Here is a 72,089-nt window from a genome sequence, read left to right as displayed (position 1 = left end):
GGCAAAGTACGAGTGGCCGCGCGGCGCGGTGTAGGGTTACAAGGCGAGGCGCCGCCGTCTGGTAGCCTAAGTAACGCGCCGAGGCCGCTATTGCTCGTGTTCTCCAGGCAATTAGCGGCCCCGACACTCGACGCCGGGGCGAATGCCCGGCCGGGCGGGCGTCGCTTCTCAGCCTGCCCGCCCCTTCCCCCAGTGTGGTGCGCCGCTCTCGCGTATGCCGCCCTTGTCACCGTGCCGTCTGCAGAGAGCCTCTCGAGGTGACGTGAGGCCCTTTCCTGGAAATCCGTGGCGTTTATGACGCTGCACTGCTGGCTACAGACGACAACAACTCGAGATAACAACAACGCCGTCATCGTCATCCATCTATGTTACTTCTTCGTTACTTCTTCCAGAAAAATGTATTTCCTTCGTAGCATTATTGTAAATATTTCGTTTATTCCCAGAAGAGGAAAAAATGCGGTTGAAACTCTTACTGCTCCTCTCTCTCTCTCTCTCTTTCTCTTTCACACACGCACACGCACACACACACACACACACACACACACACACACACACACAGGCGCGCGCACACCTTCTGTTTGAAGCATTCCTGTTTCTGGTATCCCTTACTCCAAAACTCTCTGCTATGAACATTATCCTCCACTTTAATGCATGTAATATCTCTTTATATTCGATGAATTATTCTGATACAATTCTACCCTTGAATGACGTTTACAAATTTTCTATCTTCATACTCGCAGAATCCATGCGAAAAGTAGTTCATACAATAGCTGTGCCATGAGCGCATAAGTATTCTTTGTAGTACTCTCTCTGGTGGTCGTTAGAAAAAAAAAAGAAAGGGGAGCTTCTGGATTGTCTTCGTGCCGATTAGCCTGAGCTTGGCTTGGAACAACTGTAATCTGATTATTGAGATTTATGACAAAAGATAACTGAGACGAAACTGTACGATTAAAAAGGAAATATATATAGATTGCTCCTTCAAATAAAAGGTGTGTATTGGAAATTTGAGAATTAATGATATTTATCGATATATTGCCTAGTTGTTAATCAGAAGGGAACTTCCGAAAGACTGGATACGAACCTGCATTTAATAATCCAAGAGCTCCATTACTTCTTCGGAAGGTTAAACTTCATCAAAGCCAAATATCCGCTTGATATGAGGTTTCCCGACTGATTATACAACGCTCCCAAAATTACGAGGCATTTTATTTGTACAGATTAGCAGACTGCCGCAAAGCACGAGCCTGCAGAGAAGAACAATCATCGCCTGATTTCATTCTAACAAGTAAAATTTCAGAATCATTTTGAGTGACTGAGCTATGACTGTATTTCCTATCGTGAATGATTGATTGCTCGAACGAATTGAGAGCTACAGAATTACGTAGAAAAGAAAAGATAGGAGGAAAAATTACAGTGGCGCCAGTGTGACAGGACTCTCTTGGATTGTTATATAATATATGTATTTTTTGTTTCATGAAAACCCACGAGAACGAGAGGTAACTAATCTGAAGAGAGATTCAGTGCCCATAGTAAAAGATTGCTGATACCAAGAAACGATGTCAACTATTGGACAACACCGAGACTACAGAACAAGGCCAGAGGAATCTAATTTTTTTATCCTGTAGTTAAAATAGTTTGAAATCAATTTAGAAAGAACTTTTTTCCAGATAATAGTTAGATTGTAGAACTGTATATTGTGTGATTTTCGTATCTGGACATTGAACTTTATACCATCTGTGAAGTAATTTGAAAGTTAAGTGTGTCTACGACAGTAAATTTGAAACGGTATTTAGTTATTAGAACCTTATATTAACAGTTAGTTAATGGTATTGGCTAGAGCGGCATTTAAAATGTCATTGAATCAGCAACGAGACGTGCAACAGCCTTCAGCTGTTTGCACAGAAGAAGAGGCCACGGATAGCAATTCTGAGACCGTTGTGGCTAGCGGTAGCAATATAAATAATCCCACTGGTTCAGAAAACATTCATACAACAGCTGATCAGACTGTTATTGACACATTAGTTGTTATTATGCAACAGTTGTCTCTATTAGCCGAAGGCCAAGCGGAGGTAAAACGAGACTTATCCGTTATACAAAATGAACTCCAAAATCAATTAGCCGAAAATCAAACAGAATTACAAAATCAGTTAAGAGCAACCTTTAACGAAATAGATCAGAGATTAAATACCCAGACACAGGAAATAAAAGAACAGGCAGAAAGGACCGAACAGAATCTTATTGCTCAAATTGAGCAGGTCCGCCAACAATGCCAAGAAAACAATAGTCAATTAAAAGCGGAACCAACCGAATATGTATCCGTCAAAATTGACACGATACAAAAACAAGTAGAACTGGTTCCTCAAGTAATAGAAGCTCAAAAGGACATACAGTGTTCCGTAGCTATGATACCAGAAATAACAGAATCCCAAGATGATCTAAAGAAGCAATTTGACGAAGTGAAGGAAAAACAGGAGACAGTGGAACATAGAATGAATGTACTTGCGGGAAAGTTTTCAGAAATGACATTAGAGCGGCAAAATTCTTCTTCGGAAACGATAGAAGAAACTGTGAAAGTAGCTTTACAGTCAATTTCAGAGAGTTCCGAGGATAATTTTTTTTAACAAAGTGTTAAAGGAAGTTCGAGAACAACTTGGCGAAGATTTCTCGCGTTGGAAAGAAAATATCGAAAGATCACTAAATCTCTCGCAGGAGGATTTAGAAACAGCGAGAAGTAGGAAACAACATTCTCAATCTGCGCGTGAAATTCCGTCCACGTCAATATCCGATGTAGACAGAACTGGTACGTCACAAGTTAGATTCGATATAACGGATAGCCACAGGGAAGAGTACGAACAGGATGATTTTTGGAATCGTAGTACCGTTGAGGGAAAGATGATTAAACAGAGACAATTTCAAATCTTTAACCCTGACAAAAGGAATGTTCATCCTGTAGTCTTTATTCGAAGTTTCAGAGGTCTATTTGCACGATCTTGGACAGAATGGCAAATTGGAATTGGTTTTGTATCTGGATATATACAAGGAACAGGAGCATTGTGGGCATCCGAACAAACATCTTCTTGTAAATGTTACAAAGAATTTGAGCAGGCTTTTCTAGCAAAATATTGGTCTGCTGGAGTACAAGAAAGACTTAGGCAGGAAGTATTGTATCCTGAGCCTTTCTCATTTTCTAGAGGATCTCTAAAGAGATATTTTGAGAAATATATTAATAAATCTTTGTATTGGGATGTACCGATTCCTTTGCCGGATATACTTAGAATACTCAAGTCCAGACTACCCACCAGTATAAGGAATCAGCTGTTATATATAAATGATAAGGATATAGACTCATTTATGACTACGCTTGATCGTATTGATATAATTGAGGAGGACAATAAAAGGGCAAGAGAAATGTCGTATCAAAGAAGAGCAATAGAAGCGAATCCGAGCTGCAACTCGACTGGGAATGGCAGTAATGGTAGCAGTAACAATAATCATAACCAACTACACTCTCCGAGGAGACTTAGCAATGGACTAAATGCAAACAATAATTATTACCATAATGGAAACTTTTGTAATGATGCAGCGAGGGGCTATTTTAGGAACAGTAGGAATTTTAATCGATATAATCCAATGTATGGCAACACAGGACAGATCTACCAACACCAGCAGAACAACAACAATAATTACACGAATCAAGCAAGACAATATAGACAGGATTCACCACAACAACCGATAATCACTGAAGTAGCTGAAGAGACAAATACCAATCGGACCAATAATCAGTCAAACTAAACATGACCGCATCGTGCCCCGGAGGAGCGGTCAGGGGATCTGTTAGGGGCGAAACAGTAAAATTACAATTGTTAAGATATAATGATGGTGAGCTGTTGACTGAAGAGTTAACAAAGGATTTAATAACGTGTCATAATGACAGATCGAGTGTTCCGGTATCGGAAGTATGTGTTGAAATAGAGGAAGTTCCAACGAATGTGATATTGACACCGCCGCTTCCGCCAATGTCATCTCAGGCGCTCTTTTTCGGAGAATTATTAGGAAGAAGAAGGTACCAATTTTGCCAGTACAGAACTGCAAAATCATCGGAGCTGTTGGAGCACGCTCTCCCAATGTCAAAATACAAACACAATTAGAGATGAAAATGGGAAATGTAGCAATAAAATGCACGTTCCTTGTAGTGGAGAAGTTATTAGTGGACTGTATTCTTGGTATTGGGAGTATGCAGGAGTACGATTGTCAGATAGATTTTTTGGAAGGAATAGTTAAATTTAGATTAAATGGAGAAGAGATAGCACTGGATTTAAATAGAAAGGAAACGGTGCATGAGAAATATTGTCGCGGTGCCATTATTCAATTAATTGACACTACAAACGGTCGTTGGAAGGAGCTTTCAAAGGATTTGATACAACAGGAGGACTTTAACCAAACAACAATGATAAAAGCTAGTGAATCAAATCAGCTTACCGGAGAACAAAGGCAGCAGCTTCATTATTTGTTAGAGGCATATGAAGAGATTTTTGATGAGAAACCAGGAATTATTAAAGGGTATATTTGTCACCTACAAATGAAGCCACATCAGACTTACTGTTACACGCACTATCCGATCCCCTGGCGCTTAAAGCAATCCGTTCAAAGGGAGATAAATAGAATGTTAGAATGGAACTTGATTGAGCCATCAACTAGTTCATATTGTTCTCCACTCTTAGTCGTTCCAAAACCTGGAGGCAACGGAAGAAAAGTATGAAGACCAGAATTTAAAATGGGAGGAAAAGATTCGACTCGCACTTGTCAATTTAACTAAAAGGGCAATACAACGGAAATTGACATATGATAAACGGATTCACCGGATTCAGACGTTTCATCTTGGAGAAAAGGTTTTATTGAGGCGACACATCCATTCCTCGAAACTGATGAAGAACATAAAGAAATGGAATCTTATTTATACCGGACCATATGTTATTGTAAATATACCAAATCCTGGATCATACTTGTTGGCATATCCCGAATCGAAAAGAATAAAGGGATTATTCCCGCATAATGATATTAAGAAATTTTTTGAAGGATCGTAGATCTGTGATACCAAATATGGAGAAGAATTTAGAGTGGAATTTGACTATGAGTCGAATGTGTATATAAATATCAAGAAGTTTATGTTGTCTAGAGGTTAAGAGACAGTGAGATTGCTTCTGTGATAGGTTAAGAGACAGTGAGATTGCTCCTGTGATAGGTTAAGAGACAGTGAGATTGCTCCTGTGATAGGTTTAGAGACAGTGAGATTACTCCTGTGATAGGTTTAAAGACAGTGAGATTACTCCTGTGATAGGTTTAAAGACAGTGAGATTGCTTCTGTGATAGGTTAAGAGACAGTGAGATTGCTCCTGTGATAGGTTTAGAGACAGTGAGATTGCTCCTGTGATAGGTTTAGAGACAGTGAGATTGCTTCTGTGATAGGTTAAGAGACAGTGAGATTGCTCCTGTGATAGGTTAAGAGACAGTGAGATTACTCCTGTGATAGGTTAAGAGACAGTGAGATTGCTCCTGTGATAGGTTAAGAGACAGTGAGATTACTCCTGTGGTAGGTTAAGAGACAGTGAGATTACTCCTGTGGTAGGTTAAGATACAGTGAGATTGCTCCTGTGATAGGTTTAGAGACAGTGAGATTACTCCTGTGATAGGTTTAAAGACAGTGAGATTACTCCTGTGATAGATTAAGAGACAGTGAGATTACTCCTGTGATAGTTTAGCACAAAAATTTTAAGATAGGTAGAAGAATTTGTTAATTACTAGTGTTTGTAAGTGTGGACTATGAGCAGAAGCCACAGTGATATACAATGAAAGTGCATCTACAATTTCTCAAGACACGGCACTTATGTGAGAATTGCGTGTGAAACTTGAACAGTGTGGGATGTGTAGGTAAATACGCTGTGTGTATGATGTGCGCTGTTCGCGCAAGAAAACAAATGAACTGTGAAATGAAGCAACAGTCGATAATGTCACTGTTGCAAACAATTGAAGAAACTCTCTGGTTGCGCGAGAGAAAATTATTATAATTTTTAGATTTTCATTATGCCTTATTTACTAGGAGAATTAATTTAAGAATTTTAATTAACATTTTAAAAATAGCGGTTTGTGTCTTTCGCATTATGGACATAATTGTTGAAATATATTTCCATAAATGTTCATGAGAGGATGAAGAAGATTCTGCGAGTGGATGATTTGTTAAATGAACGTACGTCATCATTAATGATATTTATTTGCAAGTGGATCTATAAATCAATTAATTATAAGAATAATGAAAATTTTTCAAATTATTCCTTTTGTGGAGTCAGTGTCATATGCCTATGTTTAAAATTTTTCATCAGGTGTAAACTTAAATTTTATCCATAATTTCGTAATTGAAAGCAAACCTCGGACAGATTCAATGCTCTACTTCCACCTGCACTATAACAAAACGAAGATTAGATTAAAAAAATTTTTTAGAGGAATACATTCGATACGAGCTACAACAAAATTTAAATGCCCACAGTCTATTTGGCAATGTTTTGGACAATCAGCAGTTGTAATGCAAAACAACTTTGGTATAGTCTGTCTGTAAACTGAAGAGCGAGCAAGCGAGTCCCCACTCTGCCTACCCTGCTACGTCACAGGGCGCTTCTACAGGCTGTTTCACAACGTAGTACCGGCCCTGCGGCGGTGCGCGCTTCATATCTGTGGCGACGCCGCGTACAGATACGTCCCGGCTGTGTTTATTTTTAGACAAATGCATTAAGAGTATAAGGAAAACAAAAGACGATAGCTTCTTCGAAACAAAACATTATAGAGTAAATAATATTAACATAAGAACGGAAGTCAGTATTCTACTACAAACATAGAACCGAATGCCTCTTCATGTGAATGTATGTTCCTCTATTCGTAAGACGAACCAGATATAGTGCAATCAACCTGTAGAATTTAAGGCTTGTTCTTACTAAAATGTAGAAGTTTTCTTTAAAGGGTCTGCATTGGAACTTAACAATTCTTGCAACACGAAGAGTGTTTAAAAAGTAAGCAGAAATTTATAATTCCGTGTTTTGTATTAGTTCGGTTTGCACTGCTTTTTTTGCCACTCTCTTCGTAAACATGTCTGAAAAGTATCTGTGCAATGTTTTGCATATTGGGTATTTACCCAGTTCTCAGTTGTCAAATGGTTCAAATGGCTCTGAGCACTATGGGACTCAACATCTTAGGTCATAAGTCCCCTAGAACTTAGAACCACTTAAACCTAACTAACCTAAGGACATCACACACACCCATGCCCGAGGCAGGATTCGAACCTGCGACCGTAGCAGTCCCGCGGTTCCGAACTGCAGCGCCAGAACCACTAGACCACCGCGGCCGGCTCTCAGTTGTCAAAAAAGTTATATGTGTTTTGGTAGCATCAACTATTATTTGTTTTGTATAAAAATAGATTAGAGAATCTGTACTAAATTTTGTTATAAGAATGGAATAAAGTGTATCAAATTTTTAGGAATGTTAAATATTGCTTTTGGTGAGTCTCTTATGAGTAAACCCAGAACACACAAGTGGTATAAACATTTCAAAGCAGGCCTTAAAGGACAGCAGTTTTACAAGAATGGGTGAGATTAAAAATGCAGTCAAAAGGCCTATGAACTATCCCGAGGAAATAATTCCTAAAGTGTTTTGGGAATTGGAAAAAGCACTGGCATAAGTGTATAGCATGTACTGGGGAATATTTTGAATAGGATAACATTGTTGTAGATTAACAAGTAAAGTTCTTACCAAAAAATAAAAATTAATATGTGAACGCACCTTGTATGTCAAGCTTTTTACATAGAAGTCCAGAATCGGTATACGTGTCTCGAAAGAAATTTCAGTAGTGTTTAGATTAGCTATTGCACACATGTTTTAAGCAATATTCCTTAGAATCATGTGAATAGTAACCGAGATAGAGTTTTAGTGACAGAGTATATTCAAATGCTGCTGTTCTCTAGGCATTAAATGTATTACGTGATTGAATCACGTTCTGCTAGCGAAACGTTAATTGATTTTACCATGAAGCTCTCAAGTTATTCCTGGTTTTGTACAACAAGTGATAATGGTATTTATTGCTTTGGACAACATTTGACTGTATTTATCTTGGAAAATCTTTTACTACCATGTACTACATTTCTACCAAAAGAAATTTCATAGTGTATGAGCAGAGTCAGGCTTGAAAGAACACACAACATATTTTTCAAAAAAATATTCATTGCCTGTTTACATACATCGTATTTTAGAGGTCATCATCAACATTGTCACTATCATTACTGTCGTCGTCGTCGTCGTCCTCGTCGTCATCACTTTCTAAATTAATAACTATAGCGTCTATTATGTCTTCCATAACCCCATCCTTAACCCAATATTCTCTTTCAAGTTTCTCCACATGGAGGCAGTATGCACTCCAGTCATCTTGACTTATCGTTTCAAAACCTGTAACAATTGGGACAAGTTTTTGTATACGCTCTCTTTCGGTTACGGCAAAATTTAGTTCGGAATAAAACATGGAAGCTCAGAAAATGTCTACATACCTTCTTTCACCAACTGCAGCAACTTCGTCATGCAAATATCTCCAAGAATATTTCTTCCTCTGACGAAATTATTGAGCTTTGCCCACGCCATTTCAATTGGATTTAAGTCACAGTTGTATGGTGGAAGTCGCAGCACAGTGTGTCCATGGGCTTCAAGTATTTTATTAATTTCAAATACTTTGTCTTCCGGCTTATGTTGTTTAATTAAATCAAATAATTTTGTTTTTCTCATTGTCAACTCAGCTTCCACCTTATTTTTTAATAACCATTCAATCATTTCGCTTTTATTCGAGGACCTAGTTGGAGCTTTGTTGTGTTCCTTGTTGTGATATGAAGCGTTGTCCATAACAATAACACAGTTCGGTGGCCGATTCGGAATCACTTTATTCGATATCCAATTAGAAAAATTTTCGTAGTTCATTTGCCCATGGTGGTCTCCTGTTGCACAACCCGCTTTATAAACCAACTGTGCGTTGGGTAAGAACCCATCTTTTGATCCAATATTCACCACTATAATCCTATTGCTTCCGCTAACATTGTCCATAATGCCCTCAACGCCAGGGCCCTGCCAACATTTTCTGTAAGTAATGTTATTGTCCACCCAAGTTTCATCAATATAAAAGAATTTTCTGCCTAGCTCCCTTAATTTCCTCACTTGGATCAGATACTTACATCGCCGGTGAATTATATCCGTTCTTTCTACGAGAATCTTTCGTTTACTTACAGATCTTTTCCAGGTAAATCCCATTTCACGCAATGTCTTGTGTAAAACATCTTTCTGCCAAGGAAAATGTATTTTTTGTTTCACGGCATTAAGCAATTTCCGTAATGTCGGCACTATTTTTTGGTTTATGTAAAAGTCCTCCATCGTTTGTCGAATGACTGATTTTGTGAAACTGTCTATGACGATGGGTTTCCTCCCTAAATTATCAGTTTTCCTTCGCGGCGATTCCAGTAAACCATGCGGCTTGTTTTCACGTTCCTTCCTTATGCGTCCTATAGTGGCGAGGCTGACGTTTGCATAAACTGCAGCCCTTTGATTGGGGCTGTTAATGTTAACCAACAGTTCTTTTTGTGTTGCCTCCTTAACACGCGCTGTAATAACGTTAGAGACGATCGAACGCTCGTTACTCCGCAAATACCTCCTCTTCTTCGTATTCCGCACATTTTCTTGCAATGCAGGGCGATTATCCATCACTTCGGGATACTGAAGTATATCAATGAGTACACAAAGTCAACTGACTGACGCTGGCAACAAAGATTCCACAAACAGAAACGACGTATATCAGTATATCACTGCACGCTGAACTACACCGCTAGACGGGTAACAGGGCAACTGATTTTGGGTGGCCCTGTAGGCCAGTGGCAGCGTTCTTCCGGGAAAGGCCACTTCCCCCACCAAAGGCGCTGCTCGCTCTTCAGTTTACAGACAGACTATATTGAGGACTAAAAAAAAAAAAAATAGCGATTGTCAGGACTGATGGATGTTCCAGTCTAGTACAGATGGAAGAATCCAAGAATCCACTCCGATTTTGAGTTCAACGATGAAATATGGACTTCGTTGCCTTAATCCACTCTCTTCCAGGAATTTATTCAGTCAGAACCTTTTCTTATTCCACTTTAAACCGGTTTCATGTTCACGTCCCTGACCATCTGTTCCTGAGATCATCTTCCTGTTTCTACGGCACGTTACCGGCTTCTATCCTGTACCATAAGCCATCGCCTGTCCTCCGTGCCGCCTCCACCAAACGCTGTACGTCGCCTACCCGGTGTCCGTATCCAGTGTTCCTGTTCCATCGACTTCACAACGAGATCGCCGGCTACATCGTCGAAAGAAGAATTTAGAAAATTTTTTTTTGAGCAATACTGTAAAATTTTTTTTTTTTTGGCTATGAGGCACTTTTCCTTCGATCTAATCTATAGAGCTTCTATATATTTCAAAATTACTGGATTTAGGCTTTCCTATCTTCTTTAATACCTGAGCTGGGGTCTATTCTTCCGGGTTTTCCAGGGTTTCCCTGTGAAGGCCAGTTCCCAAATGGGTAGACCTTTTTTTGTAATTACAGCAATCTACATCTTCCCTGGTTATGTACTCGGGATGCGGGTATACCCCGGTACATGTAAAAGCTACAGCTTAAGTATTCCCGTAACTTATTGTCTTAACATGTTACCCATACTCTCTACAGCAAAATACTACTAATTCAAAATATTCCTCTTTTGAATAAACAACCCAACAAATTTTTTCTGTTAGCTCGCAAAGTGTATTATCACTAACTTTGCTCGCTGCGAGGGGCAATTATAATATCTCTTTATATTCGATGAATTATTCTGATACAATTCTACCCTTGAATGACGTTTACAAATTTTCTATCTTCATACTCGCAGAATCCATGCGAAAAGTAGTTCATACAATAGCTATGCCATGAGCGCATAAGTATTCTTTGTAGTACTCTCTCTGGTGGTTGCTAGAAAAAAAAAAAGAAAGGGGAGCTTCTGGATTGTCTTCGTGCCGATTAGCCTGAGCTTGGCTTGGAAGAACTGTAATCTGATTATTGAGATTTATGACAGAAGATAACTGAGACGATACTGTACGATTAAAAAGGAAATATATATAGATTGCTCCTTCAAATAAAAGGTGTGTATTGGAAATTTGAGAATTAATGATATTTATCGATATATTGCCTAGTTGTTAATCAGAAGGGAACTTCCGAAAGACTGGATACGAACCTGCATTTAATAATCCAAGAGCTCCATTACTTCTTCGGAGGGTTAAACTTCATCAAAGCCAAATATCCGCTTGATATGAGGTTTCCCGACTGATTATACAACGCTCCCAAAATTACGAGGCATTTTATTTGTACAGATTAGCAGACTGCTGCAAAGCACGAGCCTGCAGAGAAGAACAATCATCGCCTGATTTCATTCTAACAAGTAAAATTTCAGAATCATTTTGAGTGACTGAGCTATGACTGTGTTTCCTATCGTGAATGATTGATTGCTCGAATGAATTGAGAGCTACATAATTACGTAGAAAAGATAGGCGGAAAAATTACATGCAGTTGGGGGTTTTCTGCACTACACATCCCTACATACCTATGACCCATAGTCTGCCTCGTTTATGTCCTTTACAAGTAACCAAGTTCCGTATTCCGAAGACCTCTAGCCTCCTATGATGACCTTCGCAGAGTGCCTTTTCCTTGGGCTCTGCCTGGGATACATTGTCATCTCCATTCATTCTGGTTTCTGTGTTCGGCTCATACTACAACCACGATACTCTGTGCCGCATTCGCTCTGCATCCATCGGTAGAATTTAATTTTGATCTCTTGTTTTCTTTTACCTTCCATTACACCAGATATACTGAAATGAGTAAAATAAGAACACTGAGCAAAACTATTTGTCAGCGTCAGGAGATACTTCACTGATACTGTGTAACACCAAGTCTTGCCCTGATAATGACCACATTTCGATGAGGAAGTTGTAAGCTTATTGTCATATCGATGGCTTAGCTGTGGAGTATCTTTGCGGGCAGCCACGTCTGCGAGTCGAGCACGGGACACGGAACTGTTATGTTGTGTAGTGTGTAGCTCTGCATGTGAGAGGCATTGTTAGCATGGAAGTTGAAGTATTGCTACACGTGATATTACAGTAAAGTGATAAAATATGCAGGTGATTCAGAGGAAAGTGTGTCAAGAACTAATTTAAAAATGAGCAGTGCTGCTGATAACGTATTTGTGTATCCTGTCGTTGGGTGTCATACCGTACAGTATCAAGCCTCCGCGCAGTGTTCGATCTCTCAGAATGAACTAATGTGAATCAGCAAAAATTAGTTACCATAAAAGAGTGCAAACAAGTGCCAGTGTCTTCTAGCGAGCGTGGGAACGTGCGTTCGGTCATCGCGTTTCCGCATCATCAACAATCAGCCGCGCCGTGACGGTTACGCGCTCGCTCGTACAACTGAGAACTGTGAACTGTAAATTTAACTTTGTGAACAGTGTTGAAATTTATTATTAGTGTCAAGGAGGACTGGTACCAAATATTGTGTATGCGTGACGAGCGTAAGAACTTTCATGCGATCATTCGGCTTCCACATCATCAACAATCACCCGCGTCGTGTCGGTTACGCGTACGCTCGTCCAAGTGAGATTATGGACTGGTAATCATACATTAATTGGGATAAACACTTACGAATTAGAATGTAAACAGTGCAACCTGCGATTTTCTTTAATCTTCTGAGAATAGAGTTGTTCATACCAGACGTCGAACAGTGTTGTGTCTTAACGTTGAGTGGCTCCCCTAAACCCGCTTCAGGCACGCCAGCAGCAGTGTGAAGCAGAACAATACGACCGCCGCGGGAGTATTAGGTACGTGGTGTGGATAGGGCGCACGGTCGAAACGACAACCTGTTTAAAGGTACCCCACCCATCGGTACTCCCGGGCGTGTTACAAAAGTGTGTTGGAAAGTTTCTTCGCGTATGCTATAACCACCTAACGCCACTGATTGATTAGATCCCGTGGGGATGTAAAATTACAGAGCTGTCGATCGCAACGTTTCACTCGCTGTTGCGTACAGACCAGAAGAATTTTCTACTGGAATAAGCTGGTGATTTAGCGCGTTGTTGAGGTTCAAGAGGGAGGCCGAGCGCTCTTCATATCGGGAACGTGTGTTGCAGCCTGTGACAGTCACGTTTCACTTCGAGATAATAAGTAAAATCTTCAGCTGCTTTTTCTTAACTTTGCTGAAGGGAAATACATTGCTAGTGGCCTCTGGAATAAGATTCTTAATTTCTTTTCTCTGAGACAGACATGAGCGGATGTGGTGCGAGAAAGTGATGTCAGTGCTTTGAACACGGGAGAGCTTAGAACCCCCAATGGGCTGCAGGTTGGCAGAACTGCTCGGACGCAAACTGGCCAGGCTCCGTTGTCTGCGAGATAGTAAGAGCACGGTAACCGCAGGTCCCCCCAGTATTGTTGGAGTGACGAATCTCCTTGTCTTGTAAACTAATCGAAACTTTTAAAAGCGCCGTTTTGCTGTCACCGGTGTGAGAAAACTTCTGGTATTTCATTCTACAGGGCAACGGCCTTGCCGCAGGGGATACGCCGGTTCCTGTGAGATCACCGAAGCTAAACGCTGTCGGGCGTGGTCGGCCCTTGGATGGGTGACCATCCAGGCCGCCATGAGCTGTTGCCATTTTTCGGGGTGAACTCAGCCTCGTGATGCCAATTGAGGAGCTACTCGACCGAATAGTAGCGACTTCGGTCAAGAATACCATCATAACGACCAGGAGATTGGTGTGCTGACCCCGCACCCCTCCTAACTGCATCCTCCATTGAGGATGACACGGCGGTCGGATGGTCCCGGTAGGCCACTCGTAGCCTGAAGACGGAGTGCTTGTGCTTGATTACATTCTAGATGTTGCCGACCAGTCAGATGGGTCGCCACCGGCATAGGCGTTGTGCCGTTAATGTTTGAACCAATGAGTGGCAACATGTCAAATATAGTGTACAATAAATCTGGTCAGTTAATGCTCGTACAGTAAGCGATGGTCAGTTTTACCCAGCTTCCCCTGGCTTTTGATCTATTCAGAAAAAATTCTCGTTCATCACCATGGCGAAATTTGTGAATCATCTCCTCCAAGACAGTGGTTTTTGGTAGGAGAGAGGAACGTACAGAAAACAGGAGAGGGTGTGGAGATACGCGACCTTAAGGTCATATTGAGAGAGAGTGAAGCGTCCGGACGAACCCTGGCGCAGTTTTGCAGACTACTTTGAGTAAGTATGCTTTTCAGCGTTAGCACTCATCTCACAATTTACAAGGTCTATTGTGTTGCTTCTACAGTGATTTTGCTTATTTGAATCTTCGATTCATTTCTAACTTGCATTTCCGAGTTGCACAGATTTGGAAAGCCCGTCGCGTTTCTGTAGCAGTCTTCCATTTACTTTTAGGTACGTACCACTTATAAATGGAACGTGACATTAAACAGTTATTGTGCTGCTGTTCATATCAGTGTGCATTCCGTTGTGGAAATGAATTTGTTGCACTCATTTTGAGCTCATATAATTTTCTTTGTGTTTCAAGTAAGCAACCATTTTAGATATACACTCAGGTGACAGAAGTTATGGGGTAGTGATATGCCCACATATAGATGGCGGTAGCATCGCATACACGCGGTATAAAAGGGTAGTGCTAACAGCACTACATCGCCTGCAGCACCTCTCCTGGGCTCGTAACCATATCGGTTGGGCCTCCGAGGAGTGGGAAATGGAGTCCTGGTCGGATAAGTCCCGGATTAGGTTGGTAAGAGCTGATCGAGTGTGGCGCAGACCCCACGAAGCCATGGACGTAAGTTGTCAACAAGGCACTGTACAAGCTGGTAGTGGCTGCATAATGGTGTGGGGTTTGTTTACACGAAATGGGCTGGGTCCTCCGTCCAACTGAAACTATCATTGTAAATGGCTATGCTCGGTTACTTGGAGACCATTTGCAACAATTCATAGACTTCATGTTCCCAAACAACGATGGAATTATTACGAATGAGAATATGCCGTGTCACTGATTTGAAGAACATTCGGGAAAATTTGAGCGAATGATTTGGCCACCAAGATCACCCGACGTGAATCCCATCTAGAATTCATGGGACATAATCGATAGGCCAGTTCATGCACAAAATCTTGCACCGACAACATTTTCCAAATTATGGACGGCTATAGAGGATGACTCATAAGGCAAGTAATGAGGAAGTTCTCCGCAGAATCGGCGAGGAAAGGAATATATGGAAAACACTGACATGAAGAAGGGACAGAATGGTAGGACATCTGTTAAGACGCCATGGAATAATTTCCATGGTACTAGAGGGAGCTGTAGAGGGTACACACTTTACAACAAGTCAGAGATTGGAATACATCGTTCAAATAATTAAAGATGTAGGCTTCAAGTACTGCTCTGAGGTGAAAAGATTGACACAGGTGATTGTCCGAGATGAAGGCACTAATGAATCCATTCAGCTAACTACCTTGTTTCTCCTAAAGGAAACCCGCTGGTTGGATTCCCACAGGATCAAAGAGCAGATGCCACTGTAGTTTTGTGCCCTTCACCCCAACATCTCATTCATCCATTCGTCACTGACCAATCGTTGGATTTTATATTCTGAAAGTTTCTCAAGGTCGGCGTTTGTATGTAATGTTGAGTGGTGTCATCCTTGTCTGGGCATTTTCCTCCCTGTTTTGACTCAATATTTCCCTAAATTAAAATCGAATTTACATGACTTTGTTCTTATTTCATAGCAGTTTAGTTTACAGACAGATAATAAGTGACATTTAGGGTTCATGTGTAGTTGATTTTTAGGTGATTTCATCTCCTTTCGTTCGTCTTGCATTTAGTATACCATATTTATTAGGTCTAATGATTGTCATAAATCACAGTAAACTTGCCAGACAACATAGTTCTCTAAAACTCATATCAAATTACAAAATGACGGCAGTAGTGTGGGAAGGTAGCAATTAGTGTGGTTGACTCTATGGAGAAAGCGTAACTACTTTTGCTTATGTGAGCAGCTCACGGAATCATAGCTAACGATACAACATACTATAGCAAAATTAAGGCAAAGTAAGCAAGCAACCAACTGCTTAGAATGTGGATCACGCTATCGAAACTGTGACACATTTCCCCCGACAACAACTAACGTGCACCGATCAGCACCCGATGGCAGCCAGAGAAAGAAATGCCCAGCACTGCAGCCTGAAGCAGGACAGCCACAAAATATAGACCTCATTATAGCAGTGTCTCTTAGACTGGCCATCTTCATTGTGCCAAGCTCGGTGGTGGGGAATTGTTTCCAGAATTGATCTTCCACCCTGCAGCGCAGTGTGCATTGATAAGAAATACCCAGGCTGTGGCTATGCCATGTCTCCGCGATAGCCTTTCAGCCAATAGTGTTAGTCCTGCAAGTCGCGCAGGAGAATTCCGTGAAATTTGGAAGTTAGGAGATAAGGAACTGGTGGAAGTAAAGCTGTGAGGATGATTCGTGAGTTGTGCGTGGGTAGCTCCAACGTAGAGTACATGTATGTGAAATTCAAAGGTCCTGGGACCGAGTTCCAATCCGGCAGACAATTTTAATCTACCAGGATATTTCATGTCAGGGACCCTCGACTACAGAGTGAAAGACTCATTATGGAAACAAGCCGTGACTCTGCAATATGCTCTCTTCCAATAGCGCTAGTCCTGCAAGTTACGCAGGAGAACTTCGTGAACTCTGGAAAGTAGGAGTTGAAAAACTTCCGGAAGTAAAGCTAAGGCAGCCCGCCCAGCTAGCCGCGCGGTCTAACGCGCTACTTCCCGAGAGGGAAGGCGTGTCGGTCCCCGGCACAAATCCACCCGGTGGATTTGTGTGAAGGCCCAGTGTGCCGGCTAGCATGTGGATGGCTTTTAGACAGTTTTACATTTGCATAGGTGAATGCGGGCTCGTTCACCTTAATCCGACTCAGTTATACAATGTCAGCGATTGCTGCGCAAACACTGACTCCATGTCTCCATGTATGCATATACCATAATTACTCTACCACACTGATGTGATATGTTGCCAGGGGGCGGGGGTGCAGGGGTCGAACTGCTCAACAATAACCCTGGGTTCGGTGTGTGGCGGCGGTGTGGTGGGTGGAATACTGTTGCCTGTTGTGGGGTTGTGGACCACTGTGGGCTACAGCGGGACGAAGCCTCTCCGTCGTTTCTATGTCTCCAGTTCATACACAACACACACACACACACACACACACACACACACACACACACACAAAGCTAAAGCTGTCAGGACGAAGAGCAAGCCGAGAGCGAGTAGCTCACGCGATAGAGCAGCTTCTTGCGAAAGGCAAATGTCCTGGGTTCGCAGCCCGCTCCGACACACAGTTTAAATGTGTGAAACCTTGCGCCGGTCTCACGCCAGCGCAATCGGCTGCTGAGAGACAGGACTGAAATCCAAGATGTAAAGAGCATTTTTCTCAAACTTTGTTCGGAGTAATTTATTATAACATCAGTATGAAACGAACAGTGGATGATTAAACACAACAATTATATAAGTCGGTCATAGCAACCATTGAAGGGGATTCATAAACTTACAACAAGCGAAACTCTTTTTGCCCTTATAAGTTAATTTAAAAATGTACCAAAGCAGTAATGAAAGCGATTCTAGGAAAATTTAAAACTACTCAGTTACTCAGAGGAAGCACAGAAAGATAAAGCAAAAGTACCACTCTGGGTAGCTATACAAAATTCTTTTTTTCATAAAGAAATGTAGTAAGACATGATCAGGGCCAACTAAAGAAAAATTTGGAATTAGTAAACAACATAAGTTCTAATGTGTCAGACAGCTACACAAATTAAACAATTTAACAGCTGTACAAATACATACCAGCTATTAAATATTTAATTAATAACAAAAATAGTTAATTATAAAGCAAACGCAGAATAAAAACTTTGATGAGCTTAACGGCACGGATTAATCAGGTAATCCGGTGATGATAATAAAAGGGTATATTAGAGAGATAATATATTCTCAGTCAGTCAGTTATTCGTTCAAAGATTCTCTCAAAAATTTAGTTAATGGATCTGTTACACAATTCTGGCTTAATAAGTTACGAGTTACAAACCGGTTACGGAAAAAAGGATGCACTTGTAATGACATCACAATTGGTGGCAGGTTCAATGAATTAGATGTAACAGTTTGATTACTTCTCGGGTTACAGCTTATTCCATTTGGGCTCAGACTCCTGACAGGCACCGATCCAGTAACATAATAACGGAACATACGAACATACAGGAGATCCGGAAGCCCACTCTCGAAGAAACTGGGATCTCGGGTGAGAACCCGTTTGGCACTGGCGTAACGCAAGGACATAGGAAGTACAATCAAATTTTGCAGTCAGAATTCTACAATTATATAAATAACAAAGTATCGCATAGCGGAGAGTGAGAATATTCAATAGTTTGAGTGAGCTTTGAGATAGAGGTGGCAGTCCGTACTCGAGGCCAAGTTGCTTCAAGCGGGTACTTAAAACGGTAAATTCTATTGCAAGTACAACGAGGGGGTTATAGAGTTAGCAAGCACGAGGTAAGTATCTACAGGGAATGGCAGCTCAGCCGACCGCGGTGGTCTAGCGGTTCTAGGCGCTCAGTCCGGAACCGCGGGACTGCTACGTTCGCAGGTTCGAATCCTGCCTCGGGCATGGATGTGTGTGATGTCCTTAGGTTAATACAGTTAATACTGTATCCTAGTTGTTAGTCAGGCCGTTTCGTACTCCTCCTACAATAAGTACCTTATCCTTGTCCTCAAAAGCTGTACACGAGGCGCGTATGTTCTCTGTCACCTCGCTAAGCTTGGTGCTAGGTTTCATGATGCTTGTGATCTTGTATTTACGCCTAGATTTTAATGCAGCAGTTGATCTACACCTCTCCTATGACTGTTCCATAGTAGCAAGACTCTTTTCTTTCAACTTGACTTTTCTACTGACTTGAGTTAATGTCACTCCTACGAATCTGCTGCTCTTTCCTTATTTCAGGTAACAAATTTCTATACGTCAGTAGCTTGCAGGTAGCGTATTTTTGCCATTATGGATATTTCGAGAGCTGTAAACATGGACAATACTTACTTCAAGCCCCGTCCACCCCCACCCCCTTTTCACGTAAGCCTATTTGGTAAGATCTGTGCATGGAATGGCATCCTGCACTTATATTCTGTCCTGTTCTACTTCCAGTCCAGTGCCTACCAGGAACAAATGGTGTGGACATTCAAGACCCAAACGGAGAAGACATTGCAAACCACACCTACATGACAATGTCTCAAGTCCTTTCTTACAAGCTTTACAGTCTTCGGGAAAAGCGTTGCCTCACTGCATTATTGTCGTTAGTCAATGGATCCAGCTTCCTCTGCCCTGGGGCTGCACTACAATCTTAGCTTCTTACAGCACTATGCTCCGTGAACAGCAGAGTCGGCTCCATCCTTCACAAGGCATCTGATGTGTCAGCTGACCTCAGGGTCGTCGTCTGTAGCAGGTAGCCTTCGATGGCTCCCGACTCTACACACAAGCAGCAGCCCCAACTCAGAAAACAAAGGATATGCTCACCTGTATGCAATGTTACCCTCGCAGATGTTCATAGACCTTTACAGTTACTGCAGCAGCCGCCCCAGCATTACGTTAATTCTCCCAGGCCGTCACATCACAAAACCAACAGTAAATGGGCTATCTGATCATGACATGCAGCATCTTGTGTTAAGTGTTGAAACCTGTCAGGGTAAAAAATCTATCAAATCTGAGTACAGGAGGGTAATAAATAAGTAAAACGGGGAAATTCAGGGAATTGCTCAAAGACAAAATCTGTATAGATGTTCACAATATTCTGACTCAAATGGAAAATGCAAAACGTTCATTGATAAGGTTACCTCCACTTTTGAAAACTGTTGTCTCCTAAAGATAACTCAAATCACACAGAAGTCAAAAAATAAACCGTGGATTACACAAGGAATAAAGATATCATGTGGACCAAAAAGGAGACTGTATCTACTATCTAGGAACAGCTCTGATGTTAGAACTGTAATGTATTACAAAGAATACAGCAAAATATTGAAGCAAGTAATCCAGAAATCGAAGCAGCTTTGTTATGAAAAAAAGATAATTACATCAGGCAGCAAAATAAACACTGTATGGTATACAGTGAAGACAGAAACAAGTGGGGCCAAAAAGGAAGAGTAACAGGTAGCTCTAAAAGTAAATGAGACTTTGGTAACAAGTACATGTAGTGTTGCAAACCTCTTAAACAAGTACTTCGTTTCTGTTACTGATAGCTTGGGGTTATTAGGTTCGGTGAAAAGTGCAATTCAGTATCTGAGACCAGTCTTTAAAAATAACTTTAGTAAAATGGAAATGACAGTCATGTCATCCAATCATCCGCCATAAAATCCTTAAAATCTAAGTATTCCAGTGAGTATGATAACATATTAACGAAGTCAATCAAAGTGTGCTCATGCGAGTTGAGTTCTATCTTAAGTTATTTGGATAATCAATCTCTTTTCAGCGGAACATTTCCAGACTGGCTTAAATATGCTGAAGTTAAGCCTTTTTACAGGAAGAGGGATAAAAATATACCATCAAACTATCGACCAATTTCACTTTTGACGACTTTCTCAAAAATATTTGAAAGGTTGCGTTCAAGTGTCTCCTTAAGCATCTGACTGCGAATAATATATTGTCCAAATCACAGTTTAGATTTCTGAAGAGTTCTGACACGGAGAAAGGTATTTAAACTTACAGTGAGAATGAACTTAATTCATTATATAATAAGTTAGAGGCTTCTGGCATTTTCTGTGACCTGTCAAAAGCCTTTGACTGTGTGAAGCACAGCATTCTCTTAAGTAAATTAGAATATTGCAGTGCCACCGGCAATGCTGTGGAAATGTTTGAGTCTCATCTATCAAACAGGAAACAAAGGGTGTCGTTGGGAAATACCTGTGCAGTAAGCAGCCAGTCGTCATCTGACTGGGAATTAATTACGTGTGGTGTTCCTTAAGGCTCCATCTTGGATCCATTACTTTTTCTTTTGTACATTAATGACCTCTCATCTGTTACATTGCCATATGATAAGTCTGTTTTATTTTCAGATGATACAAACATGGTAATGAGTAATTTGTCAAGTAGAAGAACATCATGTAGAAACCAGTTCAAGGAACTTTGTATTCTAACCACTGCTTATCAATATATTTATTCCTTAATGAAATTTGTTGCAAGTAATGCATCTCTATTTCCTACCAATAGCTCAATACATAGTATGAATACTAGGAATAAGAACAATCTACATAAAGACCTAAAATCGCTTACCTTGGTCCAAAGAGGGGTCCAAGATTCAGGAACGCACATTTTCAATAAACTGCCAGCCACCATTAAAAACTTGGTATCAGATAAAGCACGGATTAAATGAAATTTGAAATACTTCTTAATAGGCAACTCCTTCAACTCCATCGATGAATATATTAACAGAGATTGTTAAGCCAGCTTAAGTAAAAATATCTGTTATATTTCAGTTTTCACAGCACTTGATCACAACAGTCAAGTTTAGGTATTATGCATATGATTAATTTATTAGTAGTGCATAACAGTGTTTCATTCTGACAGTGTTGTAATTCTGTAAATATTGGCTGTTCTAGTTTACCGCATTGTATTCACCTATTTCGACGATCTCCTGACAAATAGTTAGGGTAGTAAGTATTATATTCAAATATTTTATGTTTTTAAGTTATACTTTCTGACATGTTCCACACTCAAGAGAATCATCTCATTTTTTGTGTCTATATAATCATCAGGCAGATGGTTCGCAAACACAGTAGCTATCATCCATGGAACTGCAACAACCTGCTCCAAACATCAACCACTCGACGTCTTCTTTCTTAGACTGAAACCCAGCATATCAGGAAGCATCAGCCCGGATGCAACGTAGCCTCTACCCTTTTGGACGGTATCGGATATGTAAATGGCTCCCTCCTCCCTCATCCTAAACTGCCATCGAGCATATCGCACGCCACCTCTCACAGTAGAGGCCATTACTAAAATTATGTTCCGATTGAAGCGCCAAAGAACGTAATAACTGGCATCGACTGCAACGGGATCTGTATCGGTAGACATGTCGTCGTTTTACAAATGAATATATGGTCCATTTCAGGCTGCATGTTAATGTCGTTTATTTAACTTGTGTTATTAGCTCCTTTCGACGTTGACAATCGCACGAACTAAATAAAAAATATCAACATACAGCCTACAGCGAACTGTGTTTTCATTTGTGAAATATTTATAGACTGTGGACCCATACGGAAACAAAATTTTAATGCGGTTGTTGACTATGCAGTAAAGCTTATGGCGCCAGGTGTGGGCATGCCTCCAACGAGTGTGGTCACAATCGGATCTCCTGGAGGAGTGTTTAAGATGATTCACAAAGCGACAAAGCGGTAATGATCTGTTACAAGTATAATCTACTGGCACATCTGCTACAAAGACTTCCGTTGTAACCGCCCGGTGTAGCCGCGCGGTTTCTGGCGCCTTATCACGGTCCGAGCGGCTTTCCCCCGTCGGAGATTCGAGTCCTCCCTCGGGCATGGGTGTGTGTTGTTCTTAGCGTAATTTGGTTTAAGTTAGATTAAGTAGTGAGTAAGCTTTGGGACCGAAGATCTCAGCAGTTTGGTCCCATAAGACCTTACCACAAATTTCCAAATCCCAACTTCCGTTGTAGCCTTATATTATAGTGCGTGTTTCAGCTAACCAGACTTACTATTTTGATATCAGTGACCCAGTATGGACTGTCTTTGTAATGCACTGATCACAGCTGCATTTTAATTACTTCAGTAGTGACTGTCAATGAAAATATTAAATAATAAATTATTCACGCGAAGCAGGACATACAGATTCGAGTCCGAATTATAATAATTATTTTTTACAAATATATTCATTACACATCAAGTTAACCATTTGACAATGATTTTTAGTCGTATGACATTACTTTAATGACAATGCATCTCACTGATTTTATCCCCACTGACGGCTTTCATACAACTGCGATTAATTTAATTCAATTGATGTACACTCTTATACAGCTGACTCTGGGGTTACATTACTTTCTACTTAAATTGTACTTCACTACAACTGTTATGCAGAGTATTTTCGCAATGGTACTTCACTACGTCAGGGAGATGAAATCCATATAGGGGCAAGTGTATGATAATTACGTTTATTCTGCAACCTTCCACAAGGTGCTACATTTACAACAGTTGCCCATACCGGCAATCTCCAGCTTCTACGCAGACAAGATATCTTTACAAAATATTCTGTCGTGCTCGACCAGAAAACTATAGTTTCATTTTAAAAAATGCAGGCAGCGAGAATTCGTGTCTGACGATGGTCTGATGTCTCAAGAGCTTTCTCGTACGCAAGACTTTCCACAAATCCCCAGAAAAAGAAATCAGGCGGAATCAGAACAGGCCATGAAGCAGGACCACATTTTCATATCCTCTTATAACCTATTATTAGGAAATGTCTGACGCTAGCATATTCGAGATAAATGTACAAAGTGAGCCGGTAATCAATCATACCACATACGTGCACGAAGACCAATTTGCCGCTGTTATTTACTAGAAAGGCTATATTTTAGTCGAATTGGCCTACCAACAGTGCGCAGAGCGAACCCAAATTCCAGATACACTACGTCAGGGATACTTTCTACTTTCGCATAAAGGACCGATGGTCTATAGTGGCTCGTTATAGAATAATTTAATTTCGGTTGATTTCTCTCCCCCATTTATCCTCGCATCTGCAATGAACTAAAAAATCTGCACAAATATCAACGATATGCGTTAGGTATATTTTATGGAAATAAACATGGTCCGATCGCTCACGTTGCTTGCTGTTGGCAGAAGTAATGCCTTCTTTCTCTTCGCCCTCAAGTTCGCATTCTGCACTACTCGGTTTCGCATATGGGTACAGTTACTGGTGAAAAGTCGGCCGGTATACACATAATTTACTGGTTCACTGACTGATATGGAAGAGAGGCAAAACGACATTATGCTGAGCTGTTCCATCAGCAATGGCATTGCTGTTACATTTTCGTCTAAGGACTATTATATTACACATTATTTTGAGTCGTAAGTTTTCACGACTGCGTATTTACTGGAATTTTTAATATTGTGAAGGTATTTTCAAAGGAACAAAGTTAACTTGAATAACAAACCAAATATCTACTATGTAGCGCGACCCTGGAGAGCAAGTATCCCCTATACCAAACCCTCAGAAAGGATCCGTGAACATCCTTCGAAATGTTGTCAATGGAGTTTAGTTTCACCTCGTATAATGCTTTACACTTTGTAGTATTTATGTCACAGTGGCTCCTCTCCCTGCTGTTATATTTCAGCCATTATTCGCACTCTTGCTTCAGTGTTCGAGTCTATGACTAGTAACGTCTTTATCAGTCATTGCTTTCGAATTCATTTAGTATAAAAGGAAAAAGGAAGTCCCGCGATAGTCGACCGAACGCCGCATCGTTTTCAGTCAGTGGTCATCGGATGCCGTATGGAGCGACAAGGGATTAACACACCTCATTCCCAGCAGTGGTCGACGTCTCGGTCTTGGACCTGCCAACTCTTAAACGGGTTGTTCCTCAGCTGGTATCACGAGGCTGAGTGCACGCCAGTGCTGTCCACCCTCGAGGAAAAAAAAACCGATGCGTTTTAACTTGTCTCAAGTTAAAACTAACACCCAGAACATAAGCGATTTATCAGATAGGATGAGCAACCTCGGCGTTGCTCTCTATAAGGAAATTTGGTCTTACGACAGTCGTACGGAAAAGTAAAACGTCTTTGACAAAATCCACGCCTGATATACTGAATACAAGCCGTGACTGCGATCAGTTCCAGCATTAGGAATGCCTGTCATGTAGGTGAGAAAACAGGCATCGAATGATTCCAGAGACGCGCTGCCACGATCGAAACACGCCAGTACAGCTGATACGAAAGCGTACCGGAGATGATCAGCCAACATACGAGTATACAGGAATATTTTGAAGAAACGAGATATACTTCTCACGTAGTGCTATCCGATAAATTCAGAGAACCAGTGTTCCAGAAGGATTGACAATTAGTCGCTTCAACCTCGTATAGTGATTATGATAATGCATAGATGCATAAAGCATAAATAATGTGTATAGATATTTTTCCTTCGCTTGGCATACAAAGGACGTGAGACATGAAAAGTCCCATACTGATATGAGATGACCTGCATCATTCGCTGTACGGCGACCTGTAGGGCACGTATGTGAATGTTGACTGTTAGATTTTGTGGTGTCTAACACAAACTATAACTTCAAGAATTAATAATTGCTTCTGCAAGATACTCGTAAAGTGCAGTATAACTTGCAAGCACCGAGCATTCTATTTAACTTCAGCCATATACAATGCGAGTTAGCAAGAACGGGATTACCATGTAATGGGATTGTGAGCTTGGGTACATGGCGGCTGGCTCAGAGTATACAGCTAAGTAGTTGCAAATTAAAATTTTATGGCTGTGTCTGCCGCTTCGCTCGACTAATTATTGTCAGGAAAGAAAGCATCAGTGACCCAACTGAGATTAGTTACGACTAAATAGCGGTAAAACGTTAAGACTCCGTTTACGCTTAACAACTGCTAGCTACCTGCAATGCTATTCTTCGCCCATTAATCAAGAAGAGAAACAAATACACGGACATTTATATGAAGTGCTTTTGTACATTATTCTTAAAACAAGTACTGGCCGCCGACAAGTTACAAAGCTTCCGCGTAAGGTACTAGGCTCCTGAAGAGTTATCTTTCTATCGTTGGGCCGAACTAACGAATAGTAAAAAATCTATTCTTCTGTTGTTGCTATTTGCCAATGGAGTCTGGAAGGCAAATGATTAATGTGTTATAGTTTTCAGCAGAATTACACAAGTATAGAATAATTCTGAAAATGAGACGAACACCCAACTTTGAACAGGCTTCATGACTATTTTCTGTTCTTAATGAAAACTGCCTGTTACAGTCTGTCTATTTTTTAGATCTTAATACTCACCAAAATATATGTTAGTGCTTATTCGTACTTATATCTGTTATTAATTACTTAAATTTAAAATAGAAAAATAACGAATGTAATGAAGAAAGCAAATTTTTAATTTCTACTTCCAAAAAAAAGTACAGTGTGTGGTATCAGAATTATCTTCACTGTTACGGTGATTATAGACATCATAGAGATCATCTTATGAACCATCCACAGCTTTGACGTGCAGCACTGTAGACTCTTTTGCAGTGGTTTAGCCTGAAATCCTACAAGGGGTAGACAAAAATATGCAAACATCAAAATCACAACACATCACCGTCCCCAATGCGGTGTAGAGGGAAAAAAAAGAAAGCTTCCAGCCCTCTCGGAATGGATAAACACAGGTCCTCTACCGTTTTCAAGGGAATAGTTTACCATTCTCTAGCAAAATCGTGCCAGTTTCGGGTAACAACGATGGCTGTGGATAATTAGACGACAAATAATAATATTCAGATCTCCTGACTATGGAGGTCTGAGGGGAAGCGACAATTCACCCTCGTGCTGACAAAACGACGAGGCGAGCTGTGCGAACAGCGAACCTGTCGTCTTGGAACATGGAATCACCATTAGGGAACAAACATTGCACTGTGGGAGGGACCTGTTGAGTGGACATGGTCACTTAGTCATTGACAGTAGTGCGACATTGACGCGTACCCAGGCGTCCATCGAATACCACGATACGGCTGCATAAGTCATCAGAAAACCCCTTCCATGCCGCACACTTCGCAGCAAGCAGACTGCACCATAGGTTTGGAACAGTGTGCCCCAGAAGTAAACTTGACCACAAATTAAAACAGTGTGAAACAAGAGTTATCTGAACAAATGTCTCTTCCATTGCTCTATAGTACATGTTTTAAGGCTTCGATACCTTCGTTTTCCTGTTACGGGCATGTGCATTACTGATATGTGGCATTGGAATTTCAGCTCGTCCTACAATTCTTGGATTCTGGAACTCCTTTCGTGTTGTTCTGATGATCAGTTCAACAGTGATTTTAGCAGCTGTCGTCCTCCAATTTTTGTTGGCAATTCCGTTTACTGACAGTTTGCCACGATCACTCAACACACACCTTCGTCCGCATTCTGACTTAGTGGATGCTGTCCTTCCCCTTTCCTTGTACGCGATATAAATCTTCTATACGGATGCCTATTGAAGCAACAACTACTTCGACTTCCTTGATTATACAAGGTGTTACAAAAAGGTACGGTCAAACTTTCAGGAAACATTCCTCACGCACAAATAAAGAAAAGATGTTGTGTGGACATGTGTCCGGAAACGCTTAATTTCCATGTTAGAGCTCATTTTAGTTTCGTCAGTATGTACTTTACTTCCTTTATTCACCGCCAGTTGGCCCAATTGAAGGAAGGTAATGTTGACTTCGGTGCTTGTGTTGACATGCGACTCATTGCTCTACAGTACTAGCATCAAACACATCAGTACGAAGCATCAACAGGTTAGTGTTCATCACGAACGTCGATTCCCGGCGGGGTCAGGGATTTTCTCTGCCTTGTGATGACTGGGTGTTGTGTGATGTCCTTAGGTTAGTTAGGTTTAATTAGTTCTAAGTTCTAGGGGACTGATGGCCATAGCTGTTAAGTCCATAGTGCTCAGAGCCATTTTAACCATCACGAACGTGGTTTTGCAGTCAGTGCAATGTTTACAAATACGGAGTTGGCAGATGCCCATTTGATGTATGGATTGGCACGGGGCAATGGCCGTGGCGCGGTACGTTTGTATCGAGACAGATTTCCAGAACGAAGGTGTCCTGACAGGAAGACGTTCGAAGCAATTGATCGGCGCCTTAGGGAGCACGGAACATTCCAGCCTATGACTCGCGACTGGGGAAGACCTAGAACGACGAGGACACCTGCAATGGACGAGGCAATTCTTCGTGCAGTTGACGATAACCCTAATATCAAAGTCAGAGAAGTTGCTGCTGTACAAGGTAACGTTGACTACGTCACTGTATGGGGAGTGCTACGGGAGAACCAGTTGTTTCCGTACCATGTACAGCGTGTGCAGGCACTATCAGCAGCTGATTGGCCTCCACGGGTACACTTCTGCGAATGGTTCATCCAACAACGTGTCAATCCTCATTTCAGTGCAAATGTTCTCTTTACGGATGAGGCTTCATTCCAACGTGATCAAATTGTAAAGTTTCACAATCAACATGTGTGGGCTGACGAGAATCCGCATGCAATTGTGCAATCACGTCATCAACACAGATTTTCTGTGAACGTTTGTGCAGGCATTGTTGGTGATGTCTTGATTGGGCCCCATGTTCTTCCACTTTCGCTCAATGGAGCACGTTATCATGATTTCATGCGGGATACTCTACCTGTGCTGCTAGAACATGTGCCTTTACAAGTACGACACAACATGTGGTTCATGCACGATGGAGCTCCTGCACATTTCAGTCGAAGTGTTCGTACGCTTCTCAACAACAGATTCGGTGACCGATGGATTGGTAGAGGCGGGCCAATTCCATGGCCTCCACGCTCTCCTGACCTCAACCCCCTTGACTTTCATTTATGGGGGCATTTGAAAGCTCTTGTCTACGCAACCCCGGTACCAAATGTAGAGACTCTTCGTGCTCATATTGTGGACGGCTGTGATACAATACGCCATTCTCCAGGGCTGCATCAGCGCATCAGGGATTCCATGCGACGGAGGGTGGATGCATGTATCCTCGCTAACGGAGGACATTTTGAACATTTCCTGTAACAAAGTGTTTGAAGTCGCGCTGGTACGTTTTGTTGCTGTGTGTTTCCATTCCATGATTAATGTGATTTGAAGAGAAGTAATAAAATGAGCTCTAACATGGAAAGTAAGCGTTTCCGGACACTTGTCCACATAACATATTTTCTTTCTTTGTGTGTGAGGAATGTTTCCTGAAAGTTTGGCCGTACCTTTTTGTAACACCCTATATAAGGTGCGTTCAAAAAGAAATGACCCGGAGGCATAATTACAGAAACAAGTACCTGTATGTTAGAAGTATTGACCCTGGCTGTTGAGACACTTGTCCCATTGTGACACAAGGCGGTGAATGGCTGTCTCATAAAATTCCCGGGGCTGCGATGTTAACCAGTTCCGCACGTACAGCTGGACGTCGTCGTCCGAGGTGAATCGTTTGTCCCCCATAGCCTTTTTAAGGGGACAAAAATCGTCCCCTTCTCATTCACTTCCTGCAACACGGGACAACAGTGAGTGCCCAGCGTTACTCGCAAACCTTGACCACCGTTCGCCAAGCGATCAAATCAAGACGACCAGGCAAACACACCCGTGGGATCATTCTGCTCCACGAAAATGCAAAGCCTCATACGGCCAACACAGCCGCGGCACTCTTACAGAAATTCAAATGGGTGGTTCTCGGCCACCCTCCATACGGTCCGGACCTCTCTCCCAGTGATTACGCCATTCTTGGTCCCCTTAGAAAGGCTCTGAGGGGCGAACGATTCACCTCGGACGACGACGTCCAGCTGTACGTGCGGAACTTTTTAATATCACAGCCCCGGGAATTTTATGAGACAGCCACTCACCGCCTGTGTCACAGTGGGACAAGTGTCTCAACAGCCAGGGTCAATACTTCTAACATACAGGTACTTGTTTCTGTAATTATGCCTCCGGCTCGTTTCTTTTTGAACTCCCCTTATAGAAGCACGCACCATAGGAGCACGAACTTTGTAATTCACATATCTGCGACGTAATGCACACATAGCTACCCAGAACACTGTTCTGATCACGAATGATACTTGCAACGTATTGAAGAAATTGGAAAAGTGCCGCACGTGATCAAATAGAACACCACAACTTGCAGGCTTGGCTAACAGCTGCATTTACGTTCAAGCATATATTTCTTGCGGTATATCCATAATTTCGTTCCATCTCTGTTCGTCCAGCAGTGAGGATCCATTACCATAGCAATGACGTTGGTGTAATCTTTAACTTACCCTCCGCACACAGGGCATGGTCATGAAGAAGTCAGTCTTCTGGCACTGTTCATCATGACCTTTACAAACCAGATTCCGATCAGCGTTGTCAGGTTATAGTTGTTTTTGGTGTGGTTTTCAGTCCGAAGTATGGTTTGAGGCAACTTTCCTCGCTAGCCTATACTGTGCAAGCGTCTTCATAGCTGCATAGCGTCTGCAATCTACCTTCATGTTACCTGCTTACTGCGGCCTAGCGCTGCTCTCCATAGAGACTTTCTACACCATAGACTTCCCTCGAAAGACAGATTAGTTTTCCTTTGATACCACAGGTTGTCATATCATCCCCTCCATTCGTACAGTCAAGCTATTCCATTAGGATCTGTTTCTTCCGGCTAGTTTCAATACATCACCTTTTCTCATCTGAACCACCCATTCACCCTTCTGCCTTCTGTAGCACTACATGTCACTCTCTAACTGTGCACATATCGCTTCCATACAATGACGCACTCCGGAAAGTATTTGCAGCAACGACATTCTAACTCTGAATTTTTGTTTTAGATGTTAACATATTTCTGTTTTTCAGAAAAGCTAGTTTGGACCTTTCCAGTGGCCATCTTCCATTTTCTTTTTTTCAGTCATCGCCAGTTATTCTGATGCCTAAGTAGCAACTGTCATCTACTAAATTAGTGTTGCATTACTCAGTGTAGAATTCTCTCCGTACAGGCAGATTTGCTTAGACCGCACTCCACCACCCTTTATTACTTCTGTTTTTCATCATCTGATACCCTCTTTTCATGACTGTCCATTCATCTCATTTCGTCTTCCAACTCGACTTCTACCACACTTTCCGTTCTTCTTTAAATAAAACGTATCAATATCTTACAAATGTGACTTACTAAACTGATGATTTGGGGTAATAAAGCTCATCTTGAAGCATGTAGTCAGACACGGTGCGGTATAGGTAGACTGTCAGTTCGAATTGTGCAGAATGCTCCATGGAGCTGTTGGTTCTGCAAAAAGCACAAGAGAATCGCTGAACAGAGGGCAAAGGTTTGTGCCCTTCAGGACGCATCTGATTATGCGAAATTTGCGCTGGAATGAATCACAATATTTTCTTTCATAAACTGAGGTTTAATGGAACTGATGGTACATCCGACCAACTGATGATGTAACGTGTAACCAAAAGATTGCATAAACGGCTAATTCAACCGGTGAAATCAGAAGACAATCTTCTGACTTGGAAGGAATCACGTATGTGGTTCCACAAAGCTCAAATTTAGGTCTACTATAATGCCTCATATTTGTAAACGGTCTTCCATCTAATATAGAACAAGCAGAATTCCTTGTTTTTTTAGGAAGGCACTATTATTGAAATTATTCGAAGCATACGCACACCAGCAGAATAAACAGTAAACAATGTTCTTAAAAGTATAATTGATTTTCGGCAAACGCTGTAGCTCTGAAATTCAAAAAGACACTGAGAGGTGGCACGCAACTCTCTCACTTTAACTACACTGTCAGTCAGATTAATATTCATATTTTAGGCCATGATCTCCTCGCTTTTGGCTCTATGCGTCATATATCAGTGATCTGTAGTATGTTGTAGTCATTTTATTTCAGTGTACGTATTGTCTGTGTATTTTTGTTTCTCGTCGTGTCACCTCTGAGACTTCTGCGTCACGTCTTGTTTGATGTTGAGTTGTTGCTAACAGTATTGTGAGAGCTTTTTTGGTGCAAATTTGGTTATAGGGATGTGTACGACATTTTAGATAAGGCTTTATTTAATAAACTCAGGCATAAATTTGTGCAATATTTGAAGAAAAGGTCAGAGTAGGGTTGTGGCGCATGATGCATTAGAGTCGGAAGCTTGCGGAAGTAGCAGTTGATTTGAATGCTTATGAAAAGCAAAGGTCATTTGTGTAGAGAGAAGGGTTATGCACTATTGTCCAAAATGTGAAACGAGTCAGTCATTGATGAAAATGAAGATAGGACGCCGCAAGAAGTACATTTAAATCACTCTGCAAACGGGGCACAAATATCAAATGCAGAATACTCCGATGATGAGGCTTCAGTTCACTTAGGGAATGGAAGTGTTTTGCCTAATAAAAGAGGTACCAACTCTTACTTAAAGGGTAACTCTTGCCTCTGTTTATAGCTTTGTCAGATAGTGGAATTTCAATGAATTTTTTTAAAACACATTCCCAACAGCGGGACGCGGGCAACCAGTTGTATCTCTTCAACAGTATTTTACGTCCCTCGGTAAGATAGTGCTCCGCCAGGGCAGATCTGTCAGACTGAAACAAGTATGTGTTACGCTGGTGTTCAACACATCAATCCTGAATGGTACGACCTGTATGACCGGTATGAGCTTTTCCACAATGACAGGGAATATTATGCGATTCCTCAGTCCCAAGTCTTCCTTTACTAAGCCAAGTAGCACTTTAATCTTCGTTGGTCGATGAAGAACACTTTTGGCCTCACATTTATTTTAAAAATTCTTTCTATTTTCGAAGATATGCTCACAGAAAAAGATAGAAAAGTCTCTGATTTACACGTGTCATTAACGGTTCCCGCTAAGGCCCAAATTGGAAAGCGCGACGAATCGATTTATCTATATGTTCATTCCGCTTCAATACAACTTTAAGTTGATACAGCTCTTTTGTTAAGCCTTCTGCGTTTGAAATGGCATAAGCTCTTCTTGCCAAAGCTCGCTAGCCTTCCGTGCACTGGAACGATGGATAAGAGCCGATGCATGCAGGTAACGGTCCGCGTGTCTGGGCTTTGAATGAAAACTGTATTCCAGTGTCCCATCACCCTTTTTGTAAGCCAAGACATCTAGAAAGAGGACCGTTCCATCCCTTTCAACCTTCATCATGAAATTGATGCTGGGATGAAGACAGTTAAAATGATATTTTTTTTTTTTTTTGGTCATCTGTCTACTGACTGGTTTGATGCGGCCCGCCACGAATTCCTTTCCTGTGCTAACCTCTTCATCTCAGAGTAGCACTTGCAACCTACGTCCTCAACTATTTGCTTGACGTATTCCAATCTCTGTCTTCCTCTACAGTTTTTGCCCTCTACAGCTCCCTCTAGTACCGTGGAAGTCATTCCCTCATGTCTTAGCAGACGTCCTATCATCCTGTCCCTTCTCTTTATCAGTGTTTTCCACATATCCTGATGTTAAGTTTCTCGCTGTTCTCATTTCTACTACTTCTTATTACCTTCGTCTTTCTCCGATTTACTCTCAAACCATACTGTGTACTCATTCCTGGAAGAGTAGGGGCGAAAGGCTACAGCCTTGTCTTAAACCCTTCTTAATACGTGCACTTCTTCCTTGATCGTCCACTCTTATTATTCCCTCTTGGTTGTTGTACATATTGTGTATGACCCGTCTCTCCCTATAGCTTACCCCTACTTTTCTTCAGAATCTCGAACAGCTTGCACCATTTTATATTGGCGAACGCTTTTTCCAGGTCGACCAATCCTATGAAAGTGTCTTGATTTTTCTTTAGCCTTGCTTCCATTATTAGCCGTAACGTCAGAATTGCCTCTCTCGTCCCTTTACTTTTCCTAAAGCCAAACTGATCATCACTTAGCGCATTCTCAATTTTCTTTTCCATTCTTCTGTATATTATTCTTGTAAGCAGCTTCGATGCATGAGCTGTTAAGCTGATTGTCTGATAATTCTCGCACTTGTCAGCTCTTGCCGTCTTCGGAATTGTGTGGATGATGCTTTTCCGAAAGTCAGATGGTATGTCGCCAGACTCATATATTCTACACACCAACGTGAATAGTCGTTTTGTTGCCACTTCCCCCAATGATATTAGAAATTCTGATGTAATGTTATCTATCCGTTCCGCCTTATTTGACCGTAAGTCCTCTTTTAAATTCCGATTCTAATACTGGATGCCCTATCTCTTCTAAATCGACTCCTGTTTCTTCTTCTATCACATCAGACAAATCTTCACCCTCACAGAGGCTTTCAATGTATTCTTTCCACCTATCTGCTCTCTCCTCTGCATTTAACAGTGGAATTCCCGTTGCAGTCTTAATGTTACCACCGTTGCTTTTAATGTCACCAAAGTTTGTTTTGACTTTCCTGTATGCTGAGTCTGTCCTTCCGACAATCATATCTTTTTCGATGTCTTCACATTTTTCCTGCAGCCATTTCGTCTTAGCTTCCCTGCGCTTCCCATTTATTTCATTCCTCAGCGACTTGTATTTCTGTATTCCTGATTTTCCCGGAACATGTTTGTACTTCCTCCTTTCATCAATCAACTGAAGTATTTTTTCTGTTACCCATAGTTTCTTCGCAGCTACCTTCTTTGTACCTATGTTTTCCTTCCCAACTTCTGTGATGGCCCTTTTTAGAGATGTCCATTCCTCTTCAATTGTACTGCCTACTGCGCTATTCCTTATTGCTGTATCTACAGCGTTAGAGAACTTCAAACGTATCTCTTCATTCCTTAGTACTTCCGTATCCCACTTCTTTGCGTATTGATTCTTCCTGACTAATGTCTTGAACTTCAGCCTACTCTTCATCACTACTATATTGTGATCTGAGTCTATATCTGCTCCTGGGTACGCCTTACAATCCAGTATCTGATTTCGGAATCTCTGTCTGACCATGATGTAATCTAATTGAAATCTTCCCGTATCTCCCGGCCTTTTCCAAGTATACCTCCTCCTCTTGCGTTTCTTGAACAGGGTATTCGCTGTTACCACCTGAAACTTGTTACAGAACTCAATTAGTCTTTCTCCTCTTTCATTCCTCGTCTCAAGCCCATATTCTCCTGTAACCTTTTCTTCTACTCCTTCCCCTACAACTGCATTCCAGTCGCCCATGACTATTAGATTTTCGTCCCCCTTTACATACTGCATTACGCTTTCAAAATCCTCATACACTTTCTCTATCTGTTCATGTTCAGCTTGCGACGTCGGTATGTATACCTGAACTATCGTTGTCGGTGTTGGTCTGCTGTCGATTCTGATTAGAACAACCCGGTCACTTAACTGTTCACAGTAACACACCCTCTGCCCTACCTTCCTATTCATAACGAATCCTACACCTGTTATACCATTTTCTGCTCCTGTTGATATTACCCGATACTCATCTGACCAGAAATCCTTGGTCTTCCTTCCACTTCACTTCACTGACCCCTACTATATCTAGATTGAGCCTTTGCATTTCCATTTTCAGATTTTCTAGTTTCCCTACCACGTTCAAGCTTCTGACATTCCACGCCCCGACTCGTAGAACGTTACCCTTTCGTTGATTATTCAATCTTTTTCTCATGGTAACCTCCCCCTTGGCAGTCCCCTCCCGGAGATCCGAATGGGGGACTATTCTGGAATCTTTTGCCAATGGAGAGATCATCATGACACTTCTTCAATTACAGGTCACATGTCCTGTGGATACACGTTACGAAACGGTTAAGACTGTATCTCCTACTTGACCTTACAATGAAAGTATGGTCGACGTTAAGTCAAAAATACAAGTAGGTTTTAAAACACCATCCTCAGTGCGTGTCTTCAGAATCTTCCATAAATAAATTGGCGACTATTGGGGACAATGGGCTCCCCATAATCACTGTGTCAGTTTGCTCAAAAAATCTGTCATTAAAGAAAAGGCATATCGACGTGACCACATGGTGACGAACCTTAGTGGCTTCCTTGTCCAGTTTCTCACCAATTAACTGGAACGTTTCTCCAAGAGGAACCCAGGTGAAAAGCAACACTGCACCAAATCCGTGAGATCAAGACAAAAAGACTTCAATCGCTATATAAAAATCATAGAATGAGAAATACGATGTTTGCATTTTCCGACATGAGGCCCGAGAACCGAGGCTAAATACTTGGGCAAGTTGTTCGTAGGAGCACCAGAATTACTCACTACCGAAACTCCTTGCTTATGTAACTTCCGTAGACCGTACAACCTCGGCAGAACGGCAGTACCAGAACCAAGTTTCTTAAGTGCATTGTCAGATAATGAACACTTCTTCAGAAGCGAGAGCGTCTTCCGTTTTCTACGTTCAGTTGGGTCGCTCTTCAATCTTTTCTATGCTGAGTCTTCAAGTAAAAGATCCATTTTTCCCAGATAATCGTCCCATGAAAGAAGAACCGTAGAGCTGCCTTGGTCCTCTGGTAGAATTATTACACCCTGGTCGTCTCCAATGGGCCCGACTTCTGCCCTTTCGAGAGAGGAGATGTAATTCAATATGTGCGAGACCACTTGTTTAATTTCTTCAGCTCGGTCATCATGAAAGTAGGACACCTCTTGCTCAACCGCGCAAATGAATTCAGTGATGGAGCAAAATGTAGGTATTAAAAAGCAACGATCTTTGATTCTTTGAATCAGCCACCAGAATGGTTTCTGATACAGATTTATGGATTTCGCCAGCTTCCACCACTGAGAGCCTTATGTTCACTTGCGGTAGAGGGCAGTTACGGCGATTTCTTGCGCACGCACTATTGGTCTTCCGTGGCGTATAAACGAGACCCCGCTCGCAGTTTACATGCAGTTCCGACGGGTTCATGCAACAGCTTGCCCACCTGCAGATGGGGGCCAGGTAGACTGCGGAAACATTATGTCGAGATGACTTCATTACCCCGCTACAGCGCCGAGAAGAATATTATCAGTTATTACTCCGTGATAGCCTACGTATTCACCATCTCATATCTTGCGCACCATGTGGAATAATTTCGACATGGATTGCTCACCCAACGATGTCAATAATTCTGAGGGATTTTGGTCTACTCCAGGCACGTTTTTCGACCCAAGTCTTTCAGTAGTTTATCAAATTCTTCTCGTAGTTTCATATCTCCTACCTCTTTGTCACTTAATTGTTCTTCTCCTTCTACAATGATTGACCGGAACATTATGACCCGTGCGTCCACCTTTGGTACGGATAACAGCGGCGACGCGTCATGGTATGGAAGCAATAACGACCTTTTGAAAGATTCCGGAACAGTCCGGGTCTGCGGAAGGGGACTGCCAACGAGGAGGTGACCATGAGAAAAATAACCAACGAAAGGATAACGTTCTACGAGTTGGGGCGCGGAATATCAGAAGTCTGAACTTGGTAGGGGAGGTGGAAAATCTGAAAAGGGAATTGCGAAGTCTCACTCTAGATATAGTAGGGGTCAGTGATTGAAATGGAAAGAAGATAGGAATTTATGGTCAGATGAGTATAGGGTAATATCAACAGCAGCAGGAAACGATATAACGGGAATAGGGTCGTTATGAATAGGAAGGTAGGGTAGGGAGTGTGTTACTGTGAACAATTCACTGATAGGGTTATTCTTATCAGAATCGACAGCAAACCAACACCGACAACGATAGTTCAGGTATAAATGCAGACATCGCAAGCTGACGTTAGAGAGATAGAGAAAGTATCTGACGATGCGTAGCGGGAGATTAAAATCTAATAGTCGTGCGCGATTGGAACGCAATAGTAGGGAAACGAGTAGAAGAAAAGGCTACAGGAGAATGTGGGCTTCGGACAATGAATTCTGTAATAAATTTCAGCTCGTAATAGCGAATACTCTGTTTAAGAAGCACAAGAGGAGGTCGTATACCAGGAAAAGGGCGGATGATAAGAAAAGATTTCAGTTACATTACATCATGGTCAGACAGGGATTCTGAAATCAGATACTGGATTGTAAGGCGTACTCAGAAGCAGATATAGAGACTCAGATCAGAATTTAGTAGTGATGAATAGTAGGCTGAAGTTTAAGAGAGTAGTCAGGAAGAATCAGTACGCAAAGAAGTGAAATACAGAAATACCAAGGAATGGTGAGAGAAGCTTGAAGCTCTCTAAGGCTATAGGTAAATCAACAAAGAATAGCTCAGCACGGAGTACAGTTGAAGAGGAATGGATATCTCTAAAAAGGCAAATTATGGAAGTTGGAAAGAAGAATGTAGGTACAAAGAAGGTAACTTCGAAGAAACCAGGGATAACAGAGGAAATTATGCTTATCCATTACGGATATTTTAGAACCGTGACTGTATATTAATGTAAATAAATTATACACAACTGCAACCAGTCACTTTTTTCATTAATAATGCTTTATTACATTAACTGGTTTTCTAACCCTTTCAGGTTCATCTTCAGATGATTTCGGGAGAATCCGGGAAGTTACATCATTACTGGTAGTAGCATAATGCTGGGTGCTGGTTCTATGGCAGAAAGATGGGTCACACTTTAATGTATCGCCATGACTATAGATTATCTGTCGATGTGGATGTAAATTTAGTTTTTACTTACTGCGACAGTATAGGCGGCATTTTTCGTATCTGTCTGCTTCCATTTTGATGTCCAGAACACTTTCACACGAACTATATTAGTTCACACTTTAACAGTGACACTTTACCAGCATCCAGCATGCGCTTTACAACTGTTGCTTATAACAAACATCTTGACAGAGAGATATGGCATAAGCCTACTTTGTACAGAGATGTAATTTGATGTTCTTTACATGTGTTACAGTCGATATAAGGGCAAGTTTTTTCATCAGAATGGTGATAACATGAGAGCACTAGAGAAAATAATAATAAATTACTACAAGAATAAATTTCATGTGATCTGTTATGTTATTTCTATTTGTATGTTACAGGCGGTTTTTTTTTTAGCAATTATCATGTTTGGCACTAACATGAATCCCAAGGAATCAATAATACAGGGTTATTGTACCTGCAGTGACGTACAGCTGTCTGTATGACTAGGACCTGTATATTTAAATTAATAACAAATCTTCAGATGAACTGTTGGCTTATTTCTGTTGTTACGTTAACGTGATCTGGAGTAATATCAAGAGCAGATTCTGTTTATTTTAGCTAAAGGTATATGCATAAGAGTTAAAGTGATTGTAATATATTAAAGCTGTTTGAATGGCTGCACATTTAATATTTCAAAAATCATGAACAAAAATTCTTTAACTGTTGACTTATTTTTATTCTAACATTAGAGTGATATGGGATATTGGTAAAGGCAGCTTATGTTTGTTCCAGCTAGAATTAATATGTATAAAGTACTGACTTATGTCAGCAATGGAGGGCTTTAACATTTAGATATATGGAACATGTCTCATTCTGTGGTAGTATATTATTTTGACACCAGTGTGGTTAGGATGTAAGGAGAGGGGGGGGGGCATTGGGAGGGGGGTGGTTGGGGAGCTGGTGTAGGTTTTATTGGGTGGTTACTTGTTTTGAACTAGTAGATCTTCAAATTTCTGAAGGAAAAATTTGTTTCTCAGTTCAGTTTGATCATTGAGTAGGTAGTCAGGTGCTGTATTTGTGTAGACAAATATTTCAATTTCTTCAAGAAGGTCAAGTATTGTGCCTTTGTTGGCAAAATGTAGTATTCAGAGATTCTGTTCTATGTTGTTTGCAGAATGATTGTGTTGGGCAAGATGTGAGGCAAAGCTGGACTTGTTCAGGTTGTTAAGACGGAGTGCATCCATGTGTTCTTTAAATCTTGTTGTGAAGCTTCTACCAGTTTGTCCAATGTAGAAGCTTGGACATGAGTTGCAAGTGAGCTTGTACACACCTGACTTTTGATATTTTTGTATAGTGGTTTTGGTGGTGTGTATGATTTGATTTTGTACTTTGTTGTTGGTGAAGAAACTTATTTTTATGTTGTATGTCTTGAAGACGTTGGCAATTTGGTGAGAAATCTTCCCTAGGAAAGGCAGGCTAACAAATGTGGTTTTCTTGTTTGGGGGTGGTTGTTCAGCAGTTGGTTGATTTAGTTTTGCTGTATGGATTAGTTTATGGATTATTGCAGGGTTGTACCCATTGGTGGAGGCAATTGATTTAATAATTTCTGTTTCTTTATGTCTTTCATTTGTGTCCATTGGGATTTTGAGCATGTGATTAACCATTGTTCTGAAGAATGCTTTTTTATGTTGGTCTGGATGGCAAGAGGATTTGTGTATGGTAACATTGGTGGTTGTGGGCTTTCTGAAAATTTGAAATTTATGCTTCTGATTTTTATTTGAGATTGTTAGATCAAGATAGTTAATGCCTTCTGGTGTTTCATGTTCTACTGTGAATTGGATTTTATTGTGTATTTTATGAAGTTCTTTGGCTAGATTATTTATTTCTTCTGTTGCTCCACTGAACAGAATGAGTGTGTCATCAACATAGCATTTGTAATAAAGCAGCTTATCTTTTAGTTGTGTTTGGGACCTGAAAAATTTATTTTCAAGGTTATTGATATATATATGTCTGCTAGCAAGCCTGCAAGACTACTACCCATTGCCAGTCCATCTTCCTGAATGTAAAACTTGTTGTTGAACAGGAAGTAGTTGTGTGACAATATGAGTTCCAGGATCTCTATGAGTTCATAGATTTCAGCTCTCCCCATTGTCCCATGTTTCAGTAAGTTATTTCTTATTAAACTAATTGTTTCCTTGATGGGTATGTTTGTATATAGGTTTACTATGTCAAGATATGCAAATTTAGCTGTGACTGGGATGGGGATATCTCTTATACTATTGATGAGCTCATAACTGTTTTTAATGGAGTAGTTATTTTCAAATACATATGCCTTGCGGATAATATCATTAAGTTTTTTGGTGATTTTATACCTTGGGCTATTGATAGAGTTCACAATGGGACGTATTGGACATTCTGTTTTGTGGATTTTAGGCTGTGATCTCAGTTTTGGTGCTGAAGGGTTCATCACTATACAGTGCTTTGCTTCTAATTGTGTCAACAAGAAGTTGCAGTTTTTAAGTAACTTTTTAATTTTATCATGGAATTTGGGAGTAGGGTCATATGCTATTTCCTTTATATTATCCTTTCTGAAGAATTCACAAGTTTTGCTAATATAGTCTGATTCATACATGACGACAGCTGTGTTACCTTTGTCTGCTCTGACAATGAGGGCATTTTCAACTGAAAGTTTCTTATTTATGACACATAAAATCTTATGTTCAGTATTCATCTTATTGTACATTTTGTTAAGGTGAATGTTTCTCATAATGATGTTGTTTGCCTTATGAGCTACAGCATTTTGTTCATTGTGTTTTAGTTTAGCTGCTGTACATGCAATTTTTGTGTTAACTATGAGGTCTTTAATGTTGCTTTTATTTAGTGAGGGGGCAATGTTGTGCATAAGGCCTTTGTTTAACAGCTTTAATTCATTACTACTGAAGCATATTTCTGTAGTATTTATCACTTTATCAAAAAACTTATGTTCTGTTTCAGAAGAGATACTGGGGGACCTCACTGCATTCTTTGAAATTAGAGCATTTACCTTTTTCTCATGTCTATGTGAGATGATAACACGTTCTTTGTTTACATATATATTGACATAGTCTAGGAAGACCATGAAGACATGAGCAAAAAATTTATGGCTAAGTTCTAAGTGCATATTATATGGCTTTGAATTGAGCAGATCTTTCTTTTTGTAAAGAGACCTGATTTCAGTTTTTAACCAAATAATTTCACATCGTGCTTTTGCTATCTTGGCTGACATACTTTGACTCGTTATTTTTATTCTGATTTAATTCGGTGTCACGTTTTCTGAGAGACAATTTTTGTTAAATCTTTTTCCAAGGATTGTTTTCGTTAGTTTAAGTTTACATTGCCGAAATTCGCGCATTGTTCTAATTACCTGGCGTGGTATCAACAGATTATGCTTATCCATTACGGATATTTTGGAACCGTGACTGTATATTAATGTAAATAAATTATACACAACTGCAACCAGTCACTTTTTTCATTAATAATGCTTTATTACATTAACCGGTTTTCGAACCCTTTCAGGTTCATCTTCAGATGATTTTGGGAGAATCCGGGAAGTTACATCATTACTGGTAGTAGCATAATGCTGGGTTCTGGTTCTATGGCAGACAGATGGGTCACACTTTAATGTATTGCCATGACTATAGATTATCTGTCGATATGGATGTATATTTAGTTTTTACTTACTGCGACAGTATAGGCGGCTTTTTTCGTATCCGTCTGCCTCCATTTTGATGTCCAGAACACTTTCACACGAACCAACATAAAAAAGCATTCTTCAGAACAATGGTTAATCGCATGCTCAAAATCCCAATGGACACAAATGAAAGACAAAAAGAAACAGAAATTATTAAATCAATTGCCTCCACCAATGGGTACAGACCTGCAATAATAGATAGACAAATCCATACAGCAAAACTAAATCAACCAACTGCTGAACGACCACCCACAAACAAGAAAACCACATTTGTTAGCCTGCCTTTCCTAGGGAAGATTTCTCACCAAATTGCCAACCTCTTCAAGACATACAACATAAAAATAAGTTTCTTCACCAACAACAAAGTACAAAATCAAATCATACACACCACCAAAACCACTATACAAAAATATCAAAAGTCAGGTGTGTACAAGCTCACTTGCAACTCATGTCCAAGCTTCTACATTGGACAAACTGGTAGAAGCTTCACAACAAGATTTAAAAAACACATGGATTCACTCCGTCTTAACAACCTGAACAAGTCCAGCTTTGCCTCACATCTTGCCCAACACAATCATTCTGCAAACAACATAGAACAGAATCTCTGAATACTACATTTTGCTAACAAAGGCACAATACTTGATCTTCTTGAAGAAATTGAAATATTTGTCTACACAAATAGAGCACCTGACTACCTACTCAATGATCAAACTGAACTGAGAAACAAATTTTTCCTTCAGAACTTTGAAGATCTACTAGTTCAAAACAAGTAACCACCCAATAAAACCTACACCAGCTTCCCAACCACCCCCCTCCCCATGACCCCCCCCTCTCCTTACATCCTAATCACACTGGTGTCAAAATAATATACTACCACAGAATGAGACATGTTCCATATATCTAAATGTTAAAGCCCTCCATTGCTGACATAAGTCAGTACTTTATACATATTAATTCTAGCTGGAACAAACATAAGCTGCCTTTACCAATATCCCATATCACTCTAATGTTAGAATAAAAATAAGTCAGCAGTCAAAGAATTTTTGTTCATGATTTTTGAAATATTAAATGTGCAGCCATTCAAACAGCTTTAATATATTACAATCACTTTAACTCTTATACATATACCTTTAGCTAAAATAAACAGAATCTGCTCTTGATAATACTCCAGATCACGTTAACGTAACAACAGAAATAAGCCAACAGTTCATCTGAAGATTTGTTATTAATTTAAATATACAGGTCCTAGTCATACAGACAGCTGCACGTCACTGCAGATACAATAACTCTGTATTATTGATTCCTTGGGATTCATGTTAGTGCCAAACATGATAATTGCTAAAAAAAAAAAAAAAAACCGCCTGTAACATACAAATAGAAATAACATAACAGATCACATGAAATTTATTCTTGTAGTAATTTATTATTATTTTCTCTAGTGCTCTCATGTTATCACCATTCTGATGAAAAAACTTGCCCTTATATCGACTTTAACACATGTAAAGAACAACAAATTACATCTCTGTACAAAGTAGGCTTATGCCATATCTCTCTGTCAAGATGTTTGTTATAAGCAACAGTTGTAAAGCGCATGCTGGATGCTGGTAAAGTGTCACTGTTGAAGTGTGAACTAATATAGTTCGTGTGAAAGTGTTCTGGACATCAAAATGGAGACAGATAGATACGAAAAAAGCCGCCTATACTGTCTCAGTAAGTAAAAACTAAATTTACATCCACATCGACAGACAATCTATAGTCATGGCGATACATTAAAGTGTGACCCATCTTTCTGCCATAGAACCAGTACCCAGCATTATGCTACTACCAGTAATGATGTAACTTCCCGGATTCTCCCGAAATCATCTGAAGATGAACCTGAAAGGGTTCGAAAACCGGTTAATGTAATAAAGCATTATTAATGAAAAAAGTGACTGGTTGCAGTTGTGTATAATTTATTTACAACAGAAGAAATACTTCAGTTGACAAATTAAAGAAGGAAGTATGAAGATGTTCAGAGAAATTGAGATATACAGATATACAAGTCACTGAGGAATCAAATAAACAGGAAGCGCCGGGAAACTAGAATGAAATCGATGCATGAAAATCGCGAAGAAATCGAAAAAGAAATGATTGTCGGAAGAACTGACTCGGTATATAGGAAAGTCAAAACAACCTTCCGTAAAATTAAAGCAAGGCTGCTAACATTGAGTGTGCAACGGGAGTTCCTGAGAAATGCAGAGGAGAGAGCGGATACGTGGGAAGAGTACATTGAAGGCCTCTATGAGGGGAGGAAGATTTGTATGGTGTGATAAAAGAAAGAAGTCGATTTAGAGGAGAGAGGGGATCCAGTATTAGATTTAGAACTTAAAAGAGCTTTAGAGGAGTTAAGATCAAATAAGGCAGAAGGGATCTACATCTACATCATCATACTCAGTAAGCCACCTAATGGTGTGTGGCTGAGGGTACTTTCGATACCATAATCTGATCACTTGAACCCTGTTCCACTTGCGAACAGTACGTGGGAAGAATGATTGTCGGTAAACCTCTGTATTGGCTCTAATTTCTCAAATTTTCCTCTCATGGTCAATAAGCGAGATGTATGTGGGGGGGAAGTAGTATGCTGCCCCACTCCTCCTGAAATGTGCTGTTCCGAAATTTCAATAGTAAATCTCTTCCTGGTGCACAACGCCTCGCTTGTAACATGTGCCAGTGGAGTTTGTTTAGCATCTCCGTAACACTCTCTCGCCAGCTAAACGATACCGTGGCCAAACGCGCCACTCTTCGTTGGATCTTCTCTATCGCCTCTATCAGTCCTGCCTGATAGGGATCCCAGATGGATGAACGATACTCAAGAATCGGACGAACAAACGCCTTATAAGCCTCTTCTTTCGTGGATGAGTTACATTTTCTTAAGAATCTTCCGATGAATCTGAGTCTCGTGTCTTTCCCCACTACCTGTTTTATATGGTCATTCCACTTAAGGTCACTCTGGATAGTTACGACTAGATATTTTACGGCAGACGCCGTCTCCAGCTTTCCTATGTATGCGCAATATGTTACATTTATTTACGTTCAGGGTCAACTGACAGAGCCTACACCATTCATCAATTCTCTGCAGGTCGTTCTGCAAATTGTTACTATCTTCTGGCGCTACTTTGACATAGATAACTGCATCACCTGCGAATAGCCTTAAAGAGCATCCGACGCTTTCTACTAGAATACTTACATATATTGCGAACAGCAACTGTCCTATCACACTTTCCTGTACTAGGCCGGATATTGTCTTTAATCTGTCAATTTAGTTCCGTTAAGAGCGACATTTTGAGTTCTATCTGCAAGAAAGTTTTGAATCCAATCGCAGGTCTGCTCCGATACTCTGTAAGATCGTATTTTTTTCATTAAACGGCAATACGGGACGGTATCAAATGCCTTACTGAAATCAAGAAACGGCATCAACCTGAGCGCCGTTGTCCTCTACGGTGTGGATCTCAAGGAGGAACGGAGCGAGCTGAGTTTCGCAGGATCTCTGTTTGCTGAATCCATGTTGATGTTTATAGAGGAGATGTTCATTTTCCAAGAACGTCATAATTCTTGAGCATAAAACATGTTACATAATTCTACAACAGATTTACGTCAACGAGATAGGTCTGTAATTGTGTGGATCTGTCTTGTGGCCTTTCTTGAAAACGGGAATGACCTGCGCTTTTTTCCAGTCGTTAGGTACCTTTCGTTGCTCAAGCGATCTACGATAAAGTACTTCTATAAGGGCAGCAAGATCTTTCGCATAATATTTATAGGATCTTGTAGTTATCTCTTCTCGTCCTGAAGCCTTTCCGCTACTAATCAATTGTAGCTGTTTTTCACTTCCGCGTTCGGTTATCTCAATATCTGCCATTTCGATGTTCGTACGACTAGTGAAATGAGGGAAGTGTTACCATCTTCCGCGGTGAAACAACTTCGGGAGACCGAATTCAGTATTTCGGCCTTCTCTCTGTTATCTTCCATTTCGGTGTCGGTGTGGTCGCTGAGAGAATGTATAGATGATTTTGACCTAACCATTTCTGGTTTACTCGAAAACAGAATGAAACAGGACAGGATATCGCTAGTTGTGGTATCAACCACACTCCGCCACACGCCTTCTAGCAGCTTGGGGAGTGTATAAGTAGCAATGGATTTAACCTACTTTCTAGGATTCACCACATTACTGCGAGTATGTTCACTTCATAGAATCTGTAACGTTACCGATCACCGGATCAGTGGCGTCAGCTTAAGTTTCTTCGGGATAGTTCTATCACCTACACAGAACGTGGATAAAACTTAGGCCTGAATAGTTGGGTGGGGGTTTAAAAACCTGAGTGAATTTCTTATTCCCTCATACGAGCTCTAGATGAAGCCTAAGTTATAGTTCAACGTGAAGGCTACCCGGTGTAGTGTAGGAAACTGTTAAGATGCGATCTCTCATAAGCCCACTAAACATTAAGAATCCCAAACACAAGATTGTCCTTTTGATAAAGTCAAGATTACTGCTAATTGCCTCATATCAAGGAGTCAAAAAGAACGCATCTGACAATATTTAACACTGTATATATGAATCAATCGATCTTCATAAGATCGTGAAACTAGATACTGTGTCTCACAAAGGATAATACGTCTTTTCATGATCGCACGGCATTACAGAAACGAAAACTGGCTACTCAGACGCCTTCCGTGCTTATTTTAATCCGCCCTCATTACTCGACTCATATGCAGTTATTTTGACGCTGACACTCGGACTAACGACAGCCGTCTGTGTTAAAGACTAGGTTGGCACCCGCCTAGTCTGTACGGTCTGAAAAGACTTTTCTCTTTTCCTTTAACCAAATGTTTACGTTTTTTACAAACTGCAACATTTAATAAAACTTTCACGCTAATTAACGCCACAGAATCATACCATTTTCCGAATGTACTTCTGACCAAAAAGCGATTCTGTTAATTAATCGTGTGTTCTGCGTTCTGCGTTCTTGTGGTGGCATTTCCATTGGAACATTCATACCCTAACACATAGTTATTTACATCTAACCGAGAAGTGAAATGCCAGTTTTCGTAAATTTACCATCAAATTTTTGTAAAGAAGTTTGATAGATAGTGAAACGCCTATTTCTTTAATTTATAACAGAGAAACCAAATACAAAGGTTAACAGATTTACCTTTTAAAATGTTTTTCTAACAAAATAATTTCATAGTACACCTAATCCTCTCTTGCACCTACTTAGGGGTGAATTTACAAAACCACATACAAACTTGTTTCTTTTATTTCTGACCGCGAAGCCAAGTACCAATTTCCATCGATTTAGCTTTAAAAATGATTTCACAGTGAAATATTTCAATAAAACATTTCATTCCATTACGGGCCGAATATCCAAATACAGTGAGGTGAATATATTTCTAACAAAGAAGCCGGATTAAAATTTTCATAATGTAGTTTGAAGAATGCTTCTATAATGAAATATTTCCACAAAGATTTTCACCCCCTATTTCACCCCCATGGGGGAATTTCCAAAAACAGTGACATATCATTTTTACTTCTAATCGAGAAAACAAATAAATATTTTCATAGATTTAGCGTTGAAAATGCGTTCATAATGAAATATTCCATGAAACATTTATATCCTATTCCTCCCCGTTAGGGGCTACATTTCCAAAAACACTAAAATACGTTGTTTTTTTTTAATTTGTGACCGAGAAGTCAAATACCAGTTTTCAGAGATGTAGCTGTAAAAATACTTTAGTAGTTCTTTAATCATGAGTTATTTAAAAAAGATTTTCACGCACTATTTCTCGCCCATGGGAGATAAAGTTCCAAAGATGCTGAAACATATATTTCTTTATTTCTGACCGAGTAACTAAATACCAGTTTTTGTAGGTCTGGCTTCAAGAGAAATATTTAAAAAACCATTTCATCCTCTATTTGACCTCCTTAGGGTGGAATTTCGAAAATCCCTTCTTAAAAGATGCCTGCAGCATAAAATAAACGCGCTCTGCAGATTTCAAATTTCTATCCTTAGCAGTTTGGGCAGGTTGATGATGAGCCAGTCAGTCAGTCAGTCAGTTGCTTTTTTTGTAGCGACGAGGGGCGTGGATGCGATTTTTTTTATTTTGAAGTGCTATGAAAACATCAGCTCTATGCTCCAATAAAACGCGCCTCAATGTTTCAAAATGAAGTCAATTTCTGGCTTTGTCAATTAAAGTTAATATGAAACACAAGGTATACAGACATTTAAAATGCTTCATAGGGAATACACTTTTTCGCCCAGTGATGGACGGAATTATCAAGGACAAATCATGTAATCGACACCGACAGATTTTACGCAATATCAATGTGCTAAATAGTTCAGCTACAACTTCTAAACATAATTATTTCACAAAATGATTAACGTGGACGACAGTGTAAAGACACGTTAGCTGCTAAATCTCGGAAGCTACCAGGACACGTGGGAGCTCATTAGGTGCCATTCACTGACACATTTACAAAAACCACCAAAATAGGTCAACTCCCTGTCTACTATACCTGTAAAACCGAGTCACTGCTTAGAAAAGGCGTCGACTCTACTTTAAAATTCATTTCCCATTAATCTCAAATACGTAAGCAGACTAGATAAAGGTCGAGCGAAACGATGACTACAAATCATTGGACGCACATAATCCACTTGCATGGGCTCTCCTTGTGTCCAAAAATTTAGAGCAGGCGTTCCATACTCTAGTATTACTAGTAACACTAGTACTATTATAGAACACATGCGTTCTAAATAACGCCCACTTGAATCCTCGCATAGCAACTCAATAAAAAATCAATGTTAAACACGTGGAGCGGCTTTAGACTGCATTAAATAAAGTAAGATAGCACAAACTGTGACTTTAGAGCGGGTAGCATTAATCAACAGTCGTGAGCGCACCAAATTTGACTATTTATTCCCCTGAATACCGTAGCGTTCTCAGAACTAACATAACGTTCGTATCTTGCAAAATCTTGTACTTTCAAAGGATAAATTAAAACCGGTAAACAATAGCAGAAGAAATTCCTAAAGGCAAACGGTAAAAAAAATTGATTTTAAACTCCTACATCGCGCCATTTACGCTGCATTTGAGCGATCTCACCAACACAGCGACACATATATACTCTCCACGACCGACTTAGCTGCTCAGCACCTCACGAACTTCACCTTCCCCGTGGCAGGAATTCGTTTCCAAAAACCTCCCTGTTCAAAATCCAACGGCCATGTCGAGCATTTACAATAGCTGGAGTCGTTTCGGCCACATGTAACCTACAGAATTATCCTGGCCAGCCGCAGCAATTGGTGAAGCCACCAAGACTGGTCTTTCCAGCACCAGAAACCAAGAGAGACCTCAATTCCCATGGTTACTATGTTCAATGTAAGACCGTAATAACCATTCTCAGTGTCTTTCTCTTGGGATTAGTAGCCGCTTTACTTATTTTATTGAATTTCTTATTTCTTTGCCTTGTATATTATCTGGCCTACAGTATGGTGGAAACTCGCCATTTAAGCCAATATTTATGATTACATCATAGTAACTTCTGCAAAAGCGCTCTCTCAGTTTGTTACAATGTATTTTCAAACTAATATCTCAAAAAGCCTTTCAGTGGCTGTAGCTTTCCCCTGAGCTCATTGTATTAATTCTATCAACGTTTAGACAACCAATCCCCTTGGCAGTAGTATATGAATCTGGATGCCTATGCGGTCAAAATACCAAAGAACAGCTGGTGACTGTCTCTGTTGTGTCATCCGAAGAGTGAGTCCCATAATAAAGTTGGTTCCTCACGACGCAACTAATAACTCTTGGTACCTCACGACGCAACTAAAAGCTAAAGACAGTAGCTTCCAGATGCAGTCGTGAATGATAGACGGCGACGAAGACGGGCCCTCAAGAGGGTCCCTACACCGCCACTGCTCGATGTGTACTTAGGTTAGAACGCAACACCGCTCGTCCAACTCTTTGATAGCTGACTATGATAGTCAGTCGGTCTTAGATTCTGCAGCGAGCTAGTGTCTTTACGTAGAACTGTGCACCAAATTTATTTTATTCAATTTTTTTTATTTGGTTTCAGGAAGCTACCATTTACCAAAGTCATACTTAAATGAATGTGGTATTTGGTGGCAATTCTGTGCTATTCTCAGTAATAAACAATTATAATTGCGTTCCGCGACATTATTAAATATATATTATCACCCACGCGGACGTGGATCGCACCCAAGTTAAGTATTCCTTATTACACACTAAGTAAACTAAACTAGTATTACCTGTGGTTTTTAGCTCAAAATCTGCTTCTGAAGTAAAACTGTCATCTAGGAAGGTACAACACATATAAATATGACTCTGGCTGGAAAGGAAAGGTATGAGGTCATTTTTCAGTCTTTAATATCAGTCTCAGATTGTATCGATCACAGTAACAGTCCGCTACATCCAAGTTGTCAATAGCTCTCCTGACGCCAATCGTACATCTTTGGCACATGCCTGGTTACGGCGAACTTGGAAAACTAAAGCATGTAGGCTCTGAACGATTTCTTACTCGAATTTGATGCTCTTTCATTACTTTTCGTCAATAAGACATACAAAAGCTGTACATGGTGTTTAAAATAAGTATCACACGATTCTACAGAGGTAATATTGGTCGAAACTATTCCTACAATTCCTACAGTTGTGTCTCTGGAAACCGATATCTTTTCAGATATGAGCGGTATTACTTGCGAGACTAATATGTAGTATTCAGAGGTGCAGGCCATCTTATAATATTACCGATTTCGGAGCTATAATTACCAGCGCTATTGAAGAACGTTATCCTTGCAGAAAGACAGAGCACTGCCCAATTTTCAACAGATCATACGCACCTCACCGCAGAATTACATGGGCGACCGATAAGTCGAGAAGGTGCGGATGGCTTCCCCGTTCACCAAACTTGAACCCATTAGATTTCTGGCTGTGGGGACATTTAAAAGCGTTGATGCATGACAACCTATTGACAACAAGCAGAAGTTACAGGAGCGTGTGGCCAGTGCATGTGACACAGCCTGAATGGAGCGAGGTGTACTGGAACAGTGCGCGAATCACTGCGAAGAGCGGCTGAAGGATGTGCCAGGATATATGGTCACTGTTGTGGATTGGCAAGAGAGCCAACCCACTATGAGAAGAAGCCGAAAGGCACGCGTTTTAGCACACGCAGGCTGGCGTGAGGTCTGGAACGGGTCAAGGAAATGAGACTAACAAAAAACGGACGTAGCTGCTGGAATACTTAACTATAATCCATAATCGGTGAACATCGCTCTTGACGGTACATGTTTTACAGCATCAATAGTAACTGGTAATGGCGTCTTGCTAGGTCGTAGCAAATGACGTAGCTGAAGGCTATGCTAACTATCGTCTCGGCAAATGAGAGCGAAATTTGTCAGTGAACCATCGCTAGCAAAGTCGGCTGTACAACTGGGGCGAGTGCTAGGAAGTCTCTGTAGACCTGCCGTGTGGCGGCGCTCGGTCTGCAATCACTGATAGTGGCGACATGCGGGTCCAACGTATACTACGGACCGCGGCCGATTTAAAGACTACCACCTAGCAAGTGTAGTGTCTGGCGGTGACACCACATTCTTCCCCCGCAAATCGGCGGACGGTTGTGGCATAAGGCTTCCGCCCGCCGTGGGGAGGACCCCATGTTGACGTATGCGACGAGGTGGGGAGCCTAACTACAGGCGAGGCTGTGCCACCCGCACCCTGCCATTCGGACCGAGGGGAGGTAGGAAACGCCAGAAAACCTGCTCCAGGGTGCACGCCAACATGCGGTGTATGCGCCCGTAGAGAGACAGGAGGGGCCGAAGGGTCGACCTCCATCGGGCCGGGGCACCCGACGGGCGAAGACGACATATGGTCCGGAGCGGGCAAGAGTTCCATGTCGGAGGACAACTGGTCACGGGAAACGATCGGCGGCGCGTGACCCAGGGAGGCGCCCGGCGGTTGCAGCGACACGTCCACTGCGGGCGTCGCCGGCGGGAGAACACGCGGCGGCGGCAGCGGCGGCGGCGGCGCATCACCATGGAGCAAAATGGAAGGCAGCGTCAGGAACACCTGGGGCTGAGTCGAGCCAGTAGATGGGTCCCCAGGGTGCTGACCGGACGGCACCGTCGCTGAAAGCAGACGGGGGGCGGCAGATCCCGTGCGACGACAGAGGCGCAGCTGATTGAGATGCCGACGCACCTCACCAGAGGCCCCCAAAACCAGATACATAGCGCGGCCGAGGCAGCGAAGAATGCGCCCTTCGAGCCAACGCCGTGAACCTCGATAGTTGCGGCAGTAGACAACGTCGCCTGGGGCAAAAGCAGGTGTCTGCCGCTGCACAGGAACCTGATGCGGCTTATGTAGCAAAGACATCAAGGTGCGATGAGGGCGACCGTGAAGCAACTCAGCCGGTGAGCGACCATTCAACATCTGTGACTTGAAAGTCCTGACCAAACATTCAGCGGCACCGTTTGACTGTGGCGAAAACGGCGCGGACGTCAGATGTTGAATACCATTGGCCTTGCAGAATGACTGAAATTCTACGGACATGAATTGTGGGCCATTGTCGGAAACAATAGTCTGTGGAAGACCTTCAATGCAAAAGATAGCGGATAACGCTTGGATGGTGGCAGATGACGTCGTGGAAGACATCCGGACAACAAAAGGAAAATTACTGAATGAATCTACCACAACCAACCATCGAGAATTCCAGAATGGACCAACAAAATCGATGTGTAAGCGTTGCCAAGGGGAAGTGGCCTTTGGCCATGCAAAGAATTTCCGCGGTGGTGCTGATTGTTGTTCGGCACACACCATGCAAGAAGAGCATATATTCGTAATCGCAGCATCGATTCCGAACCAAGTACAGTGCTGACGAGCAAGTTGTTTCGTTCTCACTATACTCCAATGTCCTTGGTGGAGAAGCCGTAAGACAGAGGACTGTAACGAACGTGGGACCACGACCCTGGACTGATCATTATCAGAACGCAACAGCGAAACACCACGTCGTACAAAAAGTCTTTCCTTGTGAGCAAAAAATCGGCGAACCAACGGATCCTCGATCCGTGACAAGGGCCATTGCGTGGCTACAAAACGCAGAACGGTAGCAAGGACAGGGTCGGCAGCTGTGGCTGTAGCTACACGACGAAAATCAATCGGAAACGAGTCGACCACGTCATCGGTTTCCACATCAATGAACATGCAAGCAAGTTCGGAAGAATCGAATGCTCTGTCCTCAGCAACGGGCAAACGGGGCAACGCATCGGCGTTTCCGTGCGTAGCAGTGGAACGATACAAGATATCGTAACGGTACTGCGAGAGGAAAATAGACCAGCGAATGAATTTCTGCGCTGTACGTGGAGGTACAGTCTTGGTCGGATGAAAAAGCGATGTCGAAGGTTTGTGGTCTGTGATGATGGTAAAGTGACGACCATACAAGAAATCATGAAACTTTGTAACACCAAATACGAGAGCCAATGCTTCTTTCTCGATCTGTGAATAATGTCTTTGCGCAGACGAGAGCAATTTGGACTCAAAGGCAATAGGGCGATCGTGCGAACCATCTTTGTGTGCCAGCACAGCACTGATCCCGAAATCCGATGCATCCACCATCAACAAAAGGGGCTTCCGGGGATCGAATGGCGTAAGGCAAGTATTGGAAAGCAACGCCGATTTCAACTGGCGAAAGGCGCGTTCGTATTCCGTCGTCCAAACGAACGGAACACCTTGACGGCGTAAGCGATGAAGCGGAACTGAAATGGAAGAGGCATGGGGAACATATTTGCTATAGTAATATATTTTTCCCAGCACACTCTGTAGCTGCTTCAAATTCTGCGGCGAAGGCAAGTCTTGTAACGGCATGGAGGTGCTCTGGACTGGGATGTATGCCTTGGGCATTGAGTACATGTCCTAGAAATGGCAAAGCACGAGCAAAAAACACACATCTGTCCTTCCGCAAGCGAAGACCATTTTGCCGCAAGACCTGAAATAATGTTCTGAGATTGGCTAAATGTTCTTCTTCCGTCTTTCCGGAGATCACAATATCGTCCAGATAGTTTGCTAAAGTAGGGACCGACGCACAAACAGTTTGTAGATATTGCTTGAACAATGCAGGGGCGGATGCACACCCGAATGGCAGTCGTTTGAAGCGATACAAACCAAGATGCGTGTTAACCACCAAAACGCGCTGGGATTCTTCGTCCACCGGTATTTGCAAGTACGCATCTGCTAGGTCCAACTTCGAAAAATATTTACCCGGGCACAGTTTGTCAAAAAGATCTTCTGGGCAGGGTAAAGGAAAAGATGCAGTCACTAGTTGTGGATTCACTGTTGCCTTGAAGTCCACGCAAAGTCTCAATTTTCCAGAAGGTTTTTGCAAAATTACTAACGATGATGCCCAGAGAGAAGCCTGCACACGTTCAATTACACCTTGTGATTCCAAATCGTGTAATGTTTTTGCGACCTCATCACACAATGCGTGGGGAACATTGCGCGCTCTGAAAAATTTCGGTTGCGCGTTGGCTTTCAGTTCCAAATGTGCTTTATAGTCTTAGAGCAACCGAGGCCCGGTACAAAAATGTCTGCAAACTCTTCACATAGACGAGAAACACTGTCTGAAGGCACAGTCTGATTCAATGATAGGACCTGATTGACTATAGACAAGTTAAACAACTGAAACAAATCGAAACCAAACAAGTTCACTGCAGAGGCAGAATGAAGGACGTAAAATGACACAAGTTTTGTTTGTCCTTTGTATGTTGCAAGAAGGCTGCACTGTCCTAACACAGGGATCGCTTGTCCTAAATAACTACTTAACTTAACATTTGCAGCACACAACGGAGATGTGCCCAGCTGTTTGTACGTGTCTTGATTGATCAGTGAAACTGCAGCTCCGGTATCGAGCTGGAATGGTATCACTTTGCCGTTAATGTCCAAGTCTACAAAAAGTTTATTATCCTGCTGACGACAAGAGCGACTGTCTCATGCAATGTGAACTATCACTGGTACAAAATCAGTTGGACATGACGGGATTTCCGTCGATGTCGACGCACACTATTTGTGGGACGAACACAGTCACTGTTAGAGGGAGTGGCACTGGGCGGAGTGGCATGAATTATAAAAATTTCCATGGGCGAAGTGTCGCGAGCCTGAGTATCCTTGGTTCGATTCCGATTCCAGCGTGATGCAAAGGGCCTGGAATGGTTGTGAGTGGCCGATCTGAGCTTTTTCTGGCAAACACTCTGAACTGTCCTTTTTTATTACAGAAAAAGCAAATAGCCTGGTGTGACGGGGAATTCTCACCCGAATGTCTAGTAGCACACCACGGGCATGATTTTAGCACTGCATTTGTTTGCCTGCACGGCACACGTGGCTGAGAGCCCGGTGGCAGCTGCGCCGACAGGCGCGAGGGCTGTTTACTGTTCCGTGCAGCCTGCCCGGCGGGCCAGTTAATGTGACACACGGCTGGTGAAGTTTCAAATGATTCCTGAGCAAAGTCAAGTGTGTCCTGTCGATCCAATATGTCCATCACTTGTTGAAGGGAGGGATTGACTAGTTTCAAAATCTGTTCCCTTATACGAACATCAGAAACGTTCTGTGCAATTGCATCACGAACCATAGTATCTGAATAAGTGAGTCCACATTGACACTCAAAAGCACAATCCCCAGTAAGGCCTTGCAAGGTTGCAACCCACTCCCGATTAGTCTGACCTGCTGTACGTTTTGTACAAAAGAAGGTATACCTTTTCGCAACTACATTGACTGATTCTTTGAAATATGCATCTAATGCAGACAAAATTTCTTCGTAGGACAGAGTTGCTACGTCGCGTCGGGGAAATAATTTGACTATCACACGGTACATGGTCACTCTGACGGAAGATAATAAGAAAGGCTGCCGCTCGTTACCTTGAATTCTGTAGGCGGCGAGATGGAATCCAAATTGGCGTGACCACTCCGTCCAGCTTTCCAGTGCAGCATCAAAAGGACGAAAAGTTGGTGCAACTGCGTGTGGTGGCTGCGTGAGCAGTGGAGCGGCGGCTGCCGCATCGTTTTGCATCGCTCGTTGACCCTGGACGAGCTGTCCAAGGGCATCCAATAAGGCCTGCATCTGCTGATTCTGTAAGCGATAAAATTCGGACAGTACATCTGGAGATGGTGGCGAAGCCATTACACAAGTAAATCAGGGCAGCATAGTTACGAACGCGAATTGGCCTCGTCGCCAAAATGTTGTGGATTGGCGAGAGAGCCAACCCACTATGAGAGGAAGCCTAAAGGCACGTGTTTTAGCTCACGCAGGCTGGTGTGAGGTCTGGAACAGGTCAAGGAAATGAGACTAACAAAAAACGGACGTAGCTGCTGGAATACTTAACTTTAATTCATAATTGGTGAACATCGCTCTTGACGGTACATGTTTTACAGCATCAATAGTAACTAGGTCGTAGCAAATGACGTAGCTGAAGGCTATGCTAACTATCGTCTCGGCAAATGAGAGCGTAATTTGTCAGTGAACCATCGCAAGCAAAGTCGGCAGTACAACTGGGGCGAGTGCTAGGAAGTCTCTCTAAACCCGCCGTGTGGCGGCGCTCGGTCTGCAATCACTGATAGTGGCGACATGCGGGTCCGACGTATATTGCGGACCGCGGCCGATAAAGGCTACCACCTAGCAAGTGTAGTGTCTGGCGGTGACACCACAATCACCACATGCCGCTCTGTCTATAGCACGGCCAGCCACGGCGTGCCAGACTGCTTGAGAGCCACGTGTGCGAGCCGCTTGTGGAGAAAGGCTCTCCCCGTCTCTGCTTTGATGGGGCCTCGGTCCTTCTCGGAAGTACTCGGCGTAGCGCCACATTTAATTTAGTATTGCGGTGCGGCATTTTTCGGACGGCACAAGTTTCTTCAGTTCGACAGAATCGCGGTGCCAGCGCTGTTTGCCATTCGCTGTTTGTTTATGGTACGAAGGAAGTTCACAGGTCTAATGACTGTCTGCGCAAAAAGAGGCAGCATACGAATCAGTTGTCAGAACATTTAAAACTGAATGGGAGTGACAGAAGAGAGGGACAAGATTTCTCAGTATCTATTAAGCTGTCGCATAATCAACGGATACTGTAAATTTGCTACGGAACGACTTTGCAATACCATACATACAGAACCAGAGTTTTAGTTGATAAGGAAAGAGCAAAGAATTACAACGATCGCTAGATGAGATTTATAGTTCTGTCAGTCAACAAGCACTTGGTGCCAAATTCGCAAGCATGAACCACGTGAAAATATTGTTGACCTGAATAGTAAAATTTCTCAAATTGCATCGATTATTCCACTGTCAATTCCTACAGTTTACGATAGAACTGAACGAAGAGTATGGAAACTCTCTATAATATAATGCTGCAAAGTATGTTGATTAAATCAAGCGGCATACCTAGAACGATGTTTGGATTTAAAATCCGAGAATTTAGAATTTATGAAGGAAGAAGGAGTGTAGGAACGCCCAGAATTGATTGCAGACCTCCCATGTCAAGTGGAATTGCCTGCATACTGTCCACAGTAAAACGTTGCATAATGAGAAACAACTTATGTCTCATTTAAAGGGGATCTATTTACAAAGAAAATCGCATTGTGTAACTGACTGATCTACAGTGTAATTTCCGTTTTAAACACAAATCCTTTTACCATAACATTTCCCAGGACGCCTAAATTATTTTCCTGAGGTTAAATTTCCACAATTCCCTAATGAGGTTACAAAAATGATACAATATCTTGGACAGTATATGTCTGCGTGAAAAACATTCATCGATTATGAAACTAAATAAGTCACAAGTATTTGACAACCTGAAGGCGAAAACTTCTGAAACAGTTCAAGTCGTCCGTATCCCGACAGTTTGTACGTCATAAAAACTATATTATGCTTTCAGTGTGCCAAAAATAATTAAATAATACTGAATATAATATAAAAAAGGCTTATTAATATGAATCCACAGGCCCCAAAATTACGTTCCCAGTTTAAAGTACATAAAATCACAAGCCGGTACGTCCGATTGTGAACCCTATGAACAGTGCTTATCATAAATTAGCAAGGTTTATTCTCAATAAAATAAAAAAATCGTTTGTTCCTCGAAATAATTATTCTGTCGTTAAAAGTCAAAATCTAGTCAGTAAAGTCAAAGATCAGCAGAGTGATCAAGATACTAAGCTGTTTTCATTAGACAATACAAAACTTCATACTAACATACCTGTTCAAACGACCACGTACTTCCGAAAAAGATATTTTTGACGAGCAAATCATTGACCTAATTCGTTTGCTAAAAATACAGTAGTTGTAAAATACAGTTATTTTGTTTTCAATGGCAAACTATACCATCAGCCTGACGGCCTGGGAGGCATCTTAGCCGATATTTTCATCAATTCGCTAGAAGAGAAAGTCTTCAATAACTTTTCTCCTGCTGATCTGAGTATCTTGTGATGTGCTCGGCATGTGGACGACATTTAGATCATATACAGTGGTTTTCGGGAAGGAATTCATCAGTTTGTTGAAATTTTCAATAGTCTTCACGAAAAAAATCTGCTTCATTTGTGAATCAGAAAATAACGATCTTCACCTTAATTACTTGGACTTCATATTGCTATTGGCAACGACAGACTTTCCTTCGGTATTTTTCGAAAAGCAACTATAGCGTATCAAATTCTGTGCGCTAGTTCAGTGAATCCCCATTCCCATAAAAAAGCATTTTTCCATTCAGCCATTCATCGTACAGTTTCTGTACCTTTGTCACCTAACAAGCTCAACAAAGAGATGAATATAATAAATACTATTGCGGTTAATAACTGCTATGACCCCTCGACAGTTGACAAATTGTCTTCAAAATTAAAACTGACGCTAAAGTGAACACTGTAGGCAGCAATGCTCTTTCTGACAGTGCCTCGGGGTAGCCGCGCGGTCTTTGGCGACTTGTCACGGTCCTCACGGCTTCCCCCCTCCCTCGGGCATGGGTGTGTATATCGTCCTTACCGAAAGTTAGTTTAAGTTAGATTAAAATATTGTGTACGGACCAATGACCTCAGCAGTTTGGTACCGTAATACTTTACCACAAATTTCTAAATTTCACTTCTGATAGTAACGAGCACAAAAACGTTTCCCCGACTCCATTTCTAGGCCCTGTCCCTTATCAAATTTGTCGTCTTCCTATTAAAAAGTACGGATACAAAGTAAGCTTCTCCTCGAACAACAATTTGCATAAAAATGTTATTCACAATCTCAAGAACAGAGTTGGTCCAATGTCCAATTCAGGAGTGTATAAAATCACTTGTGATCGTGACCCTTTTATTATAAAGGACAAACTGGAAGATCTTTTAATGTCAGGTACAAAGTCAATTATTGAGAACATTGAGGCACTAATTTACATAATTCCACTTTTGCTGATCATCTGTTAATTTCCGGTCACAAAATGAAAAACGTTGAAGAAATTTCCATTCTACATAGAGAAAAAGAGGGTCATAGGCTGGACGTACACGAAAAGCTGGAGATTTTCAAGAATATTTCTAAGAACGATGGCCTCTTCTTCAATGAACAGCTACAATTACGTAACAAAATATTTTTTCAGTGGGTTTAAACCATTACCTGAAGAATTTTTATTCCTCTATTTTTATTAGATTTTTCTGCTCCTAATTCCAAAACATAATTTTCTTCGAATCTCACAGTTGCGTACTACTATAGTTACCTTCGTGTAGATATTTTTTGGAGCGTACAGCTGTTTGCATATATTTTCTGTGTTATTCTGTCCTTTAGATAATAGTAATTTCTGTAAAGCCTACTAGATGGCTCCTATACTTCATCTGCTTGACTACTATGTAATTTCAAAAATACATTAAGCTCTTCCCTTGTAATTTGGTTTCATAATTAACTGTCTTTTTTCAGTTACTTCTGTTATAATGTTCCGAATGGGCATGTGTGACTGTTTGTGCCCGATAGGCGGCGTTACTTGTATTGTTCTCGTGACAGCAATATAACCCAATGGGCCAACAGTTCGATGTTATTCCTTGCTACGCATACGTGAAAAGACTGAAACGTACTTAATTTTATTTTTAACTTGAGAACAGCCGCTCTGAATTCTGACCATTGCTTTCTCGTAATGTACACTCCTGGAATTGGAAAAAAGAACACATTGACACCGGTGTGTCAGACCCACCATACTTGCTCCGGACACTGCGAGAGGGCTGTACAAGCAATGATCACACGCACGGCACAGCGGACACACCAGGAACCGCGGTGTTGGCCGTCGAATGGCGCTAGCTGCGCAGCATTTGTGCACCGCCGCCGTCAGTGTCAGCCAGTTTGCCGTGGCATACGGAGCTCCATCGCAGTCTTTAACACTGGTAGCATGCCGCGACAGCGTGGACGTGAACCGTATGTGCAGTTGACGGACTTTGAGCGAGGGCGTATAGTGGGCATGCGGGAGGCCGGGTGGACGTACCGCCGAATTGCTCAACACGTGGGGCGTGAGGTCTCCACAGTACATCGATGTTGTCGCCAGTGGTCGGCGGAAGGTGCACGTGCCCGTAGACCTGGGACCGGACCGCAGCGACGCACGGATGCACGCCAAGACCGTAGGATCCTACGCAGTGCCGTAGGGGACCGCACCGCCACTTCCCAGCACATTAGGGACACTGTTGCTCCTGGGGTATCGGCGAGGACCATTCGCAACCGTCTCCATGAAGCTGGGCTACGGTCCCGCACACCGTTAGGCCGTCTTCCGCTCACGCCCCAACATCGTGCAGCCCGCCTCCAGTGGTGTCGCGACAGGCGTGAATGGAGGGACGAATGGAGACGTGTCGTCTTCAGCGATGAGTGTCGCTTCTGCCTTGGTGCCAATGATGGTCGTATGCGTGTTTGGCGCCGTGCAGGTGAGCGCCACAATCAGGACTGCATACGACCGAGGCACACAGGGCCAACACCCGGCATCATGGTGTGGGGAACGATCTCCTACACTGGCCGTACACCACTGGTGATCGTCGAGGGGACACTGAATAGTGCACGGTACATCCAAACCGTCATCGAACCCATCGTTCTACCATTCCTAGACCGGCAAGGGAACTTGCTGTTCCAACAGGACAATGCACGTCCGCATGTATCCCGTGCCACCCAACGTGCTCTAGAAGGTGTAAGTCAACTACCCTGGCCAGTAAGATCTCCGGATCAGTCCCCCATTGAGCATGTTTGGGACTGGATGAAGCGTCGTCTCACGCGGTCTGCACGTCCAGCACGAACGCTGGTCCAACTGAGGCGCCAGGTGGAAATGGCATGGCAAGCCGTTCCACAGGACTACATCCAGCATCTCTACGATCGTCTCCATGGGAGAATAGCAGCCTGAATTGCTGCGAAATGTGGATATACACTGTACTAGTGCCGACATTGTGCATGCTCTGTTGCCTGTGTCTATGTGCCTGTGGTTCTGTCAGTGTGATCATGTGATGTATCTGACCCCAGGAATGTGTCAATAAAGTTTCCCCTTCGGGGGACAATGAATTCACGGTGTTCTCATTTCAATTTCCAGGAGTGTAGTTTTATGTAGGTAAACTTTTTACATCAAGAAAATTGTCATCTTAGTTAACGTGGTTTTTGTCATACGTAATTTTCTTTGCATTATTTTATAGTAACTGTCAAAATATCAGTCTGATAAAGACACACTTAATAGGTGTCGAAACCTAGGTCAATTGTACCAATTGTATCAAACCGGTTGGCTGTATAATACCTATGTTTGAAAGTGGTACACGGTTCCAGAGAGAAAGTCATGTTTAAAAAATGGCTCAAATGGCTCTGAGCACTATGCGACTCAACTGCTGAGGTCATTAGTCGCCTAGAACTTAGAACTAATTAAACCTAACTAACCTAAGGACAGCACACAACACCCAGCCATCACGAGGCAGAGAAAATCCCTGACCCCGCCGGGAATCGAACCCGGGAACCCGGGCGTGGGAAGCGAGAACGCTACCGCACGACCACGAGATGCGGGCAGTCATGTTTAAAACTGTAATACCGAGAATATGTTTTATTTTGTCATCTACGATGTCATTTAGGAAAATCGGGTTTCCTCCCGGTACCACATGTCGTACTTGCACGATGCGCAAATACCACCCTTATTACCAGCAGAAATGTGAAATACAAACCAAGCCGTATGCAATGCGACCAAATTTCCATTTCCATTTCAATGCGGCACGTTTGCTACCCCCCCCCCCCCCCCCCTGATCCTACAGCTTGCCGTGGCAGTGAGGGACCTATCACAAAATGTGATATTCAATTTGTAATTTTGATTTATAGAGGCTTGTAGTTCTTTTTAATTCGTTGCAAAATTTTCCTGAGTAATTGTAAATTAAAACAAGCATTTGAAAAAAAAAGGAAACAAAAGTAGCATAGACGGGTCTCAAACCAGGGTCGCCTGGACGGGAATCTCGCACGCTTGCCACTTTTTTTTTTTTTAATTTCATTTTGTTCGTTTTCGTTCGTTGCATCTGGTCGGGTTGAAGTCGGAAGACACCCTTTAAGTTCTTTGTTGATCTATTAACTCAGTTTTTTTTTATTACAGTTGGCAGCTAACCCTCTGACCGAACACGCTGAGCTACCGTCCGGCAGTCACTCGGCTACTTGCTCACTTGCCACAGTAGTGAAACTTTTCTGTATATAAAGAGCTGTCCAAACTTTAACAGGGAATATTTCAAAAACCAGGCCGCATTGGCACCTACACTTTCAGTGTGTGACAGGTGCCCACCCATACTATAAGCAGGCGAAGTGGGAGCTCATAACTCGATGCCCCTCCCAGAAGGTCCCTTCGTGACTGCTATTGCACTCGTGCCAGGGCATGGCCCACGAGCGGAATTTTTTTCTCATCCCTGGTCTATGGTATCTATTTGTATGTATCAAACAGACTGGAATAAGAGGACAGATTGGGCCGTATCTCAACAGGTATAGGTTTATGGGTGCATCATTATACGTACGTTTCTTTTAGTTTGTACCTGTACTACCACTTGTGGAGTGATACTTTTTTAACGTAGGTACATTGTATTAATGAACAGCAAATGGTGTCTTTCGTGAGGGTCCCTCTCAGCCCACTCCTCAAAAAATGGTTCAAATGGCTCTGAGCTGTATGCGACTTAACTTCTGAGGTCATTAGTCGCCTACAACTTAGAACTAATTAAACCTAACTAACCTAAGGACATCACACACATCCATGCCCGAGGCAGGATTCGAACCTGCGACCGTAGCGGCAGTTCGGCTCCAGACTGTAGCGCCTAGAACCGCACGGCCACTCCGGCCGGCGCCCACTACTCATTATATATCCAATGTCGCAACCCGAGGAGAGCGCCGCGAACGACCAGCGTCGCAGACTGCCAGAGCGCGGCGTGCCCTTGCAGAGCGACCGTGCCGGCCGGCGCGCCCGCAGCCCCTTTATCATCCGCGCGGCCGCGACAATTCATTACCCGCGCGCCCGGAGCGCGCGCCATTAGCCGTGATTTAGGGGGCCCGGCGCTACTTAGCGCGTCCGTGCCCGCGGCCCGGCGCCCGGCCCTGCAGTGTCTCCGGCGCCTCTTGCCGTCATTGTCGCCCGGCAACGGCCGCCGCTTAAGCCGAGCCGTAAATCTGCACCCGACGCCGACCGCAGCCTCTAATCCGCTTTCACGCCGCAGTGGTGCTTTCTGGAACGTTATTCTCCCCTGTACGGTGTTTAATTTTTCTTCGGTAAACAAGACATCACACAGTAACGTAAATACTACCACGTATCTATTCGTCATCTCTGTAAGGACGTAATAGTAGCTCGCAGCCAGAAGATAAGGCACTGGGCGTGTCTGCAGAGCGCCTTACTGTCAGCAGATTCGAAAGAGCACCGTTGATACTAAACATCGGGTATCTGCTGACTTTGGGCAAAATGTCTGCTGTGATAATGACGATGATGCATGTAGTATGGCGCCATCGGCATATGGAACGAGTTAGCTAACTTTGATGTGGTACGACACGACTTTCTTGACGTAACCTCTTTCAGCCAGCCGATGTGGCCTAGCGGTTCTAGGCGCTTCAGTCTGGAACCGCGTGACCGCTACGGTCGCAGGTTCGAATCCTGTATCGGGCATGGATGTGTGTGATGTCCTTAGGTTAGTTAGATTTATGTATTTCCAAGTTCTAGGGACTGATGACCTCAGATATTAAGTCCCATAATCTCAGAGCCATTTGAACGTAATTTCATCCCATTTCATGTTGAGCAACCATTTAGTCATGTGAAACACCAAATCAGTTCTGTAATCTTTCGTGACGTGTGACGCAAAGTACAGCCAGTAGCAGGCAAGAACGTTCCCTGCGTCATAAGCGGAATGTTTGAGGTCTGTAGAAAGCGAGATGGCATATTGTCTTTACAATGTTCAGCAGAAGCTCATATTCAGAGTTTTAAATTATACCTCACACCCCGTGAATATATGTTTACGAAGCACCAGTACATTTAATGTCTCGAGAATGAATCGTTATTGGTACGATTTGTTGCAACAAAAGGACTGGAAACGTCATATTGGTGCTTTATCAATTTTCGTATTTAGTTATTATCGCGTTACAACCCGTTATTAGTACGATCTGTTGGAATAAAATGACGGGAAACGTCATCCTGATGCTACAAGACTTTTCGTCAATAAAATTCTTCTGGTTTTGAGGCCGCATTGTCAATTATAAAATTCCGACGTTTCGGCGACTGTTACAAGACGCCTTCCTCAATCTGTACTGCTATGGAAGGGGTCTTGCAACAGTCGCTTAAACGTCATAATTTTATAATTGACAATGCGGCCTCAAACCCAGAAGAATTTTATTAGCTGTGACAACGGCCGCGGAGGCCTACGTTTACATGACTTTTTGCGTTTAGATATTATCGCGTTAGGACTCGCGTGTTACGTGAGTAAGCCGTTTTAAAGCAACTACACAATGAAGATTCATGAAAAACCTGTCTTTATTGTCAGGATCTTTTATAATTAAATGTAAATTAATAACATTTCGACTAGTGAAGCCTATAAAAGATTATAAGATAAAATACGAAGTCGCTTATCATGAAGCTACAGCCAAGCGTAGTGGGTGGACGTACAACGTTAAAGAACAGAGACTAAATCAGTAAGAGTCTTGTTGTATATAATTTTTTGCAGCTTTGCGTTTTCTACATGGGTGTAGGAATTAGTTGAAATAAATTCCATAATACTTAATGTTATACACGGAAGAGCCAAAGAAACTGGTATACCTGCCTAATATCGTGTAGGGCCCCCGCAAGCACGCAGGAGTGCCGCGCCACGACATGGAATGGACTCGACCAATGTCTGAAGTAGTGCTGCAGGGAACAGACATTACGAATCCTGCAAGGCTGGCTATAAATCCGTAAGACTATGAGGGGCTGCAGATTTCTTCTGATCAGCGCGTTGCAAGGCGTTCCAAATATACTCAATAATGCTCATGTCTGGGGAGTTTGGGGCCAACGGAACTGTTTAAACTCAGAAGAGTGTTCCTGGAGCCACTCTGTAGCATTTCTGGGCGTGTGGGCTGCCGCATTGTTCTTCTGGAATTGCCCAAGTCCGTCGGAATGCACAATGGCCATGAATGGATGCACGTGATCAGCGTCGTATTCTGGCTGTATACATATCTCTGTATTTGAATATATATCAGTTTCTTTGGCGCTTCAGTGGATAAATAAAAGCACGTTCTCTATCACGAGTGAGTTTGTTGGATTCGGTGAACTTTTATAAGTTGATGTCCTTACTGACTGGACAAGTATCTTTCATTCTTGTCTTATTACGTATTCAGGTATATTGATGTTTCTTATTTATGTACACCACAGACAGAATAACATGAGTATCATATGGGCAAGGGAGGAAATGTGTGTTTTAGTAGTGTTAACGTAGGAATCTTACGGACCCCGATTTTCTGAAAAAACCACGTGGTTAAGAGGCCAAATAAAGGCTAAAACTGCTGCTGGTGAGCGCTGAGAGTGCAAAATCACCATTACCAGATCATCCGGTGTGCCGACGGTGCTGTGTCTCGTGACGCTGGATATCCCATCTGGGTGCACTTCAGCGTTAGCTGCCTCGTTCCGTGTGCCTCTCGTTCTTTACCCAAATATATCTACATATCCACTCCACAAACCAGCAAAGGGTACGTCAGGCAACAGGGCACAATCTACTCGTCACCAGCCGGCCCGGTGGCCGAGCGGTTCTAGGCGCTTCAGTCCGGAACCGCGTGACTGCTACGGTCGCAGGTTTGAATCCTGCCTCGGGCATGGATGTGTGTGATGTCCTTAGGTTAGTTAGGTTGAAGTAGTTCTAAGTTCTAGGGGACTAATGACCTCAGATGTTAAGTCCCATAGTGCTCAGAGCCATTTGAACCACTTGACTTACTCGTCACCAGGTTCTAGTCGTAACGGGTACACGGGAAGAACTACTAGTGCTGCACGGCCGATGTCTCGCACGACGAACAGGGATACACACTTCATTCACCTGTGATGTAATCATTGTGAGCCGTAACGCGCGCTTTATCTGTCACGCTTGCGGCGACTGGGTGACCTGTGCTCTTCGTCGATAGGTCGCATTTATGGTGGTTGTCACCAATGGGCAGACAGAAGATGCGTGGCTACAGAGCCGCGCATGCGCGGGTAGAGCTCTCTGGAGACAGTGCTCTTAGAACGGTAACAAGTGGCATAATTTTGCTCTGCAAACGGTTTGAGTGTCGTGTCTGCGACAAGAACGCTCAGCTGGGTTTCTGAGTTTGGCCTCGTGCAGAAGGCCACTGTAGCGTGCGGTGCAATTGATAGCCGGCAGTGAGTCTCCCATCCAGTGGCGTGAGTTCTTCGGGAGGTTTCGCTGACCGGGAGTATAGCGGACGCGTTTACCTCTACAGTGGTGTGCCTTGGGAGGAGCGGATGCGACAACGGCATGGCAGCTGGGCCGTATTTTTCAATTTACACTCGGTCACGAAAAAATTCCTACTGTGGTACTAGACCAGCTTACTTCGACCAGACTGCGTTTGTGTTAGTATAGACAGCATGTGCCTTTACTAAGTTCCTTCAAGAGGTTACCGGCTTCGTTCTAGGGAACCTACCAGCCTTTATCATCTTGGTTCCCACTTCTGTAACATTAAGGTTTATTAAGTGGTCACTGAGAGCACATCGCAACCTAAGCTGAATCTAGAATAAAGTGTAACATCGAATATGTAACATCGAATATACGTGTCCCACTGCCGTGCACGTAAGGAAGTGTTGACGTTTATCAAAATTTACTGTGTAATTGTGAACCGAGAAACAGACAAGTGCTGTTGCCATTAACTTCTGGTACCGTTAATCGGTACTTCTTTATTTCTGGACTATAAGCTTCCCGACCTCCTTCAGCTGTGGAAGTTGTGTAATATTTTAAAGATTGTTTTCAAGTTTTAAGTACTTTGGGCTGTTGAGACTAGGTGTGTGGTAACTGTACTTATGGTTTTATGTATTTGATGTGTTACAGGTGGCTCATTTATTGTATTGTAAAAGTTTTGAAACCATAATCAGTTATGCGGAAGTGGTGGCGTAAGCTCTAGTAAAGAGAGGTGGTTCGTTGCGACCACTTTGCATCTGGGGCATTCACTTTGTACAGCAGAGCTTGCATGGCCGTAGGTTTTGGAATCTGGTATTTTGTTTGGTTTAAAGAACGTGTTTTAAACACTGAAAGTTATTGTTTTATAGTTTATGGATCGTTATTGAGTTTTGCGAGCTTAATTGACTGAAAAAGTTATCTGAATACTTTAATGTTTCTAATTGTGAGTTTAATAATTGCTTTTGGTTGGAGTTATTTTTAATAAAATTCATTGTGTTCAAAATTATTATTTCCTATTGTTCGTTATGGACGTATCGCATTGTAATAAAAATGTTAAAGTTGTCTCCACATTTTGAATTTTTGAATATTTAAAGAAATTTATTTAAAGTATTTTAGTTTTTATTGAAGTCCGAAGCCTTACCACTTCTCCACCTAGCTCCCTGCCATTTGACATGGCTTCTACTGAATGGGGCAATGGACAATGGCGGATTCCCGTTCTTTCCATCACAGAAGGCAAATCTAATAAAGTTTCCTACTGCTTCCACGATAGGAGAGCAATACTATCATTAGATTTTTTTTCTTTTTAATTATGACATAATGTCACTTCCAGTAGAGCGCTCGCGAGGCAAAGTAAGTGGATCCTCGGCAACAGAGTATACCAGTGGACGCAGCGGACAGATGCTTCAACCGTGACCGAAAGATCAGATCTGTTCAGTGATAGCTCCTTTACTACATCACATGGCACCATTCCCAGAGAAAGTTTGTGTTAAATTTGATCTGCGTGAGTAAAGGACGTGAGATATTACGAAACAGGCTGTTGATGAGATACGCCCCTTTGAATGCCAATTTGGATGTGTCACACTCGCTCTATTGCAGTGGCGGACCTGTACGCTCTGACATCTACAGGGTGTAGACTACACCATGACTCAATATACAGGAATGCTCCCTTCCCATATTGATCTCGCTCAAGTCTGCACTATGGAAGGAAAGTGGTAGTCTGTTCAATGACAGGAACATCATGAAAACAGACTAATCTGGTTGCGTTGGGATGCTGGTGTGGGTCAAATATTAGTGAACATATGAATTATGAAATAAAGACATTGCGGGAAAAAGACAGTGAAAAAGTGCTGCAGACAACCATTTTAGTATAACACATAGGTTTGACTTACATGTGTGACAGCACAAAGGCATTGTTAACAATGCGTTGAAAGGAACATCGAGACAATTTATAAGATTAGATATCACCGTAAAGTGTAAGGCAATATATGTTGTGCATGTGGATATGGAGAGATTAGTACGATGGCTGGCACGGTACACAAGACTGTTTACGAAAAGTAGAAATCATTTATACAAAATTTAAGCATTTAATCGTTTAACAACGAAACAAAAGTGTTGTTTTTATCACTTAGTTGTTACTTATCGATCAGAGTACTGGTAGAACATGAAAAATTCTACCACAACAAAAAATTATTTCGTGTGCCGAATCAGAACTTGGTGTCAAGGGACGTTTACTATTGTGATTCACTCCTGGGTTCGCAAGTTTCCTAAATTATTGCCGCTTAACGCTCGTGAGGCAACGGGCTTGTTGCGGCGCCCTAAAAATATTCAAGAGTTCGGAGATGGCGTGGCCGCACGGGCTGCTCGGCAAGCCGTGGCTCGTCAGCGACCGCGTGGTGCCGAACAGTAGCCGGAGCAAGGGGGGCAGCCCCAGCGCGTGGTCCAGGCCGACTGCGTTTCTGGGAATTCCATGTTGACGCTGTGACAACGACTGTGCATTGTGTCGATGAAGGAGATTTGTACGCCGGGAATGCCAAAGATGGCGGACTTTGTGAAACCATAATGGCAGACATTTCACAGTTCGTATAGAAACTAATAATGTCGAGAGGAGTCATGATACCTTAAAAAGAAACATGTTCATTACCATTACTTGCACGACGATTGTGATGGTATAATCAGATTTTGAATATCCTTATTAGTTTAACGATTATACAAGTAACACCCAATAACGAATTTCCAAAATCTAAACGGTTCATCCGATTTTTTTGATTGACATGTCTTTAGAAAGCTGTTAGTGTAAACCTAAACTGGTATGAATTACAGGCATGTAAATTGAGTAGTACATGAGTTATTAGAGGTCAAAGTGGTCGATTACTATTGATGGCGTCAGGCCATAAGTACTCCACAGTTACACGAAAAAACGGTAGCAGCATGCTTCGTCTATGTCTTTGTTTATATCCGATGTATACTATTCATGAAGAAATTGTTCAAATATTTACTACGTTTTAACAAGCATGGAGACGTTAGGCTACTGACCTACTTTTCTTCTATTCCTTTGATAAATGTTTATTTAATTTGTTTATGTATTTTATAATGTGTGTTAGAGCTTGTTTATGTTCCAGCTGTAGAAATATTTATTTAATTTCAAACTATTTAAACGTAAATCCGGTATTTCCTATGTGTATCATTATGTTTGTGGGCGTGCGTTGGCTTGGAGACATGGTGGGAGTGCTCTAGCCAATCGCAGCACTCGTTACTACGGTAGGCGACTACCGAAGAATTCAGAGACTGTATGGAAGTGGGGGAGAAGCGTCGGGTCGCAGAGGACACGGGAGAGGGCTGGATGGGGAGGCGCGACGGACGGTCCGCGGAAATACTTGGAGAGTGTTGAGCAGTTTGTATGTGGTCGCGGGAGATAGAAATATTTCGTAGTGCCGACTTGTGCACTTGTGAGATTTCCGTGGATTCTGCAGTGAAGACGTAGCTTGCGTTTAGAAGTGAATGTCGCGAGCTAAGTTGTTGCTGATAACTAGTTACGTCCAGTAGGAATCTATTGTTTCCCTGTTATTTAACTTATATTTTATTTAATTGCTGGACCATCGACAGCAATAAGTGTTTTGCAGTAATAAACGACATTCTTAGAGGTGCTTCTGCTAAAGTAGTCATCATTTAAAGCCGTCAAAAATAGTATCTGCAGATTTTATTTAATTGCAATCTTTCATTTCTAAATTTCCATGTTACATTCAAAATTCACAATTGCCGAGTGATGGAAACCTTCGACCATTCTATTCATGTGTATATTCATACTGTATACTGTAGACTCAGCAGTATTTGACTTGTAATGTGGCAACTACGTATTCCAGCCCCTAGACAACGAAACCAATCAAAAATTTTAATATTTCAACTCTGAGTCTGAGGGTACGTAACTGAGGGCCACCTTAAAATTTTTGAACGCTCTGTTATCTTTTTGTCATAATCTTACTATGTCAAGAGACCTCTACATATAAAAGGTCCATTACCGTTCAAAATAAACATGAGTTTAGAAACTAAGTAAAATAATACTTTCTAGTATTAGAATCAAAAGTGTTTCTCCTTAGACGACGACCTTAATTGTGGAGAAACAGAATTTAATCTACTGTGCTTCCTAAACGATGTGTTTTCATTTACCAAATATGACAACCTCAGGACGCTGACTCATAATTACATGTTCGTAAATTTCTTCAATCGAATGCTTTGCTTTTTATGTCACCATTTTTTTTTCTTTCAACTTACAATTCGATAAGATGTCCAACTACATTTTACAACTGTTTAAAAAATAACGGAAATTTTTCTTATTAGGTCAAGGATTTTATTAATTGGACTACGTCAATGATATCATCTTCAAAACAGTCGTCGTTAGATATTATACATTTATTCTAGAGTTTGTTTTCCAATCTCCGAAACACTTCATGAACTCGGCCTTTAAGACAGGCTGTGGCTCCCTCAGCGACGCGATTTTTAATGTAACTTATTTTTGCAAAACGACAGCCCTTTAAGGTTTTCTTTATTTTTGTAAACAAGAAAAGTCAATGGGCTCATGTCTGGTGAATATGGAGGTTGGAGCATTACTGCAGTATTGTTCCACTCTCGAACACCGCGGGAAAGACGAACACTCAGATCTTCTCTTGCTAGCTCTGGTTTCTCTTATTGTATTATGATGATCGTTTTTCCTCATGTAGAAGGGAACGAACAAAATGTTTTCGTAATCAGGTGAGAAAGTTGGTGATTTAAATTTCGTGAAAAGATCCAGCCTCAATGGAAAACGCCTTTGTATTAATGATTCCCACCCCAACTCGTGGATCATATTTGTGACACTTATTCCCGTATTTTGTGGGTAGTTCAAAACGAGCTGAGTTTATTTTAACTTTTTCGGTGTCCATTGTCAATAGTATCTGACGCAGATTTTGCACCGCAAGTGTAGGTAGTCTTTTTGGTAGAATTGTCACATCTTCTAAGTGTTGCGTAAATAAATCGCAGTCTTTGGTTAGCTTTCCCCGCATCATTATCTATGCGATAGTTCCAGTAGAAGTTATTCTAATTCAAGATGATTGAGTTGAATTCAATTTGTGTGATTTACCG

The sequence above is a fragment of the Schistocerca serialis genome, chromosome 4 (assembly GCF_023864345.2).
Source record: "Schistocerca serialis cubense isolate TAMUIC-IGC-003099 chromosome 4, iqSchSeri2.2, whole genome shotgun sequence".
Taxonomy (NCBI): Eukaryota; Metazoa; Arthropoda; class Insecta; order Orthoptera; family Acrididae; genus Schistocerca; species Schistocerca serialis.
Note: the sequence above shows the minus strand (reverse complement) of the source record.